A 64373-nucleotide genomic window follows, 5' to 3' on the forward strand; every position below is an offset into this window, starting at 1 on the left:
TCTGAGCTCTGAAAATATTTTCCCAGCCGATCTCATTTCGTTTTTCGACTTTCACTTTCAACTCTTCTCTTTTCTATAAAAGTATTTCGAGTTTCTGTTCAGAACACTGTCGGCTGTTGAAAAGGCAACACGTCTCCCTCTCTACATTAATTGGGAATCCAAGATACTCTAAACAAGAATTCTTTGAGAATCTCTTAACCTTTCTGAACTTTAGACGAGCTAGCTGGATATTTCTTCATTTCTTTTTCAAGTATGGGTTCAAAGGATTCTTTTGAATAGTTGCAAGTAAGACGTTGTATTATTTTCTGTTGATCATGAATCTATTAAAAAATTTCAATGCCTAATTTTAGGGCTACCTATACCCGGCATGATTCATATGTTTTACTCTACGTTTTAGATAAGACCCTCTCTTAAAAACATGATTTTCCTATTCAAAGTTGAAATGAGTTTCCAAAAGCATGATCCTTTTAAAAAAAACATGTGTGTTTGTGTAGGTGTGGTGGGACGGTTAGCTTTCTTTCTTACGAGATAGTCATCTCCACGAGATGTGTTTTGGATATCTTCTCCAGTCTCTCTCTTTACCCAATCTCATGATATTCTTTAAGAATTTCTTAGCCATTTGTCAAAGAAGGGGACTATAATTGAAGAATTTATGAATTTGGGAACATGTCACCATGGCAAATCTAAAATCTTGGCACTGGATACTGGAAAGCCCCGCTCTGATTATAATCCTGAGTTCTAGCATGGGACATTTTTTAAATCAATAAGCTAAACTATTTTTCTAGTCTCATATTCTCTCGTGACTAGGATTTCAGATTTGGGTAGAGAGAGACATGTTGCCTCATCAACAGCCCGCACTGTTCTGAACATAATCTAATCTAATCGGTATCTTTTACAAAATTGGCCTTGGCTACAAAGAGCCTTAATCCAATCGGTTTTGATCATGCCATTCGGCCAGTTGGTTAGAGAGAGTAGTAGTGCATACGCACCCGCACAGAGGCGAAAAATTTATAGGAGATAATCCTGCGATTATAGCTGTACATGTGATAAGCAATTTGGCATTAGCAATTATTACGGCAGTGGTCTCAGTTCTCGTGCAGTCAGGCGGCATGGCGGTCAGATCGGAAAGCAACCCTTCAACCTCGGCATCCACTCCCTGAATGAGAGAGGAGCACTTAGAATTCTAAGCAACAAGTGAAACCCACGTGATGTGGGTCAGCCAATCAGAGAAGAACTTAGTTCGCAAAGTTCTATTTGACCAGAGTGGTCACATGAATGATTCAATTGAATGGAAATTAAAATAATAGAAATAAACTTGAATAAATGAGATCTTGGGTAAATGGAAAGATATATACACTATTTACATATTTACAATCACCATCTAGGATTGTGATGTATTGTGCGCGGTCTTTTTACCGTATGTTCAATAGTTGGATCATAATCAATGATGTTTTTGATTGCTTGGTACTCGCTATTCCTAGCTTTCTCAAAGAAATTGTGAGATATGGTGATAATGTGATCCATAAGATCAGGAATTTTGAGGTCTTTCTGGATATCTTTATTCCTGATAAACCAGGGAGCGTTTGTGATTGATCGTAATATTTTATTTTGTAATATACCAATCTTTTTCCTTTCATTTTTATTGCCAATAGCCCAAGCAGGGGCGGCATATGTAAGGATCGGTCTAATGAGAGAAGTATAGAGAATCTTTTTTGTATGTAAGTTAAGTTTGGAGTTACGTCCAATAAGTGGATAGATAGCCATATAAGCAGAATTCCCTTTATTGGCAATGTATTGAAGGTGGGTTTTGAAGTTCAGCTGTTTATCGATATAGACACCCAGATATTTGTAAGCATCATTATGTGGGATAAGAGTGCTATTGATTTTAATTTCAGTGTTGACATTCTGAAGTTTTTTATAACGTCTATAGAGAACAGTATTGCATTTGTGAGCGTTGAGATTTATTTTCCAAATTGTGCACCAGTGTGCAATATTGTTAACATACATTTGGAGGTTGTTAATGGCCAGTTGAGGTTGAATAGATTCAGAGAGTACAACAGCATCATCTGCATATTTGAGTACTTTGGAGTTAAGTGGTTGAGGAAGATCGTTAATATAAATATTAAAAAGTTTTGGGCTCAAAACACTACCTTGAGCGACGCCACAAAACATCCTTTTCTTTTTGGAGAAGGTATTACCTATTCTGACTTGGAAAGTTCTGTTACATAGAAAAGAGAAGATAATTTTAATTAAATTTTTAGGAATTTCGAGATCTATGAGTTTTAGAATTAGCCCAGCATGCCACACTCGATCAAAAGCTTTCTCAAAATCGAGGTAGCATGCGGCAACTGCACTTTTTTTCTGAAACGCAAGAGCTATTGTTTCCACAAGATTTAAGACTTGATGAGTGGTCGAATGACCTTTTCTAAATCCAAATTGTAAGTTATCAATAATGTCATTATTTTCTAGGAAGTTTGTGAGTCTATTGTTAAGGATTTTCTCATAAATTTTGCCCATAGCAGGCAAAAGACTGATAGGTCGATAGCTATTGACATCTTTTGGGTTTTTTCCCGGTTTGGGAATAAAAATTACGATAGAGTGCTTCCATTGTTGGGGGAAGTATGACTGTCTAATACAACCATTGATAATATTGCAGAGATTGATAATGCATCTATTTGGCAGGGCTTTAAGTGCTTTATTGTTAAGTTGGTCGTAACCTTTCGCTTTTCTTGGCTTAAGGTTTTTAATAATGTTTTTCACCTCTTTAGGAGAAGTAAACTGTATGTGCCTTTGAGGCGTAAAATTGCGTATGTAGTTGACTGCTTCTTGAGCTTCGTTTTCAGTTTCCGAGTTATTAGATGGGAGGGGTTTATAGATATTTTCTTGTACTTCTGCCATGAGGTCAGCAATGTCTTGGTCCGAATAAAATTTAGTACCAGAGTGTTCAATTGCGTGCTGGGTATAACTGTTATTATTTTTGAGGGAGCGCGCGATTCTCCAAACATTTTCATGGTTCGGCTCCAAATTTTCAAGTAGGTGGTCCCATTGTTGATTCCTGTATTCTTGAATTTCAGTCTTGATTTTTCGGTTTAGGTAATTGAGGTGCCGTTGATCATTTGGGTTTCTAGACTGATGCCAGGTCTTAATGGCTGCGTTTCTGAGCTTGATAGTATTTTTAATCTGGGTGGGAAGGGTTTGAGATTTATTTTCTTTTATGGAGTAAGTAGCAGTGGAAATAGCGTTTTGAATGGTAGTAGTAAATTTATGGATTTCGTTCTCTATTGCAAAGCTATGGGGGTAACTATTATTGCAGGTATAATTTTGCAGAAGATTATTGACTAGATTCCAGTTGGTCTTGGTAAGATGTTTTTTCAAAGGGTGGTAGAATCCATAGAAGTCAAAGGTGACTGGCAGGTGGTCAGAATTAAGGTCATAAGTGACTTCCAGAGAAGGAGTTTGGTTGATATTTTTGAGTAATAGAACATCAAGGATGTCTCCGGCGCCATCATGATGAATTCTAGTGGGGGTGAAAGGTGCGACAATTTTTAGCTCTTGATTTAGTAGGTAGTTGTTCAAGAAATTTCCATTTGTATTGTTGGATCTTGAATTCCAAGCTTGATTTTTAGCGTTAAGATCACCCGCAATTAAAGTAGGAAAATTAGCAGCTGTGAGATTATTTAGATCATTATTGTTTAGTCTATTGCCAGGTGGGTTGTAGACTGAAATGAATAAATAGGCTTCATTCAGTCCACTATAAATTATTGCAGCTGTTTTTTCTATATTGCCAGTGTTAGGTAATTCATATTTGGCGAAACGAAGGTAGTTTTTAATAATTATTGCAGTACCTCCACCTCTGTTATGAATTCTGTCGTCTCGGATTGTCCGGTATCCAGGGAAATTTATCCGATGTGACTTCCTTAGATGTGTTTCGTTGAGCAGCATGATGTCTATGTTATGGGTGATGAGGAAGTTTTTAATTTCCTCCTTTTGCTTATGAACACCGTTAGCATTGAAGAAAGTGACTTTAAGAAAGCACTTGCTAGTGGTTATGATCTTGTGTTCATTACTTAAAGGACTAGAAATCATAGTTTAGAGATGAAAAATATTCTATGGCTGCCATAACAACCTCGATTTTGTTCATAATATTTTTAGCTTCTTTGAAGCTTTTTAGAAATTCTTTAGCTTTTGTCAGCTGCAATTTAATCCACTCGCAGAAGGAGGGAGGTTCCGGTTCTTGATTCTGTTTCTGGGTTGGAGGAGCGGATACAGCCGCTTGCATGCTGGTATTTTGTGCTGCCGTTGGTAGAGCAGGGAAATCTTCTTGATTGAGTTGGAATGTAGGTTGAGGTGGTTGAACATTTTCCGTTTTACGAGTTTCTATTGCTTTTTTGATATTGTTAGGGTGGAATTTACACAGTTTTGAAGAGCTTACGTGGTCTAAACCACATAAGGCACATTTTGCGGAGTGTAAGTTTTTGTCCTGTTTGCAAGTATACCCTTCGTGAGGGCCTGCGCATTTTTGGCATCTTGGTTTGTAATTGCACTTTTCCTTAATATGCCCGTATCTTTGGCATTTATGACATTGAACTGGTCCTGGGCGACTTTTATACGAGCATACCAGAACCTCAAGTCCACGTAGTGAAGTGATGTTAAATATCTTTTTCCCCTCGTTGTTTCTTTTGGTTTCCACGAGGAAAACCGGTAATTTAATAATTTTGCCGTCTTCAAATTTTTCTATTTGTTTTATTTTTGTGATGGGGATGCCCATACTGGCGATTTCTTCTTTTATGATCTCCGGGTTTGAGGTTCTTGGGAGTTTTTTGATAATGGCCTTTAAAGGTTTTTCACTTTTAAGTTTATACGTGTGGTATGGAATATCCCGTTTAGTAAGCAATTCGGTGGCTTTACGGTAATCTTCGGGATCAAATACTCTTATGGTAAGGGTGTCCCCTTTTAAATTTCCTTTTATTTTTGTGATTCCAATTGTTTCAAATTCTTCTTTCATTCTGTCCCAATTCGCCGTAAAGTCCTGCAGGACGATAGGTGGGATGTGTGAGGCCGTTTTCTTTGGGATGATAAATTCTTCAGTATTATTTGCGTTGTTTTGATCCATCATTTCTTCATTGTTTAATTTTTCGTATTTATTTTGTTGTAGAGGAGGTGTGATTTCCGTTTCGGAAAATGTTCGTTTATTAGTGATGCGAGGGGTTTTGAATCCTTCGCTGTCAACTTCTGTTTTCTTTTTTCTGTTTTTGTCGCTATGTGTGCGTTTTATGGGATTGTTTGGTGGGATATCTCTTTCCAGGTCATTCGTGTGTTGATTCTGTTTTTGTGGGGAGTTGGGGACAGAATTGTTCTGCTGTACAATTTGTTTTTGTGGTTGGGAATTCAAAGTAGCTTTCTGTGGAGAATTACTATTTGAATTGCATTTTTTGTCAGATCCTTTTATGTGAATGTTATTTACAGCCGGGTTACTGCTGCATCTTTTTAAGGGATTATTCACGCTTATAAACATGTCGCAGATTTTTAATTTTGCAGTGATGGTATCTAGCTCGTTAACGATCTGTTCATTTTTTTGAGGAGCTGCATTTAGAATTTTGAACTCATCTAAGAGTTGTTCCTTTAAATTACAAATAGTTTCGAAAGTGGGTTTGCCAATTGTAGTGACTATCCACACAAAAGCGGATATGTTGCTATCATTTTTAAGATCAAATTCCTCAATATGTGTATCTGTGATACCAAAATTGGAGAATTGACATAAATCAAATAAATGCTTAGTAATCTGACCGTTTGCCATTGCACTGACGTACAGAGAACAAAAGGAGAGATCTTACCGCATTTTTTGCAGAAGTCGGTCCGAACTAGTAGTCCAAGGAGCGGTCCGCAACCGGAGTCCTCGAGAGAAAACTAAAACAAGGCGGTTCGGTGCTGGAATGCAAGGGCGAACACCAAAGCAAGCAGGAGCAGAAAAAATCCCTGTCTTGTCTCTAGGAGCTCAGCGACAGGAATGACTGTTCTGAACAGAAACGTGGAATGCTTTTATAGAAAAGTGAAGAGTTGAAAGTGAAAGTCGAAAAACGAAATGGGATCGGCTAGGAAAAATTTCTCAGAGCTCAGAAAAAAAATTCTGAGATGTAAAAAAAAAAAAAAAAAACTTTTTGTTAATTTTTATCATGTCTGCTAGACATGATAAAAATTAACTCCCTTCTCTTTTTGTCTGAGAATGTTGTCTCCCACTTTCTAAAAATAGACAATGACTCATTCTTTCTAAAGAATAGAATTCCAAGAAAAGATTGGATGAGTCATGGTCTATTTTTAGAAAGTGGGAGACAACATTCCCATACAAAAGGGGAATGAGTTAATTTTTATCATGTCTAGAAGACATGATAAAAATTAACAAAAAGGTTTTTTTTTTTTTTTTTTTTTTTTTTTTTTTTTACATCTCAAAATTTTTTTTCTGAGCTCTGAAAATATTTTCCCAGCCGATCTCATTTCGTTTTTCGACTTTCACTTTCAACTCTTCACTTTTCTATAAAAGCATTCCACGTTTCTGTTCAGAACAGTCATTCCTGTCGCTGAGCTCCTAAAGACAAGACAGGGATTTTTTCTGCTCCTGCTTGCTTTGGTGTTCGCCCTTGCATTCCAGCACCGAACCGCCTTGTTTTAGTTTTCTCTCGAGGACTCCGCAACCGGAGTCCTCGAGACACGTCCGGACACATCTCCCTCTCTACATTAATGGGGAATCCAAGATGTTCTAAAGAAGAATTCTTTCAGAATATCTTAACCTTTCTGAACTTTAGAAGAGCTAGCTGGATATTTCTTTATTTCTTTTTCAAGTATGGGTTCAAAGGATTCTTTTAAATAGTTGCAAGTAAGACGTTGTATTATTTTCTTTTTATCATGAATCTATTAAAAAATTTCAATGCCGAATTTTAGGGTTACCTATACCCGGCATGATTCATATGTTTTACTCTACGTTTTAGATAAGACCCTCTCTTAAAAACATGATTTTCCTATTCAAAGTTGAAATGATTTTCCAAAAGCTTGATCCTTTTAAAAAAAAAACATGTGTGTTTGTGTAGGTGTCATGGGATGGTTAGCTTTCTTTCTTACGAGATAGTCATCTCCACGAGATGTGTTTTGGATATCTTCTCCACCCTCTCGTGGTCACTGAAATCTCGTGATGGCTCTCAAGTGAAAAGGGTTCGTTTATTTTGACTCACAACCACGTTATATTTTTTTGGATATCTCCTCCAACGACTCGTGGAACTCTTTTCCCTGAAATGAGGTATGTTTAGCAGCGCACGCCCTCTGAAGTGAAGCTCGGAATACTTTGACAAATCCTGTCGAGTGGATTCTGAAACCATTTTTAAAGGATCTCAGAGAAACACCCATGAAGACGATACCAACTTGTCGTTTTTCAGAAAGCATGAAGGTGGCTCATGGTGAGAGATGAGGTGGTAAAATAGTTTTTTTTTTCTTAGAAAGTTGAAAAAATGGAGAGTAGTAAGACACAGTCTCTTTTTTCGAAACTGAGTAGGAGGGTCATTTTGAGATGAGCTGGAAAATATTTTCTGAGAGATTTGAAAAAAAAATTTTAAAAATAAAAAATATATTATATAATATATATATTATATAATATATATATTATATAATATATATTATAAATACTTTTTGTTCATTTTTATCATGTCTTCAGACATAATAAAAATGAACGACATCTCTCTTTTTTTTTTTGAAACCTCTCTCAACCTATCTCGTCCTGTTTCTCAAGTAACATTCCTTTCCTGAAAAGCTAATTTCTTTAGAAACCTAAGACAACTCTTTTCCTGAAAAGCTAATTTCTTTAGACACCTAAGACAACAGGTAGAGACATACTTCGAACCAAAAAGAGTGTAGAGATCCTTTTGAATAATGTAGAATAGACAAAACACGAGTAGCCATTTTCGTTCTATGCTTTTTTTCCTAGGGACGATCCACGAAAGGGTCCTCTTTTGTTCACGACCCGTGGTTCACCCATGAATTAAACACGTAGGCTCGAAACATCTCTACCTCCACGGTGCAGTTTGAAAGGAAGGTGACCCACCCATCACCCCAGCTATGAAATGAAATGTCAAAACAGTGCACACGTTCTAGAATGAGAACCCTTGTAGACATTTGGGGGCTCTACAGCACAGACTCAACAGAAACAAAACCATAAAAACTTTCATAGATCCCAGAGAGTGGATGCTTAAAAATAAGGTGATGTCTCGTCGATCAAATCAGCTGTAAATAAATGTCTAAGAGCTGTGAAGAATGGATGGCCTACCTTCACAAAACCTCTTTCTAGGAGGGAAAAGTGTGTATCCAAGCAGAATACACAGCACAGACTGATGTTAAGTCGAAACTCGAGTGATTTCAATACACAAGTATGAATTCGTTCTAATAACCCTTTAGATAGGTCTCATTTGACTCATCGAGTCGAGGGGGAAAACATTGACGTGTTGCCTTTCCAACAGCCCACACTGTTCTGAACAGAAACGTAGAATGCTTTTATAGATAAGAGAAGAATTGAAAGTGAAAGTAAAAAAACGAAATCGGATCAGCTGGGAAAATTTCTGAGCCGGGAAAAAATTCTGAGATTGAAAAAAAAAAAAAAAAAAAAAACCTCTTCCTTTTTTCTTTTTTAATTTGGTGTCTTCACTTTTTGACTTTCTACAAGGTCAAAAGAGTGAAGACATCAAATTAATAAAGAAAAAGGAAGAGGGTTTTTTTTTTTTTTTTTTTTTCAATCTCAGAATTTTTCCTGAGCTCTGAAAAATTTTTCCCAGCCGATCCCATTTTGCTTTTTGACTTTCACTTTCAATTCTTCTCTTTTCTATAAAAGTATTCCACGTTTTTGTTCAGAACAGTGTGGGCTGCTGAAAAGTAACATGTCTCCGTCTCTCTTTACCCAAATCTGGAACCCATGATGATCTTAAGAAGAATTCTTTAAGAATCTCTTACGATTCCTGAACCTTAGAGAAGCTGAATGTTTCTTTTTCGTATTTCGAAGCTATTGATGGATCAAAGAAGAAGATTTCAATGGAATGACTTCATCGTTCTAGGATAGAATATTTTTCGAAATCTCTTCCTACTTTCGTCTACACAGAAATGCTTTCAACGAAAGTTAGGCCCTCTTTTACATTTCCTTTTTAAATAGTTGTTCAAAGGGATTTTCGTTCTGCTGATTCAGGTTTCCCGCACTTCACGCTACCCATCCTCACCCATTCCTAAAGGATCTCAGAGAAAATTGAAAGGGAGATCGCGAAAAAGAAATACCCTCCAGTGAACACAGTTCCAACGACAGTGGATAGATTTTTTCGGTCCTTCCAGAGATATCCCCGGTGACCGATAGGTTGTTCAGCCACATGGGTGTCACGAAAAGGCACACCATGCCTGTTTCCCTCCCTAAAATGTTTCTTCGGAAAAGGGAAAGTTTTTTTCCCACCCCTTTGTAGATTGCTTTTCCGAATCGATACCCAAACCCATCGGCCAAAAAAATAAATTTTTTTAAGAACTTGCCGTTTCTGAAATATATTACAAATATACGTATTCATTCTAATATTGTTAACAAATTGGATGAACTAGTCTGTAAACTCTAAATTTCTTAAGTGATTCCAACAACATGAGACTTTAGTGTTATTTCATCAATCTTTTAAATAGTATTTGTGTCTTGTCAAATCCTTTTTATTTGAGATGGATCATTGCTAAACAAAATGGTTGAAATAGCATGATAAGAAGGAAACGAAACGCGTGTTAGCAAATATTTACGTGACATAAATATTATCTAATTATTTCCACGGATCCAGCTAACTCAAACTGCCTATATATAAATTGTTTTGGGGAGTTAAACTCATCTTGTCACAGGATTTAGCTAAATACACAATGTATTAGAAATTCCTTAGAAACTTTAAACAATATAGTTGTAAGAGGTTAGAAGAAAGAAATAATAATACGGTTCTTCCAAGCTACTTTACGTAAGATTCACGAAGCATTGTAAGAAACAATAAATAACCTCTTAAAATACATGTATGCATAATTTATTAAAAATATTACAATGAATACGTATCTTATATTGGGTTTCAAGAGTAGAAAGGTTCTTAAAAAATTTAGTTTTCTGGCCGATGGGTTTGGGTATCGATTCGGAAAAGGAATCTCCAAAGGGGTGGGAAAAAAACTTTCCCTTTTCCGAGGAAACATTTTAGGGAGGGAAACAGGCATGGTGTGCCTTTTCGTGACACCCATGTGGCTGAACAACCTATCGGTCACCGGGGATATCTCTGGAAGGACCGAAAAAATCTATCCACTGTCGTTGGAACTGTGTTCACTGGAGGGTATTTCTTTTTCGCGATCTCCCTTTCAATTTTCTCTGAGATCCTTTAGGAATGGGTGAGGATGGGTAGCGTGAAGCGCGGGAAACCTGAATCAGCAGAACGAAAATCCCTTTGAACAACTATTTAAAAAGGAAATGTAAAAGAGGACCTAACTTTCGTTGAAAGCATTTCTGTGTAGACGAAAGTAGGAAGAGATTTCGAAAAATATTCTATCCTAGAACGATGAAGTCATTCCATTGAAATCTTCTTCTTTGATCCATCAATAGCTTCGAAATACGAAAAAGAAACATTCAGCTTCTCTAAGGTTCAGGAATCGTAAGAGATTCTTAAAGAATTCTTCTTAAGGTCATCATGGGTTCCAGATTTGGGTAAAGAGAGAGGGAGACATGTTACTTTTCAACAGCCCACACTGTTCTGAACAAAAACGTGGAATACTTTTATAGCAAAGAGAAGAATTGAAAGTGAAAGTCAAAAAGCAAAATGGGATCGGCTGGGAAAAATTTTTCAGAGCAAAAGAAAAATTCTGAGATTTAAAAAAAAAAAAAAAAAAAAAACTCTTCCTTTTTCTTTATTAATTTGATGTCTTCACTCTTTTGACCTTGTAGAAAGTCAAAAAGTGAAGACATCAAATTAAAAAAGAAAAAAGGAAGAGTTTTTTTTTTTTTTTTTTTTTTTTATAATCTCAGAATTTTTTCCCGGCTCAGAAATTTTCCCAGCTGATCCGATTTCGTTTTTTTACTTTCACTTTCAATTCTTCTCTTATCTATAAAAGCATTCTACGTTTCTGTTCAGAACAGTGTGGGCTGTTGGAAAGGCAACACGTCAATGTTTTCCCCCTCGACTCGATGAGTCAAATGAGACCTATCTAAAGGGTTATTAGAACGAATTCATACTTGTGTATTGAAATCACTCGAGTTTCGACTTAACATCAGTCTGTGCTGTGTATTCTGCTTGGATACACACTTTTCCCTCCTAGAAAGAGCTTTTGTGAAGGTAGGTCATCCATTCTGCACAGCTCTTAGACATTTATTTACAGCTGATTTGATCGACGAGACATCACCTTATTTTTAAGCATCCACTCTCTGGGATCTATGAAAGTTTTTATGGTTTTGTTTCTGTTGAGTCTGTGCTGTAGAGCCCCCAAATGTCTACAAGGGTTCTCATTCTAGAACGTGTGCACTGTTTTGACATTTTATTTCATAGCTGGGGTGATGGGTGGGTCACCTTCCTTTCAAACTGCACCGTGGAGGTAGAGATGTTTCGAGCCTACGTGTTTAATTCATGGGTGAACCACGGGTCGTGAACAAAAGAGGACCCTTTCGTGGATCGTTCCTAGGAAAAAAAGCATAGAACAAAAATGGCTACTCGTGTTTTGTCTATTCGACATTATCCAAAAGGATCTCTACTTTCTTTTTGGTTCGAAGTATGTCTCTACCTGTTGTCTTAGGTGTCTAAAGAAATTAGCTTTTCAGGAAAAGAGTTGTCTTAGGTTTCTAAAGAAATTAGCTTTTCAGGAAAGGAATGTTACTTGAGAAACAGGACAAGATAGGTTGAGAGAGGTTTCAAAGAAAAAAAGAGAGATGTCGTTCATTTTTATTATGTCTGAAGACATGATAAAAATGGACAAAAAGTATTTATAATATATATTATATAATATATATATTATATAATATATATATTATATAATATATATATTATATAATATATATATATTATATAATATATTTTTTATTTTTAAAATTTTTTTTCAAATCTCTCAGAAAATATTTTCCAGCTCATCTCAAAATGACCCTCCTACTCAGTTTCGAAAAAAGAGACTGTGTCTTACTACTCTCCATTTTTTCAACTTTCTAAGAAAAAAAAAACTATTTTACCACCTCATCTCTCACCATGAGCAACCTTCATGCTTTCTGAAAAACGACACGTTGGTATCGTCTTCATGGGTGTTTCTCTGAGATCCTTTAAAAATGGTTTCAGAATCCACTCGACAGGATTTGTCAAAGTATTCCGAGCTTCACTTCAGAGGGCGTGCGCTGCTGAACATACCTCATTTCTGGGAAAAGAGTTCCACGAGTCGTTGGAGGAGATATCCAAAAAAATATAACGTGGTTGTGAGTCAAAATAAACGAACCCTTTTCACTTGAGAGCCATCACGAGATTTCAGTGACCACGAGAGGGTGGAGAAGATATCCAAAACACATCTCGTGGAGATGACTATCTCGTAAGAAAGAAAGCTAACCATCCCATGACACCTACACAAACACACATGTTTTTTTTTAAAAGGATCAAGCTTTTGGAAAATCATTTCAACTTTGAATAGGAAAATCATGTTTTTAAGAGAGAGTCTTATCTAAAACGTAGAGTAAAACATATGAATCATGCCGGGTATAGGTAACCCTAAAATTAGGCATTGAAATTTTTTAATAGATTCATGATAAAAAGAAAATAATACAACGTCTTACTTGCAACTATTTAAAAGAATCCTTTGAACCCATACTTGAAAAAGAAATGAAGAAATATCCAGCTAGCTCTTCTAAAGTTCAGAAAGGTTAAGAGATTCTCAAAGAATTCTTCTTTAGAACATCTTGGATTCCCCATTAATGTAGAGAGGGAGACGTGTTGCCTTTTCAACAGTCCACAGTGTTCTGAACAGAAACTCGAAATACTTTTATAGAAAAGAGAAGAGATGAAAGTGAAAGTTGAAAAACGAAATGAGATCGGCTGGGAAAATATTTTCAGAGCTCAGAAAAAAAATTCTGAGATGTAAAAAAAAAAAAATACTTTTTGTTAATTTTTATCATGTCTTCTAGACATGATAAAAATTAACTCATTCCCCTTTTGTATGGGAATGTTGTCTCCCACTTTCTAAAAATAGACCATGACTCATCCAATCTTTTCTTGGAATTCTATTCTTTAGAAAGAATGAGTCATTGTCTATTTTTAGAAAGAGTGAGACAACATTCCCAGACAAAAAGAGAAGGGAGTTAATTTTATCATGTCTAGAAGACATGATAAAAATTAACAAAAAGATTGTTTTCTTTTTTTTTTTTTTTTTTACATCTCATAATTTTTTTCTGAGCTCTGAGAAATTTTTCCTAGCCGATCCCATTTCGTTTTTCGACTTTCACTTTCAACTCTTCACTTTTCTATAAAAGCATTCCACGTTTCTGTTCAGAACAGTGCGGGCTGTTGATGAGGCAACATGTCTCTCTCTACCCAAATCTGGAACCCTAGTCACGAGAGAATATGAGACTAGAAAAATAGTTTAGCTTATTGATTTAAAAAATGTCCCATGCTAGAACTGAGAATTATAATCAGAGCTGGGCTTTCCAGTATCCACTTCCAAGATTTTAGATTTGCCATGGGTGACATGTTCCCAAATTCATAAATTCTTCAATTATAGTCCCCTTCTTTGACAAATGGCTAAGAAATTCTTAAAGAATATCATGAGATTGGGTAAAGAGAGAGACGTGTTGCCTCTTCCACAGCCCACACGGATCTGAAGTGAAACGCGGAATGCTTTTATAGATAACTGGGGAATTGAAACAAAGTCAAAAGCCAATCGAAAGTAAAATCCCAACAGAATTCCACAAGAATGAGTCATAGTCTATTTTTAGAAAGAGTGAGACAACATTCCCAGACAAAAAGAGAAGGGAGTTAATTTTTATCATGTCTAGAAGACATGATAAAAATTAACAAAAAGATTTTTTTTTTCTTACATCTCAGAATTTTTTTTTTTTGAGCTCTGAGAATTTTTTCCCAGTCGGTTTGATTCACAAAACTAGATATATTCAAATTATTTCTATAGAGGATTCTCATCTATTTAAACCACTCGCGTTTCAGCTTTAAATCAGTCTGTGCTGTGCACTGGAGCTGAATACAGGCTTCTTCCTTCTGGAAAGAGGTTTTGTGAAGGTGTGTGGAGATATTGTTTTCAGCTGTCAGACATTTTTTTCCAACAGCCGACTCGATCGTTCAAATGACACCGTGGAATTTGGAGAGAGGTCAAGTCGATTTGGAGGACGGTAAAGCATTTGAGGGCTATTTGCCTTAAGAATTACCTTCCAATTTGTATAGCTATATACTGAAAACAGGCTTTAAAGTCCGTTTGTAGTATATTCCTATACAAATTCACTGCCTTCCCCCCCGAAAAAAAAAGATGTCTTTTTTTTATTTTTTTTTACCTTCCAATTTGTATAGCAATATGCTGAAAACAGGCTTTAAAGTCCGTTTGTAGTATATTCCTATACAAATTCACTGCCTTCCCCCCGAAAAAAAAGATGTGTTTTTTTATTTTTTTTTACCTTCCAATTTGTATAGCTATATGCTGAAAACAGGCTTTAAAGTCCGTTTGTAGTATATTCCTATACAAATTCACTGCCTTCCCCCCCCGAAAAAAAAAGATGTCTTTTTTTATTTTTTTTTACCTTCCAATTTGTATAGCTATATACTGAAAACAGGCATTAAATTCCGTTTGTAGTATATTCCTATACAAATTTACTCCCTTTTCCCCAAAAAGATGTCTTTTTTTTAATTTTACCTTCAAATTTGTATAGCTACATACTGAGAACAGGCGTTCAAGTCCGTTTGTAGTATATTGGTATACATGGTCTATTTTTAGAAACAGTGAGACAACATTCCCACACAAAAGGGGGGTAGGGTTAATTTTTTTTTCTGAGCTTTGAAAAATTTTTCCCAGTCGGCAACCAAGTGAAAATTCTACAGCCAAGACGATTGGCCTTTTACTTTCACTTTCAACACTTTTCTATAAAAGTATTCTACGTTTTCTGTTCAGAACTGTAGGGCTGTCCAAGGTGCAGCATGCTTTTTCTCTCTCTACCTCATCTGAACCCAGGACCACTCTTCTATAAAGAGCTTCTGTGAACACAAGCTTTTTACCAATTTTTGACTTCTCACAGAATAGAAATCATTCCTCCTTTTAGGGGAAAATGTTTCCCATTTGAAAAGCTAGGACCCCTCGTTTGGATTTCATCAGCAACCGTTTATCAGGGTCTAGCGAAATTGGATGATCCATCCATGGATCATCCAATTTCCCATCCGTGGTTTTTATGCATCAAGATTTCAACATAGTTTAAGAAAAATCCTTCAATCCTATTTGAAAGGAGATGACATTTTCCCATGACGGACATTGAAAGACATTGAAAGACATTTTCCCATGACGAAATCTCTCTATCCCACACCTTCTTCTAAAGTGAAGTTAAAGAGATTTTTCATACCGGGTTTTCAATTTTCACCTCAAATCATACCGTTGACGACGTGTGACACACAAACCGTGACATAAATTTCAGTTTTCCTGACAGCTAACAGTCTTGAGGTTTAAACAAATGTATGAAAGAATTTATTTTTGATCCGTTTCAGCGATTGAGTGGGCTGGGAAAAAAAGGCTCTTTGCATGACAGCTAACACGCTTGAGCTTTAAACATGTATGAAAGAATTTATTTTTAATCCATTTCAGTGATTCAGTGGGCTGGGAAAAAAAAGGTTCTTTCCATGACAGCTAACACGCTTGAGCTTTAAAAATGTATGAAACAATTTATTCTAAATCCATTTCATCCATGACAGCTAACACGCTTGAGCTTTAAAAATGTATGAAACAATTTATTTTAAATCCATTTCAGCGATGGACTGGGCTGGGGAAAAAAGGTTCTTTCCATGACAGCTAACACGCTTGAGCTTTAAACATGTATGAAAGAATTTATTTTTAATCCATTTCAGCGATTGAGTGGGCTGGGAAAAAAAGGCCCTCTCCATGACAGCTAACACGCTTGAGCTTTAAAAATGTATGAAACAATTTATTTTAAATCCATTTCATCCATGACAGCTAACACGCTTGAGCTTTAAAAATGTATGAAACAATTTATTTTAAATCTATTTCAGCGATTGAGTGGGCTGTGGAAAGAAAAAGCTCTTTCCATGATACCTAACACTCTTGCGCTTTAAAAATGTATGAAAGAATTTATTTTTAATCCATTTCAGCGACTGAGGGGACTGGGAAACATTTTCTTAGAGCTCAGGAAAAACAAGGCTTATTCCATGACACCTAACACTCTTGAGCTTTAAAAATGTATGAAACAATTTATTTTAAATCCATTTCAGCGATTGAGTGGGCTCGGAAAATTTGTTTAGAGCTCAGGGAATGTGTGTCCAGGTTGAATGCACAGCACACACGGATGGGTAGTCGAAACTCGAGTTGCTTAAATAAATATACGAAATTTGGGTCATCGAGTGGACTAGGAAAAATTCTCAGAGCTCTGGAAATAGTTCTGAGTTCAAGCATGGGACATGAGAACAGAAATGTATTACAATCATCATGTCATCATTGTTTTCGAAAGCCAAAAGAATTCCTCATGAAAGAACATCTTTTTTTCCTGGTTGTGGGATGGAGTAGAGTTGCTGCATCTTGAACAACCCAAACTGATCTGAACAGAAATATGAAATGTTTTTATAGATATAAGAAATGAACTGAAAGTGAAAGTAAAAATGAAATTGTATTGGCTGGAAATATTTCTTGGCTGTTGAATGGGAAAAATATTTCCAGAGCTGAAAAAAAAAACTCTTCCTTTTTTTCTATTAATTTGATGTCTTCACTTTATTTACTTTGGAATGGAGAAACCCAAAGACTATGACTCATCCTTTCTAAAACATATAATTCCTAGAATGAGTCATGGTCTATTTTTAGAAACAGTGAGACAACATTCCCACACAAAAGGGGGTAGGGTTAATTTTTATCATGTCTAGAAGACATGATAAAAATTAACAAAAAGTGTTTTTTTTTTTTTTTTTTTTTTCTGAGCTCTGAAAATTTTTTCCCAGTCGGCAACCAAGTGAAAAATTTCCAATCGGCTTTTACTTTCACTTTCAACTCTTTTCTATAAAAGCATTCCACGTTTTCTGTTCAGAACCGTGCGGGCTCTCCATGGTGCAGCATGCTTTTTCTCTCTCTACCTCATCTGCAGCTCTATGACAGCTAACAGGCTTGAGTTTTAAAAATGTATGGAAGAAGTTATTTTTAATCCATTTCAGCGATTGAGTGGGCTGGGAAAAAAAGGCCCTTTCTATGGCAGCTAACACGCTTGAGCTTTAAAAATGTATAAAAGAAGTTATTTTTAATCCATTTCAGCGATTGAGTGGGCTGGGGAAAAAAAGGCCCTTTCCATGACAGCTAACACGCTTGAGCTTTAAAAATGTATGAAAGAATTTGTTTTTTATCCATATCAGCGATTGAGTCTACTGGGAAATATTTTCTCAGAACTCAGGGAAAAAAAGGCTCTTTCCCTGACAGCTAACACTCTTGAGCTTTAAAAATGTATGAAAGAATTTATTTTTAATCCATTTCAGCGATTGAGTCTGCTGGGAAACATTTTCTTAGAGCTCAGGTAAAAAAAAAGGCTCTTTCCATGACAGCTAACACTCTTGAGGTTTAAAAATGTATGAAAGAATTTATTTTTAATCCATTTCAGCGATTGAGTCTACTGGGAAACATTTTCTTAGAGCTCAGGTAAAAAAAAGGCTCTTTCCATGACAGCTAACACTCTTGAGGTTTAAAAAATGTATGAAAGAATTTATTTTTAATCCATTTCAGCGATTGAGTCTGCTGGGAAACATTTTCTTAGAGCTCAGGGAAAAAAAAAGGCTCTTTCCATGACAGCTAACACTCTTGAACTTTAAAAATGTATGAAAGAATTTATTTTTAATCCATTTCAGCGATTGAGTCTACTGGGAAACATTTTCTTAGAGCTCAGGGAAAAAAAAGGCTCTTTCCATGACAGCTAACACTCTTGAGCTTTAAAAATATAGGAACAAATTTATTTTTAATCCATTTCAGCAATTGAGTCTGCTGGGAAACATTTTCTTAGAGCTCAGGGAAAAAAAAGGTTCTTTCCATGACACCTAACACTCTTGAGCTTTAAAAATGTATGAAAGAATTTTTTTAATCCATTTCAGGGATTGAGTCTACTGGGAAACATTTTCTTAGAGCTCAGGGAATGTGTCTCCAGGTTGAGTGCGCAGCACACACGGATGGGAAGTCGAAACTCGAGTGGCTTAAAAAATAAATATACGAAAGTTGGGTTATCGAGCTGACTAGGAAAAATTCTCAGAGTTCTGGAAATAATTTTGAGTTCAAGCATGGGACATGAGAACCGAAATGTATTACAATCATCATGTCATCATTGTTTTCGAAAGCCAAAAGAACATCTCATGAAAGAACATCTTTTTTTCCTGGTTGTGGGATGGAGTAGAGTTGCTGCATCTTGAACAACCCACACTGATCTGAACAGAAAAATGAAATGTTCTTATAGATATAAGAAATGAATTGAAAGTGAAAGTAAAAATGAAATTGTATTGGCTGGAAATATTTCTTGGCTGTTGAATTGGAAAAATATTTCCAGAGCTATAAAAAAAAAAAAAAAAAAAAAAACCTCTTCCTTTTTTTTCTATTAATTTGATGTCTTCACTTTGTTTACTTTGGAATGGAGAAACCCAAAGACGTTTTAAAACATATCCTTTTTAAAAACTTATCTTATCTTATAAACTTTAAACTCATCCTTTTTAAAACATATAATTCCTAGAATGAGTCATGGTCTATTTTTAGAAACAGTGAGACAACATTCCCACACAAAAGGGGGGTAGGGTTAATTTTTATCATGTCTAGAAGACATGATAAAAATTAACAAAAAGTTTTTTTTTTTTTTTTACATCTCAGAATTTTTTTTTTCTGAGCTCTGAAAATTTTTTCCCAGTCGGCAACCAAGTGAAAAATTTCCAATCGGCTTTTACTTTCACTTTCAACTCTTTTCTATAAAAGCATTCCACGTTTTCTGTTCAGAACCGTGCGGGCTCTCCATAGTGCAACATGCTTTTTCTCTCTCTCTACCTCATCTGCATCTAGGATGTTTTTCCTTCTTCAAGAAGTGGAATTCTTTGGGAATACCTTACAATTTCACGAGCTAGCTGTTTCTTATATTTCGAGGAGATTTCAATGAAATTGTTTATAGATGTCACCTATTGCAGATGGGGAAAATGTCTATACTGGATCGCTGGAGACATCTCACCCAGATAGGTCACGTTATATTTTTTCCCACACCTAAATAAATTGGACATGAGCCATCCTTTTGTTTTCTCATCCAACAAAGATAGACACTGCAGACCGTTTTGGGTTTTCACTCTTCGCGAACCGAGACGAGCCGCAGCGACACTTTGCGTTTTCTCTGAGCGCAATAATGGATCACGTGAGCAACCATTTTGTTTCCCATCTCACCCAGATAGGTCATGTTGTATTTTGTTTCATACACCTAGCCAATTTTGGACATGAGCCATCCTTTTGTTTTTTTTTTCTATCGAACCAAGATAGACTCTGGAGACAATTTTGTTTCTCAACGGAAAAGTAAATTTTCTGAATGGGTACCGGTGTTCGAATACTTTTGTGACCGACTGTACTCTCCATTTCAAATAAAAATTCTTTGAATTGGCGATGGTTAAGAGCTTTAGCTAAAATGGAGTTGATAATGGTAATCACTAATTCCAAAACTTTACAAATTTCTTCCGGAAATGTTTGTGCACAAAGCGCATCTTGGTGAATGACACAATGGTAAACAAGTATCTCGTGATTAATTTTTTCTTTCAAAATAGCAACAACCCCTTTTCTTACGCCGGTCATACTTTTAGCCCCATCTGTTGAAATCGACACAATTTTATTGAGGGGAATATGGTGTTTATCCATACACTCAGTTACAGCATTGGCGATATCTTCTCCACGCGTCTGACCTTTGAATGACAATAATCTTAAAAGTTCTTCTTTAGGGCCTGAATGAGACAAAATCTTACAAAAAGTGAAACTTGCGCTGTATCATTTATGTCACAAGACTCGTCAACTGCTATTGATAAAGCCGAAACCAATTTCAGATCTTCGATATGCTGGGTGGTTATATTGGAACACATTTTAATTGTTCTCTCTTTAATGGTTTTGGTAGACAATGGTAACTCTTCAATTCTTTTCAGAATATCTGCTTTGTTCTTAAAATCCCGAAATAGCTCTTCAGATGCATTTATAAAACAATTTTTTATGTATTCGCCGTCTGTGTAAGGTTTTCCTCTCTTAGCAATCTCTTGGCTACAAACAAAACTTGCCATATTAATACTGCTGGAAGAGTGCATCCAGTTATTAAACACAGAAGTTGACTACTCTTGATTCCTCTGCAGTTCCTCAACTGCTTTCTTCCTTGCATCACCGGTAGGATATTTAGTACTAAATGACACGTGCTTTCTTGTAAAGTGTCGCTCTAAATTTGTCTTCTTGTTATGCGCGAATTTCTCCTTACAAATAAGACATGTCGAAAGTCCATTCAAGTTTTGAATAAACGCAAAATTCTCGGTCCACTCAACTGTTGGCGGTTTTCATCTTCCGTTTTTCTTTCCTTTTTTTTTGGTAGCCATGTTAATTGGGGCAACCCTTAGAAGTGGTATGTATTTTAGAATTAGGAATTGTCCTTGATTGTTGGCGGAAACATGTCCTTCACGTGGCTCAGATCGATTTTCATTAATATCCTAGTATCTGGTGAGTTTCTCCTTCATATTAGTGAGATTTTTCGGATATAATCGAAAGTTGACAGCATGTGACACCACTGTTACAACAGGTGAGTTTATTAAAAAAATTTGCTTCACGTTCCGAACTCTTATGAGGCAGAGCACATTAAATTAATACACCTCCAGGTGATAGCAACATAACCTCAACAAGCGAAAATCGTCCTCAAAAGCATCGCCAAACACCGCTGATACATTCTTCATAATTTTTGTCAAAGATCTTTATGAGGTATGTTTACATATCCATTAATATGATATAAAATGCTTATAAATATTACCTACCCATAATAAAATGATTAATGCTGAGAGTAGATGAATTTTTCGCAGTCCTGTTTGTCTCTGCGAACGCAACTTCCCACAGGCGCCTACGGTGTGGTGTGGTGTATTGAGAATACAGCAAAGCACACTAGGGCTATCTGCCTAAGGGGAGAGATGCCTTCGTGGAGGACGTTTTAAGGGAAACTGGCTCGTATACACGTTACACATGGGTAAAACCACGAAAACGCCCATGCAGACACCCCATTCGCGGGATTCGAACCTCGGACCGAACTACTAGTGTTCAGCGATTTTACCGCTCGGCCGCTGGTGGGCCCTCAGGCGCCTACATGATGGATTTCTAGGAAAATAGAACATTTTTATTTTAGATAATAAATTAGTTTTAGCTTTCATGCTAGAGCCCACAGCCACACAACACTGACTCGATTTCCTGTTATGCATAGTTCTGTATTTATCAGAATAAAACAAAAAATGAAACAATTCAAAAATAAATTCACAACAGCAATGTAAACAAACAAAGCAATACCGGAAACGGAATCTTCCGGGGTGTTCGCGATCGTTGAGCCTTAAAGAAAACTCTGATTTTTGATATGTTGCTTTATGAAATGAAGTGAAAAGATACAAACTATTTGTTTTTATTGTCTGTTCTGTGCGCAAATTTGTTCTGGATTGTGTGCGGAATGGAAAAACCGCGATTTTTACCTGGAGATTCTGTATTAATTGAAAATATTGTTAATTATCTTAAGGCTAAGGGAATATTTGATGAATTTCGCCACGAATGTCTTGCCGATGTAGATACAAAGGTAACATAATTTGTATAAAATTCGTTCAAGGTATATTCGTTCGTGTATTGCTGAAATATTTATTTTAGTTATAAATGCAGTGTCGCTTGCTGTTAAATAGACTTCTTAAGATTTAACTGTGAGTTGAACAAAATTTTGTTAGCATATAGGAGCAAACCGCTGTGGAAAAACGTTTTTCATCAGCTGAAGTAAAAACCAATGTAAAAATCACTCCTGGCATTTTTTTATAATGACATAATGTGTATTTTTATGTGGGAAAGAATGTCGAAGAAAGTTTCTTCTGTTGTGCTTAGCCTTTCCATATTCAGGTTACTCCAGGTTATCTTTTTTTTTTTTTTTTTTTTTTAATAGTTTAATGAAAGTGTGAAGTCAAGCAGCAATTTTATGCCAACCAATATATGCACTTCCATGTTGGGAAAAAAATGTGGATTACATACCCGTTTTACATTTCTTAATTTGATTTGATCTACCTTGCAGAGAGTTACCAAGCTATATTGTAAGGTATCGTATAATCAATGCTATCCTGGAGAAACCAGATTTTTTAACTACAGTTAAGAGTTTACTTTTTGTGTGATAGAAACACTGCATGTTGAAATAAATTACTTTAATTTTTATCCCTAAAAAATTCATACTTTTAAAAATAATATATTTTGTAGAATATAGAAGACATTGTGAAAATGTATGGAAGAGGAACTAAACTTGAGAGGACTATGCTGTTTGTGATTTCTTCTTTCATTTTATATATTTATGCAATTGTCAGTATCAAGAAGAGTACCTCAGTATCATTTGAAATGTATACCTTATTTTAGTATTTCATCTGCATGTGATTTGCTATTATACCATCTGTTTCAGTAAAGTGACATGACTAAACATGCCATTATGATTAATATTTTGAATTCTAATATTCTTAATGATGTGAAATGTTAGACATTTCAATGATCTTTCCATTTTGCAGTCTCTCTAACCATATATTTGATAATAGGAGTATATATTTTAATTCAGAAAAAGGAAAGGTAATAATGATCAACATTCAGTACTGGATTTAGATTTGATAAGATCTTAAGCTATTTGAGATATGGGACCCTTTACGAGGATATGAGGAATTTTTTTTTCTTAATATGGGATACAGTACAATTTTTGCAGATGGCATCCAAGAAAGTGAGGTCCCTAAGCTATAGCTTGTGCAGCTTATCTGTAAATCCGGCACTGTAAACATTCTATTCATATTCAATTGCAGAAGAAAAGTATAATCTGGAAGTGATGTCATAAATTGTGAAGGTATTATAAATTAACTTTTATATTCATCAACAAAAGTATATATAAAGGGAAACCTTTCAATATGAAGTGGAACAGGGTGATCAACTGGGAAACCTAATTAGAGTTTTTTTCCTATGGTGAGTAAGGAATCATTTATTAGCTTCAGCAGAATTTTTGAATAATTTATCAGCTATTCAATTTAGAACAATATATATGAAAAAATGATGGTAAAAGTATATTTTATAGTACCCCTTGGTGGTACATGGATACTGAGTTTGTGCAATTCTTTGGCTTATTATTTTGCTTGCATAATGGCAAATTTTGCGCCAGAAATCGTCGCTACACAAAGCCAAAATAACTAAAAAAAAAAAGAATTGCACAAACTCGGTATCCATGTATGTACACAATCAACCTATTTTCACTTTAAAAAAAAAAAAAAATCCCTAAATTGAACAAAAATGGCCTTACGCACTCTCTTGATTTTATCCATGTACACGTCAACCTATTTTCACTTAAAGAATCGAAGAATTGCACAAACTTGCATGGCGCACTCCCTTCACTTTCTCCATGTACACATTGATATATTTTCACTTAAAAAGTCAAAGTAACACCCAATTCTACAATACAGGCAAACAAAAAATACATAATCTCAATGAACTAACATAAAAAAGAAAAACATGTTATACATTTAAGCACTACAAAAAGCAAATATCCACTTAACCTATTTTGAAGTTCCTTCGTCTTTAGTCTGTGGAACACAAAATTCCTTAACAGCACCCGAAAACTTCCTAAAATTATCCGAACTCGAATCCGTATATCGATGTCGCCACATCTGATACTTTCTTCCTACAAACCCATTCAGATCCATCTAAACGGTTTTTACGTTCGTCTAGATGCATATCCTTCCTACATACAGGACACTTATAATGGCTACTAAGTAAACCTTCAGGTTGATCTTTGGATTATGGTAACTTGGCGATTTCTTGGCGAAAATTTGGCGACCAACTCTGCTACAGCAACCCTCTATTTTTTTTTTCCGCCCCCAGTCTTCAACGAAGTAAAGACATGTTTCTTTTCTTTTTATTTACTGAACACTTTTTCCAACAATCTACTAGCCAAATTACACTTATACTAGATATTTTATCTAACAAAACTGCTTAATCATGACAAATATTCACTGCAAAATTGGGAAAAAGTGCACAATCGCAAACTCCTTGCGCGTTTTTCACGATAACACATACAAATAAACCATGTACACGTCGACTTATTTTTACTTAAAAAAACATCCCAGAATTGCACAAAAATGGCATTGCACACACTCTTTACTATATCCACGTACACTGCTTTTTTCTCATAAATTAGAAAAATTTATAAATGCATGACAAATGAAAATGCATGACAATTTTCTGAATCTTTAAACCCGATAAAAAGAACATATATATGAAATTACCTTATCGCATAAAAGTATATACCCTCACTTTGGTTGATCTTTACAATATGGTAACTGTTAGTTTGGCGACATTTTGGAGGCGATAAAGGTTACTACCTGGGACTTTGGTAATAATGTGAGCAGTACTCAGTGCCGATTACGCATTATTCTGTGTGAGGGAAATGAGAGATCATGGGATATGTCATGTGATATTAATGGACGAATTACGGTTCTTTAATTGGAAAAGGGGGGAAATCGGGAAAAAATCTGGAAATTTTGTATTTGGCTTTATTCTGTGTTGTGTGAAACAGTGTTGGTTAATTTTTGGATCCGATGGCCGTAACTAAAGTGAATTCGAAATGGGTATTTAGTGATATTGAAAAGGGTAGTAATAAATGTTTGTTTAAGGTTGTGCGAGATAGAAATAAAGATGTTAAGTTATTTATTTTACCTGGTACCTTGCTGTGAAATATAAGTATGATTTTAAAGATCCTGAAACAGAAAGATGAAAAGTTTATCGGACACGTAATCAAGATTCTGAAGAAGATTAGGTAAGTTAGTATTTTTAATTATTTGAGGATATTATTTTTATGCATTGTTCTAAATGTAAGGTGGAAAGGAATTTGGTATTATTGGGAAAATTGTTATTAGCAATGATTTAGTTTAAAGTAATTAGGAATGTAAGGTAATTTTTATTAATTTAATGTATGTGCTCATTTATATTTTAAGTAGTGTTTTTGAATTTAATTATATTTTAATGAAATTATAGTTATTTTGTGAATTTTATGTTTGTAGGAATTTGGTATACGTTTTAGTTGAAGTAAACGTGCATGGAAATAATTTAAATATCTGACACTAAGTATTTGTAATGGTTCCGGTATGAATTCGTTGGTGACGTTTATAATATAATAGATGATTTAGGGGTAAAAGTTTTTGGATATTTTATTTATTTTATATGTGGAAATGTTCATATTTGGAAAGGGTAAATACTTTTTCGCGATCAGGTAATTTCATATATGTTCTTTTTACCGGGTTTAAAGATTGAGAAAATTGTCGTATTTTCGTGAAATTTTTCTAATTTATGAGAAAAAAAGCAGTGTACATTGATATAGTGAAGAGTGTGCCCAATGCCATTCTTGTGCAATTCTGGGATGTTTTTTTAAGTAAAAATAAGTCGGCGTGTACATGGTTTATGTGTATGTGTTATTTTGAAAAACGCGTAAGGAGTATGGTATTGTGCACTTTTTCCCAATTTTGCAGTGAATATTTGTCATGATTAAGCAGTTTTGTTAGATAAAATTTCTAGCATAAGTGTAATTCGGCTAGTAGATTGTTGGAAGAAGTGTTCAGTAGATAAAAAGAAAAGAAACATGTCTTTACTTCATGAAGACAAAATGGCGGCGGGAAAAAAAAATAGAGGGTTGCTGTAGGAGAGTTGGTCGCCAAATTTTCGCCAAAAAAAACGCCAAGTTACCATAATGTAAAGATCAACCCTTTTCTCTAACACATTTGAATAATATCATCTCGTTAAAATACTTCTACTTATTTTCAGGGGTTTACTATTCATATATAAATCTATCACCTATTTATTGTCTTTCAGTTGCAACAGAAATCGGGAACTGGGAATAATCTTTCTGAATTCTAGCCTTCAGATTAGTGTATAGATTTGCAAAATATTGTGGCAGTTAAACATTGGATTCTGCAAGATTATATGGTATCTCATTACTGTTGAAAGAATAATAACATTTATTTATAATCTTTCTTAGCAATATTTTGTGACAAATATTGCTTTTTGCATTTATGCAGCTTGATAAGAATCTTCCTATTTTAGTCTTCCTGCCAAAATTTGAGTCAAAGAGTTGATGGATATACAACGAAGTTTCTTGCTAATGAGACTTGGAATCCGGATTTAAACAAGAATGAACTAAGAAACAAGCTGAGACGTCATATTGATGAGTGCGTATAATTCTTTTTGTTACATATATTTCATATACATATTGTTGCAATTCAAATAAATAATGAATATTATTAATAGTGGTATATTTAGACAAAACACTTTTCTCAATTTAGAGCAAACGAGTTCATTAAGCTGATCTTTAATATCTCTAAATAAAGTAAGCAAATATGATGTACTAAATAAATAATACAAGCTAGTGGAGAAAAAATTAACAAAACTTGATTTTCTTGCATATTATATAAATAATTAAATGGAAGCAATGTTCTATTTCAGTGCATTGTATGAAAACAAAGAGTAAGAAATAATTTGAGTATCCGAGCTCCCCCGAAATTGTGAGACTAAATACATTAGATGGGTCAGTCTATGAAAAAAGTGAAAAAAAAATATTGTAGAAAATGAATGGATATGGGTCTTATAATAATTGTTTGATATCTCATTAATAAACTTTTCAAAGATTGGATACTTGAATTTCATGCAGAATATTTAGCAGGAGATGCTAGAGGACATATAACTTAATAGCTAGAGATGAAATATAATGGCTTAGTTTGAGAATGTATATTTATTGTACTTGTTGTAGTTGTTCTTGGGCTGTTAACATTTGACATGTTGAAACAAATAAATTACCGCTCTTGGTTTAAGGAATGTGTTATACAAAATCCAAACATAATGAATAGTATATGATTCATGGATAAAGTCAGCTTTACCTTTCAGATCATGTGAATTTGCGGAATATATACAAGTGAGAATCCCTTTGTCATTCAGATGGGGAAAAAGTGTATCCATATGATAAGCATATAATGTTCTGTTTCACAGAACTGGATTACCAGACTTATTTTCTTTGAATAGAGATTGTCTTAATTACTTTAAGTAATGCCAACAATTTATCAGTAGTTTCATTCAGTTTGTTAACCAACTGGATGATACTGAAATGCATTGTGTTTTTTCACAAGATGCTGCTGCAACTTGCTAATCGAATGCCAGCATGGTTGAGATTCAAACGTTCTTTGGCAGCCTACAGGTCACAAGCTGAAAATTCATAGCACTTTAAATCTTCATTCTTAACTCCATTCACTAACTTTATTAAATCTCCTTATTTAATTCCATTAATTTCTTATGTGGTTTGAAAGGTACTGTGTACACAGCAATAAGTCTACGATTATTTGGCAGTTCAAAAATATGATTGTGCAGAGAACTGAAGCAGTAAATATAAAACATGCTGAAACATATGCTTAGCAGTTTGCAGCAATAAGTTGATCTTTATCTAGATGCCAAATGTGGACATTTTATATGGTACTGATATGACTAATTTGAAAATATTTCTCTTTCCAAAATTATAGTACTAATTTAAGTAAAGACCTGATTTCTTCAATGAATAACTGTATATGATTGATTGAATGTATTATGAAAATAGCAGTTTCAAAAATTTGCCTGATGGAACATGATTTAGGGCTAAAACAGAGATTGAACATTTTTTTAAGTGTTTCCTGACAGCCATTAATGAAATTAACTGTAATATTTATTATGTAACTTAATTTATTAACTGTAACAGAAACAGTTGTTTCTATTACAGTTAATAGATTAAGTTAATAATTAAAAAAGGTTCATACTTTTTGTTTTCCATCCAGTTTGGAAATATATTCTGACACGTACTTTGTTAATCTAGCATATTTTTATTGATTCATTGTGTAAGTAAGTACCAGGTAATATTCGTAAGTCAATTACTAGAATCTGACTGAAAGTTTCCAGCTTACAATGTATTTAAATAAATATTCATATTTAAAAAAAATGTGGTGCTTGTGTATTTAATGGAATTCTTTTAAATTTTAATTGTGAATTAAAATATAGGTCTGGAATGTTAGCTGTAGGAGCTGATCATGTTGTTGAACAAGTCATAAATCCAAAGATTGGGCAGCTTTTCTTCCCTAGGATAAGAGAAGTTGTACATCAGTATTTAAATGAAGAAAATTTAAAATTAAATAAGAAGCAAGACCCTGTCAAAGAAGAACCTACCATTGCTGAAAAAAATTTTGCAGAAAGTGCAGACTCAAGCTCCAGTAGGACTACCAAAAGCACTGTCCTTGGTATATCTTTTATGCTTTTTCTCTGTTTTAACTTCTCATAATGTAACTACAGTACAAAGTCCAAAATCCGGAGTGGTCGGGACTTTGGCGATTCTGGATTTAGGATTTTTCCGGATAATAGATCATCAATTTAAATCTGGTAAGATGGCATGCAGAAATTATACAATTAAAAATATGAAATCATAATTTATGAAATAAAGAATAATGATGATCCAAAAGGTATCAAAATTTACAAAAGAAAGCTTAATATTTATTACTTTATTAAAAATTTCTTTCAATGTAAGTTGTTTAAGATGCTTCCACAAAAAATTCCTTTTTCTTTTTTCTTTTGTCATATGCAGTGGACCTTCCGATGCCATACTCCTCGCATAATTTTGAAACAGATATGCCTTTATCCATTTTTTGCAGCAATTCCACTTTTTGTTTAATGGACATCGAAATATTGTTTCGCTTTGTAGATCCTTTGGCAGCTTCAGAATTGGAAACTCTTTTTGACATAATCAAAAGTTCAAGCTTAGTTTTTATAAAATTGCCGTAATAATAACAGTCTGCAAAAAATAAAAAGCTGGAACAAATTAGAACATTAAAGAACAGTGCAATCTGCTGCATTAACTGAAATGCCTTAGAATTAGTAAAGATAATTTTAGCCTAGCTTAATAGCCTCCGTTATACATTATTGGCTGTGTATCACAAGATTGGCGACGAAAGCCAAGTTGTTTTGCTAAATTTTGTCTTGCTCCTATTGCGTACTGAATTAAGCTTGAATTGTATTAGGTATTTACTGTACCTATGTTTATTTCTTGCACATGCTTCAAACTAATCGGAGTCATGAATAAATAAACTCCCACATATACTTAAGGCTTTATTTAGGGCCGGCGCTCGATACCGCCTGCTTCAGTCTCTATAAGTCCTAAATTCTGCTTTCCTAAGTTCTAAATTTTCACCGTGCCTAAACTTTGGATCCCAGTGCTTTCCCTAAATCATAAATACTTCTCATCCCTTAATTTTGCCGCTCGGTGCTTCCCCAAATTCCAAACATTTCGTCTACCCTAAATTCTGCTGTCCGATGCCGACATATTCTGCCGACACTTCTGAGTTTATGTTAAATAACATATCAGTTATTCTTAATTCAAATAGCACTAAATTTAATCTTTTGGCCTATGAGTTTCATTAACAAAATCTATTTTTAGCATATGAAAATAAATTTTTGTTGAATTTTTCCTTGTCAACATTTCTTAGAGCATTTAAAAATCTATAATCGTCGCCAAGCATAATGTTAGCATAAAAGGTTGCCATACTCTTGTTATTCAATTACTAATATAAAAAAAGGGTACTTTTCCATTTTGCCGGCGCAAGCGATAAAGTCGCCAAAAATGATACAACCGATACCAAACGAAATATCCTCGCTGGTAATCTTTTACGCCTCATTTTCAAAACAATTCGCAGCCATTTCTTATCGATTGATTGTTTCTTTCAATACTGGTATACAATTACATAGAATTTTGACCCAGATAGTTCAAATTTATACCATAAGGCCATTCGCGGCAATTAAGTCAATTAGGATGTAATCACACCACTCACCCGAAGGCGAAAATATAGAAAAGGCAAAGTCAAGGGTTAAATTCATCAATTCTAATGAGAATGCACTAGCGAAGTAAAGCACTGCGGTTTTACATAATTTCTGAGTAAGCTATTCGTACGAATTGAAATAATTCTTGCATTTAAACTTGTATTCCAAATTAAGATATAACTTGAAATTAATGTAGATAATTACTGAGAGAATTAGATTTTTGTCGTACCGTGAAAGCGTAGCAAATTCTTAAATTAATGTCTTTTTACAAAATTTTAAGCCATATTAAAATGTTCATACCTTCAAAATAAAAACTTCTTAGAACTAACATTTGTTAACACTTTTTATGTGTGTGTGTGTTGTCGCCAATAAAGTCTGCTTGGCGAGATTTGCGCCGCCGAAACGGAAAAGTACCAAAAAAAGTTTAGACATCACAGCATGAGTAATTACTGAAGCTGTCGTGTATTGATAAACGTGGTGATGAAAGCAAAATATAATAAATAATGACTCGCCAGATCGGCATCAGGGGTATAAAATAGGTGAATGTATCGATTTAAGATGTATGCCAAGTAGATACTCAGCTATGGAGCCAAATTATTAATCTCACAAATTTATGCTTACATGATTGTTTTTTCATAACAAGGTATTTTATTTAGTGCCTAAGTGAAATTAAGAATAAGAATTTTAAGTGAAAATCTCCACGTGGAATTATGGAAGAAAATATCAAATGCACATGCGTGATAAAAAAAAATGTTTGTGGCTTTGAGGTCCAGATTTTAGATCATTCTGGATAATGGACGTCTGGATTTCAGACTTTGTACTGTATTTCATTTTTTATGATTGGAATTTGTACATAATTTTAATGACCAAAGGAAATTTTAAAGTACATATGTTGAACTTTATGTAATATATAAAATAATAGGTTGCAGTATATACTTAATCTCAACAGACATGGGGAAATTGGAGAAATTGTAGGCATTTTGTCTAGAAACTGCATTGAGTGAAATTCTTTTAAAAATGTTTTTCTTGATAGTATGATCTCATGTTGATACAGATGAAATTATTTGGACTATTTCTTGGAGCAAATAACAAGAGAAAATGTATAAAGTTTGTTGATATTTTTATTGTTCAGTTGGAAGGTTTTTCAGCTTACGAATTTACACAGCAGCATTATTATAATCATAATTAAAATTTTCTTTTTCTTTTCTTTTTTACTCCATAAAGGAAGTATTGTAATCGTGAAAAGTATTGGTTTTCGTATTTCAATGGAAATATCCATTTTGACCATTTCTGAATCCATTTTGTCTAGTTCTGTTTTAATGTCTATACAGACATATGTTGCATAACTCCAAAACAGTTTGCAGTAAAATGCTGAAATTTTGTATTTGGGACTTTTGACTAGTTTTGGCATGATGTGTATGCATATGTACTCTGTTAATTCTAAAGCAATTAGTCGTAGAATGTTGATATTTTGTATATGGGACTACTATAACATCTAGTTGTGTACATCTGTTTTTTATTGCAATTTGCAGCTCTAAAAGGGCACTTTGAGTTGTAAGATCGTATCTCACTTTCAGATGAAATAACTTTAAATGAAGTGCAACAAAAAGTGTGTATGGGTATGGAGGAAAGGAATAGAATAGTTGTGTACATCTGTTTTTTATTGTAATCTGCAGCTCTAAAAGGGCACTTTGAGTTGTAAGATCGTATCTCACTTTCGGATGAAATAACTTTGAAGTGAAACAAAAAGTGTGTATGGGTATGGAGGAAATGAACAGATGTGCAAAGAATTCTTGTGGTGTACACATCAGATTTATTTATTTATTTATTTTTTTTGTTATAAAATTAAGAATCTGTGAGGGAGTGAATAATTCCTTGTATTAATTTAGTGATGGATAGGAACAGAGTTCTGAAATTTGGAATATGTTTTTCTGGACAGTGAAGGCATGCACCCTGAAGTGATTTTTTTTCAAAATACACTTTAGATTGTTTTGTTTAAGTTTAAAGTGGTTTTTTTGTCAAGTTTTTGCATATATCTTTATTTTACAAAGAAACTAAAAAATCTTTGAATTGTACAGTTTACGCCAGGTAGAGTTGAAAAAAAATTGTTTTAAATAAAGTTTATACTGGAATTTAAATTTAATTTGCTATTTTTTGGTAATTTTTTTTCCCATTTCTTGTTTATTATTTTAAAAATCTAATAATGTATTTGTTAGACAGTCTTAAAATTTTCACAGATCATAAAATTATCTCTTCATTCTCTCGTATTAACCCCACTTTGCTAGAAAGAATTGCCATATTATTTCAAATGTAAGCTGCAGTAAGATTTTAAAATTAAAAAGTAGGAAAATGAATAAAAATTAAAAATAATTTTATAATATGTATTGAAAAATGAAAAAAAAAAAATGCTTTCTTGGATAAGTGTTAATATAATAAACTGCCTAATTTTTGAGAATCTTCTTCAGATTATACTATCACTTTGAACATCTTCACTTTCAGAGCTTTGTTAAACTTTCTTAATAAAAATGCAGCTTGAATTTAAAACAATACCGTATTCTTTAAGAAATCAGACTCATTTATAGAAATTTTCTGCCATTTCATAAATACTGTGTTTTTTCTCTATCTTTTTTTTAAAAAAAGGATAGACTTTGCATTGATTACCATATTATTTGATTTATATAATTTATTCTTTCTCACTTAATGTATAAAACGACAGAGTTTAAGAACTGAATGACATTTCAAATTATTTGCAATGAAATTTTCTGTTTTATTTATACAGTAAAAGCCCAACTATCCAGCCTTTGACTTACCAGAAACTATAATTTGTTTCTTTATTATTTAACTAAGAATGATATGCTTGTTTAAACGTCTGTTGGAATGATTGGCAACATCTCCACCAACTTTAGTGTTCAGCAGAATTTTGTAATAATTGAAATATGTCCGTTTTTATGATTGAAGTGCCTTTTTTTTCCAAAATATTATATAATTTTAACTGTAGACTTTTAATGTTCAAGTTAAAACAAATAAGATAATCGATTATGTTTAAAATTTTGTGGCTGAAAATTTTCCCACTGCTTAGGATTTTCTTGAATTCTATTTTTTATATGCTCAACTATCTGAAATTTCTACTTATATGGAATTTGGCATTGCTCGAGCTTTCCCCGAGTTGAGCTTTTACTGTAATTTCTTCTGTTTTGTTAGTTTATGCACATTTTTTTTAGCAATCTAATTTTAAAAGTTGGTTTTCTTAATTTTATTTTGCTGTGTTATATTCCTTTTAAAGAATTTCAAGTTCCAACATTCAAAACATATATCCGCTATAAAATTTTGAAGTTTTTGTAGATTATGAAACAAGCTGTTCACTATATTTGAAAACAAGACGGATAAAAAATATAAATTAGGCCAACCTTTTTTATTAGGAGGGCATATTTCAGAAATGCAGGTGTTCGGAGGACATCATGGAGCAGGCACCATAAGGTGGCTACGATAATATTAAAAATAAATATATAAAAATCTGAAAGGTTTCAGATTTTAAATTACATCCAAAGGGGCATTTTAAAAATATTTTGTGTGTTACCTTTATTTATTAAATATCATGTTCTTTGCACTTAAATCATAAAATTCAGTTCAACAGTAATGTCGCAAAATAATTTTAAAATGAGATATCTTTAGAATTTCCGACACACAGTCCCGCATGCTGGAGATAAAAAAAGGTTCTCCCCTTAGAGTGTTGCCATTGCTCATTCTTAAATCATTGAGTTTGTTAATCAAAAATTTGTTAAGTTTTACAAAATATGAAATCGATAATAAAACAAATTTAAAATTCAAATTAGGGCTTCTACATGCCCATATTCTATTGAAGATTACGTTATCCAAATTTTGATGGCTCTAGGTAACATTGTTTTATCACAATGCAAGAAACATACATACATTTATGCAGATTCTTCATTATTTAATTTATATATAATGTAGGGCTTTAAATATAATGTAGGGCTGTAACATTTGGTGGCAACAATTTGAAAAGTGATACGCTATTTATAGTGATTTGACACAAAATTGCAGAACGAAAACAATAGTCCATCAGGGACAAAGCCCCTTTGGACTAATAATAATAAAAACAAATGTGTAATTATATCTAAATAGAGTATATTTATATGGATTGTACATATTGTGATGCCCTAACATTTTTGCAGTCTGCTTGGCAAGATTTGCACCGGTGAAACAGAAAAGTACCCGCCATTCAAATATTCTAAATTCTAAATTTTATATATTTGGATAACAAACATGCATGCATGTAATCAATAATTTTAGTAAAAATTCTTATTTTAGTTTCACCATTTTAATAATTGTAAGAAGTATTATTGTTATTTTTGCAATAACAATTGTTGTTTAAGAAAAACATGTTGCTATAACACATTGTTCATAAATGTTGCTAAGCAAGAAAATTATAAATAATTGTTGTGTTTTTGAAATAAATTGTTGACATATAACAATCAGCTGATATTAAAATATTTGCTGATCATCAGCCACTGCAACTTTGTATGTATCTTTTCATTATCTTTTAATCTGAATATGTACTTTGCTTACAGCCCAAAATATGGGACTTGCTTATCATCGCAACCATCTTAGTAGAAGTCTGGGAACTATGCGCATAACGGTTTAGGTAACCATATCCATTGTAAGTTGCTATCCGAAAATTCACTGAATCACCATTATTTCTGTGAAAAGTCACCAAATTGCTTCAAAGTGGTTGCGCTAATAAACAAATACCGAAAATACAAGTTCATGGAATGCAAAGAGATTACAGATGTAAAGCATAGCATGCGATGCTTAAACAGAATATAAGAGGATAATGGAGACAGAAAATAGTTCATTGTATGTGGAAACAAATGTTTGTAGCAACTGAAATTTAATATTGATATGTTTGTCATCTTTATCTTCTAAATCCAAAACATGGGTATCTTTAGGATGAAAGAATTCCTCGCCACTATCACTGCCATAACTAAAATCAGTTGTGTATAGTTCGACCGTCTGAAACACGACCTTGGCTGACATTCTGTCAAAACACATAGACTCGTCCAAAAGGGACATTATTACTTGCTGTGACGTGATAGGTCACATGAATTCACATCTGGAAAGAGATAATTAATATGCTCGAGGGAAAGAAAGTCCTCATCCTTCCACCCTACTTTTAAAATAATTCAGTCCGAATGGCGCATGCGTGTTTACGCTTATGGTCGTGGATGAGGCGGTCAAACTATAATCATTCAATAGCTCAGCCAACAAATTTGCAACTCCATCAGCTGTCAGAGGTTTTTTATTCTGCACTTTTCTTTTTATGTGAAGACTGTACAAAACTGTCATCTGTACAACTCATGTTACAAAATTATATTTTCAACACAAGTAAAGAAATTATTCAAAGTCACATGCATTTACAACTGATTTCTTATCTTGACAATACCAGCATACATATTTGAAATGTAATGTCAGTTAAACTGGAGAGTAAACTATGAGGCATAGCTTTTCCTACACCAGCATGTGATTGGAACCTGAGATATCACCCCCGCACCATGCATCAATACGTGATTGGCTCTTCAACAATAATGTTGTATAATGCGCCAATGCTTGATGGGTGGGAAACATGCTAAAGCTATTTGTGCAGGTGGCCTTTAGCCTGGCATCATGCTGAAGGCATAGATTGTATATAGTTTATTTTTGGTTTACATGCATAATTCATGTACGGGAAATTTCCAATAAGTAAGAGTTTCTAAATTACTTTGATTTTTTAAAATAGTTGGTTTTATACTCTTAATTATATTGGCAATTCACATTTAATTAATATTTTAATTCCTTGTCAATTTATTTGCTAAATTTCTCAAAATTCCCACTAGTTTACATTTCTTTTTTAGTAATTCACTACCATTTGGTTTTGCTTTTGGTTTTGAATATTACTATACCCTTGCCGATATGGATGACGAAACACAAATTGAGTAATTGAGTTTAGTTAGTAATTGAGGAGTTAGTAATTGAGTAACAGTTAGGTTTGGAGGCAACTTTCCCTTGATAAGATCTGTCTCCTGCCTGCTCAACAATTATTCACTTATGCAAGTTAATTTAGCCTTAAAAATTCTTAAAAAATTTTTTTTGGATTAATTTTTTGGAATATTATATTTTTTTCATGGTTTTAGACACGTGCACTTAAGTTATATATGCTCTTAAAATTATATTGTAAATTAGTTTACTGCAATAATTAATCTTATTTTTGCAATAAAATTTTAAAATTAAAATTAATTGTAAATTAGCTTTATACGAATAGAGAATATTTGTTAAATTCAAATGACTAGTATATAAATATGTATAATATAATATAAATAACTATAATACTGATATTTGAAAATAATGATGAAACTACTGTTTGGATGGCAGATGTATTAATAATCTTGTAGCCATAAATATATTATTACATTAACTACAGTTTGGAAGATACATTCAAGAAACTGGGTGATAGTCATAGGTTTTTCAGTTCCATACTTTATTTTTTAATCTGTTCTTGCAGAAAAATGTATTATGTTACATACGTAGAAAGTTAATAAAATTGCTATTCTAAATTGCTGTATTTATTATTATTACCAATATATAATTGTTAAATAAAATCCCTGCTTTTGTGGTACTTGGTTGAAAATAGCGTGACTATTATTATTTGTGTTTGTGTATCTTACTTACTACATGTGTATAATTTTTTAAAAAAATTTTTTTTTTAGATCCTATAGCTGACATTTTGGCATTTAGCTATTCCAAACCAACTAAAACTGATAATACTGCTATAAAGCAAACAGTTCCAAATCCCCCAGTTAGCAAGACAGAAAATGTTCAACCAAAATATCCAGATGCTATAGGAAAACAAGAAAAAAGGAAAGAAGAGAAAAATGTTAGCCAGTCTATAAAAACAGAACAAGAAAAAAAGAAGGAAGAGAAAAGTGTTAGCCAGTTTGTAAAAACAGAACCTGTAGAATCAATATCAGAAACTTCAGTAACTCCTGCAGCAGATTCAAAACCTCAAATTGAATCTAAAGAATCATCAACCAAAGTAAAAAAAGAGATCAAAGCAGAAGAATGCGATGGCTCTAAAGACACATTAGAAGCTCAGAAGAAATGTCAGAAAGAAGATATAAAAGTAGAAAAAAAGAAAGCAGAAGATGCTAAAATTCAAAATAATGATGGTAATTTATCTGAAGAAAATGTTTCAAATAAATCTCTAACTACAACTCCTCAAAAGTCTAATGTTAACATTAAAATCAAATCTGAGAGAACTGAAACCGATAAATATAGCAAATCTGATAGAGCTGAATCTGATAAACATAACAAATCTGATAGAACTGACACAGATAAACATAAACAAAAGTTGAAAACCACAAGTTCTCATAAAAGCACTAGTAACTCAAGTAAGGCAAAGTCTAAGGAAACCAGTGAGAGTTCTAAGAATTCAAGTGAAAAATCTGGTAAAAGTACTCCTTCAAAGTCTCTAAAGCATTCAACTAAAGATCAGTCTTCTCCTTTAAAATCTGTAAAATCTTCAAAAGATGAAAAGAATGTTGTTAGTGGACTTAAACTCAAATCTAGTGATGGTAACATCAAAACAGGCGAATCTTCTTCAAAGAAATTGACTTCATCAAAATCAGGTACTCCCAAGAAAGACAATCTGGTGGCAAAGTCTAAGAGTGTCTTAGATAAAGCTGAAAAACATAAGAATGTAAAGGATCAGAAATCAGATAATCTGCGATCTGATTCTTCATCAAATATAGAAAAAGGAAGTAAAAGCAGCTATCCACATTCATCATCATATGAATCATCACAAGGTAGTGATCAAGAAAGAGGCTCTTTAACAAGTACTAAAGAAAGACAAAAACTGTTTAGTAAGCATTTCAAGAAAGATAGTCCAGTTCAGAAAGATAGAGATAAAAGTGATAAAAAAGTTTTTGATAAAAAGCGACTTGCAAAGGATGATGTTAGATTAATGAAGAAGCATAAAGAGAAACATTCAAAATTATTCACATTGGAGGAAAAGCAAAAAGAATCTTCCACATTTCAAGATTCAAGTAAACTTGGATCTCGATCAGACAGTTTTGGTTCTGGATCTTCTCTTACTAATTCACCAACTACATCCAAAGAAAATTCATTATCTACTTTTGAAGAAAGTAATGAGAATTCCTCTAACAAACTTACAGAAAAGAAGAAGCGCAATAAAGAAAAATGTCAAAGTCCTCAAATTCTTCCACCTCCTCCACCTCCGCCTCCATCATCAGGCTCTTTGATATGTGGCACATCTTCTTCTGCAGAAATGTCTTCCTTAGATGATACACAGTCTTCCAGTGAGAGTGAAAATTCAGACAGTGAAGACAGTGATGAGAGATCAAATATTGAGTCAGAAACTAATGAAAGCACTTCTTGTAGCATAAAAAATGCTAAAAAAGCTATTGATTTTGGTGAAAAGACAACATCTTTGCTGAAGCCACATAATCAGAGCTTGCAGTCAGATAACTCATCGTCTGAGTTTGAAGGATTTTGCTCATCTCCAGAGAAAGAATTTCAGTCTTCTGTCCATCCTCTTGACTCTGATGTTAGTGTAAGCTCTGTACATACCAGTGAACTGTCTACTTTTGAAGATGAGCTTACAGATGATGAAAGTTCTAGTGATGAGATTGCCCATCCTAAATCTCAGAAAATGAAGCTTACTGTTAAGGAGGGTGAGTTTTATTCTATTTGATAAATAAATAACAAACTATAATAATCATCCTTTAGTGTATAACATGGAACATTGAAAACTATTTTTCATTTAATTCATTTTTCATTTTTCATTTAAATAAAAATACCTATTCCATATTTCTTTTTATTTTTATAGCTAGAGAAAAAATTCTGATGAAAGCAAAATTGGGTAATAATCTTGCCAAAAAGGTAAATATATGAGTAAAATAGAAAGCTTTTTTTAGCCAAGCTTTTTCTATGTCTTCTGTATGCATTTTCTTTCACCCTTGGAATGATCCAGTGGCATGTGCTTTATAGTGTTCTGTCACTTTAATTTTAGATGACCTGTAATAAAATTTTTCATGCATGCCTAGATTTAATTTTTTTAAATTGTTGGGAAGGGGGAGAAAATCTTGCTTCATTTTACTTTTTGAAGACCTACCACTTTTAATTTTATCATTGTCTTTTTTAACATGCTTGTACCTTAAACTGCTTCATGCATAATTTTCTATGTAGCTATGCAATTTATTTGAAAATTTATTTGAAAATTTTTCTTTCTTGAAAATAAAACTTTTTTCTGCTTTGATGTTTCTTGTCTGTTTTTCTTTTTCCATGCTTTAATGTTTCTCTTTTTCTTTTCAAAGTACTAATATTTTTCAGTTTTAAAATTATTCTTAATAATTATTTATGATGGGCATAAAAGTATAATAAACACCTGCTCTAATACTTTTGCGTTTGAAACTGTAGGATTTCGCTGTTCTTTGCTGTTTCTTTGTTCATTAATAAACTCATAAAAAAAGCAAAATTTATTCTCAAATTACTTCTGATTCTAAATAAGAAATCGTACATATGTATTACTGAAGCCATCTTAGTAAAAGTTCCCAAATATTCAGAATGAGGGAAACTCATACGTTCTTTTCGTTATAAAAGTTTTAAGGACAGATTTATTTTAAATTCAGTTTTAAAATCTGCACTTGCGGAATCTTCTAGCAGTGGAAGAAACCAGGGTACATAGTAGAAACAAGATTTAGTTGAGTAATTTCTTATGACAAACTAGAAACAGGTTTAATATTTTTTAATGAGAGGATTTAAGAATTAAGTTAGCAATTTTATGCCAAATATATGTATATATGTATAAACACTTTGAGCAAATTCGCCAGAGGAGCAGGCTTTTCAAGCAAACAACCAATTCATAAATAAATATTTCATCACCAAATTAGTGTTTACGGAGTTTTCAGTTAATATCTCACAACAACCCACCACAATAAAAAATTAATCAAGTGCAGTCATCACATTGATTAAAATCAAACTTTTATGCAATTAGAATTAGTGATTTTGTTTCTGAAAACTTGTTTATATCATAATGATACAAAAACTAACAAAACATAAGTGTAATAAGCCATTTTTTAAAAAAACTTTTGTTCATATTCTTAGTCTAACTGTTATCTTTAAGTTAATTCTGTGCAATTATTTGTATTATGACTATGCTGTATATTGTGTAGAGAAAAATGTAAGGATTTAATGAAGAAAACTATTCTTTTAAAAGAGGTTGATGTAAGAAAAGGGTTGAGAATCTCTCGTTTGCACCATCAGATAGACCACCCCCAAAAAGGGGGGGGGATGAGGTGCCTAAGTAATGAAATTGGATTATTTAATTGCATTGTCAAAAGTACTTTATAAATTTATCAAGATCTCTTGTTCCCATTAAATTATATGATAAATTATTTTTATTAGCATACAATGCAATCGGAATGCTTCCTCTTCAATATGGATCTACATACACATCAGCACAGTTCCGGCTTTTCCTTGCTATTATTTCATATATATATAATTAATTATAATTAAGTATATATATGTATATATAATTTTTTAGGATTAATTTTTTTTGGATTATTAAATATTTTTTCATGGTTTTAGATACTTGCACTTAGTTTATGTATGCTCTCTGAATTTGAATGATATTGCAAATTAATTTGCAGCAATAATTAATCTTTTATTTGTATACAGTTAAATTTTCAAAATTTAGATTTAAATTAGCTTTATATGAATGAGAGAATATTTGTTAAATTCAAATTTCATTCCTTGCAGCAATGGCGCAAGATAATTATTTAAATATCATTTAACTTTACTATTTATTCTTATATATATATATGAATAAACTTCTTAGGAACAGTAATTTTGATTATATATAAATATTTTTCAATTATTTGTTTATTTTTTATTATGCTAGAAATGGTATTTTTATAAGTTTTTTATGTACAGATAGAGGACAAAATAATACGAACACCTGTGAAAATAATGGAAAACCTTTATTAATAGAATTGGATCATCCTTTGACTGAAGTACAGATTGAATGCAACATGGTATAGATGCATAAAGGTCATGGACAATATTTAAAGCAATATTAAGCTATTTCTCCTGCAGAACGGTCTCTAATTCTGAAAGTCCTGGAGGTGGAAATCGAAGTTTGGGAACGAAGTTTGGACTCCAAATATGCCCATAAATGTTCAATAATATTCAAGTCCAGAAACTGAGGGGGCCAAGTGAGATGTTCAATTGCATTGTCATGCTCTTCAAACCATTCTTGAATACACCTAGCAGTGTGGATAGGGGCGTTGTAGTCTTGAAAAAGCGGTCGCTTCCCAGGGAATACAGTCTGGACAAAAGGATGGACATGATTCCCTAGAATGCTTAGATAGTGATTGGATGTGATCCTCCTATGCAGAATAAGAAGTGGCCCAAGACCGTGCCAAGATATCACACCTCATACCATAATGGTGTCACCTGCATGCTTCACAGTCAGCAAGAGGCAGTCAGGATGAAACACTTCTTTGGGTTTTCTCCAGACATAAATGCATCCGGTCATCTGAAATAGGGTGAATGATGATTTATCTGACCATATTACCTGTTGCCATTGCTGTGGGGATCAGCCTTTGTTATTTCTGCACCATTGGTGTAGCTTGAAAGCATTAGTTGCTTTCACCAAGGGTTTACGAATTGCCACTCCACCATAAATGTTCGCAGCATGAAGTTCTCTTTTGACAGTTTTTGTTGAAATGGTGTCCTGGAGATGACTGCTTATTTCGGATGTTATCTCAGATAACGATTGCTTGTGCTTTCGGGCTACTATGTGCTTCAAGACCCGTCTATCCCTATCAGCCAGCTTTGACTTTCGGCCACTGTTGTGCTTTAAAGATGTCGTCTTACCCTCTTTCCTGTACACTGTCATAACGGCTGATACCGTACTCCTTGCACACCCCATAAGGTTTGCTGTTTCCGTAACCGATGTTCCACTTATACGCGCTCCAACTATCATTCTTCCTTGAAACTTTGGCAGGTCTGACATTTCAACTTCTCGCAGACAGTTCAACTTCTCACGATTGAACCATGCAATGCAGGTGACTGCTGTTGAGAGATTCATACCTTCCTCTTCATGCTCACTAGGTGGCACGGCTGTACTGCAAGTGTGAAATATATCATGTTTTTTCATAGGTGTTTGCATTATTTTGTCCTCCATCTGTATATCACAATATAAATTTATCAACAATAAATTATGTTGATTTGTAAAAAATATAACCTACAAAGAATTTTCTTTCTTTATTTTTTCCCACATTAGTAAGATTCTATTAGATTAGAAAGACAGCATTCTTAAGCTAGCCATTTGATCATGTTTAATGTGAATTTTTATTTCACTAAGAAGAAAATGTACAGAATATAATTCCTCAATCAGCGACTGCATGTTTAGTGAGATAGTAATAATTATTTCTAATTATTACTATCTCACTAAATGAGGAGGGTAATATAGAGATTCAATGGTATTAATATTTTTGACGTTTTTATAATATAGGATAAGAATACAAGATATGCTTATGCATTAGCCATTTCTTGGTTTTCATGAAGGAATATAAAGGAAAAAATTTGATCCATATAATCTCCACATGAGTATTCTTTTTTTCAATTTCTATGTTTTTGCTATATGAAACTATATGTTTTGTACAGGTTAATGTGTGTGTTCATGTGCACTTTTGTTTTTATGTAAACAGTAGGATCTGATTTGAATAATATGTTAAAAATATTGTTCAAGAACTGTTGTTGAATGTGTAGGCTTTCTGCCCATTTTGAAGAAAACAAATAAAAGCTGCATAGGTATTTAGGAATTTTGTAATTGCTGCATATAGCAGATAATTTTGTAATATTTTCATTTGTATTTTTTGTGCACATATTTTTTTTCAAGAGTTGTCATGGGCTTTCAGAGAGAAAATAAGGGCAAATTGTGTGAACTTTGGAATCGAATGACCCAAGTAATGACTCCACCTGGAAAATTACATGAATGTTACTTGGTAAATTACCAACTTAAAGAGTTAAATAAAAGTTAAATGATCAACACAGGCGTCATGAAACTGATACATAGAATGTTCTTTCCATAATAAAAGGTAATAGCAATTTTAATTTTAGCCTCATGTGAACTTTGAGCCTGTGTAACTTAAAATTTAGACCATTAGGGCTAACGAGCTCTTCTTTCACCTTCCACAAGTTCACACTTCCTTTGGTGTTTTCAGATTCATTGCAAATAAAAAAATGTTTCCTGGTCTAATAATAAACACATATTTATAAATATGCATTGCATTTAAACTTCATTTTTATTTCAATCTAATCAATCTTTATTTTAAAATAACATTTTTATTTCAATCTCTTAAAATCTTTTTTTTTTTTTTTTTTTGCCATACAAAGAATTAAGATTATCTTTATGAGCTGTATCCTTGCATCATCTCCAAAATAATTGAGATAGAAAAAAATGAGAATATAATACTTGTGTGGGAAAAAGTTATTCTAACCTAACATTTCCTTGAAATGGTATTTCTAAAATTTTGAATTAATGACATAATTTCAACGATACTGCTTTCATTCCAAAATTACTTGGTAGTTAGGTAAGGCATATAGTTTAGTTTAGTGACGGAGGACGCGGGCACCATCCCTTTACCGTTATGGTTAATTGGTAATAGCACCATGTCCACCATTATCTAGAGACTAATGGGACTACAGGTCATACATTACAGTACTTACGATATCGTACTATATAAATAAACCATACAATTTGCATGATACAGTATATGCATGATACAGTATATAATCAAACAGGATTATTAAAGCATAATGCTGGTGTGTATACAGTTAAAATGCAAAATACTAAGTATCGATTTAAGTTATATGATTAAATAATATTATATTATTCATACATAAAAACCTTAAAAAAATAAATATATAAAATAAAATAAAATAATAATAATTAAAAAAAAATATTAAAAAAGAAAAAAAAAATACAATATCCTACATATGCATGATACGGTATATAATCAAACAGGATTATTAAAACAATGCTGGTGCGTATACAGTTAGCAAATAAAATGTGTTTAATTTGTTAGTTTTCTGTTGTGACATTTTATTAATTAATAGATCCACACCATTTAGTCAATTAAAATGGCCATCTAAAAGTTCATCATTCCTTTGGAAACTAAAAATGATGTTCTTTATTCCTCTGAGATCTTTCAGCTGTATGTCATTTTAATGCTTAATTCATTCATACTTTGAAGAGTGCTTTTTCCATATTTCTTGGAGCTTGAACTCTGAAGCAGTTGGTTTGTGCAAGAATATGGGAATGATTGCTGCAGTTATACTCTGAATAGTATTTCAATTTTTATTTTTGCAAAACTATGTTGTTCTGTCATATATATAAATCCATAATTATAAACCACACTCATAATGAATATTATTGGCACTATTTCTCAACATTAATGCTTTTAGTAAACTTTTTTCTAATTAGAATTAATAATGAATAAATAAATTGCCAAATAATATTTATATTTCAGTTTTTTTCATGTAGATTTTTTAAATTGAATTGAGGATTTTTTCTAATATCCTGCTTTTTACTGTTCTGTCTTAGTATGTAGTTTTATATTTTTGTCTCATAAACTTTTCTTGCATATATTGTTTTAATCTTAAAATGTAATGTTTCATGACATATTTTGAAGTCTTATTAGTAGCTAATACTAATGACTTTTATTCCTGTATCACATTTTATTACTTTTTTACAGAGTGCATTGTCTTCTGAGAGTAAGAAGAAGGAGAGTAATTGCAGTTTACAGTTACCTGTTTCATATGCTTCATGTAAGCTAATTTTAATTATTTATGATTAAATAACATTTGTATTTCTGTTTAATAGAGGAAAAAGTTTTAAATTTAAAAGCATTTCAAGTCTCTTTTTTTTTTTTTTATTAATGTCATCTGAAGATTTAGTTAGAAAATTAGTGATCTGTTCATAAAAACTTGTGATTCAGTAGTATACTGCCTTAAAATGTTCATAATTTATTTACTTCAATTAAGAAAAGAGTTTTTAGTAAAAATATCATGAAAAGATATAATCTTTGCAAAAAACATGGTTAGTTTTTATTATAAGTAATTAATAAAGAACTTGGGTTTTTGTTCTTTTTAAATCTTATAGTGAGATATGAGTTCATGGAAATTTCTTTAATAACTGTGTCAGATGAGCAGGAAGAAATGACTGCTGAAATAAATAATAGCTTCCAGTAAAGTAAATGTTAGAAATAACTCAAAGGAAATAATAGAGATAATGCAAATATTTTTTAACAGATGAATATTGCATGTCAGTAATATCACTCATAGAGTAAATTCTGTAGCAGTAATCACTAAATTCAAAACTGACTTGCCTATCTGACTCTGAGCTGAACTGACTCGCATAGCTGACATGTTGCAATATATATAACAAAGTTTATGACATGTAGATATACCAATGTGTACACTAATACAGATACATTAATGTTTGTGAAAATTGCAACACCATGAAGGAATTATGCAAATTGAACCAAACTTACAGGAAATGTAAAGTGAGATAAGACATGCAAATGATTAGAATTACAAAGCGATTGCGCATGCGTGGAAGAACTAGCTACTTGTTCCATGCATATGAAGGTGTGTAAAGTTGTGTTGAAATTTGTTTACATCTTCTGTCTGCAGTGAATGTTTAATTAGTTGTCAGGATGTCTCTTCAACAGCGGAGGATGCTACACCAACAACTAATGGAATTTGAACGAGGCTGCATTGTCAGTATGTGAGAGGGTTGACTTTTGTATCGAGTAATTGCATGCAGCATAATGCCACAACAGTGATGCATGTTTCAAAGAAATGGATAGAGGAGAACCAAAGAAAGCAAAATCCTGGCAGTGGGGCACGTAGTAGCATATGGCGACAGACACCTCATCTCATGGCTGTGACAGATCGTTCAGTGTCCTCTTATGTGTTAGCACAATGTTGGAACAGAGCTGCAGGTGCTGTGTTGTCTAGTTCCATGGTTCATCGCCATCTGCTGCAGCATGAACTGCGAGGGTTGCGAGGGTTCCTCTATGCAGGGTTTCCCTGTTGCTGAATCACAGATGCCTCCAACTTCAATGAACATGGCGTGCTTTGTGGCAACAAGTTGTTTTGTCATTAATTTCTCAATTATCAAATACATTAAGATCTTTATTCAAAGGGCTGGGAGCAACAGATTTGTTACCTTAAACAGAGGTGTTCCTGACAGTAGGTACTTCTGTAGTTGCCTGCCCTTTTGGAAGTTTGAGGAAAATCACTAATAGGGCTTTAAAATTCTAATAGGGCTTTTTCTGGAAATTTTCAGAAAATTGCCAAGCTAATGAGAAATTGCCAGATATCAGCAAAGGGTACTTTTCCATTTCACCGGCGCAAATCTCGCCAAGCAGACTTTATTGGTGACACGTTACAATATACACATAAAAATGTTAACAAATGTTAGTTCTAAGAATTTTTTATTTTGAAGGCATAAACACTGTAATATTGTTTAAAATTTTGTAAAAAGCCAGTAAATAAAGACAATAAATTTGTAAAAATACATTAATTTAAGAATTTACGATGCTTTCATGGTTCAACATCCTGATTTGCTGGTTCATATCACGTAACCCCAAGTGATCTCATCTCATGTAAACTACTCTACAAAAATCTAATTCTCTCAGTAATTATGTACATTAATTTCAAGTTAAAACTTAATTTGGAATACAAGTTTAAAATGCAAGAATTATTTCAATTTGTATGAATAGCTTACTCAGAAATTATGTAAAACTGCAGTGCTTTACTTCGCTAGTGCATTCTCATTAGAATTGATGAATTTAACCTTGACTTTGCCTTTTCTATATTTTTGTCTTTGGGTGAGCGGTGTGATTGCATCCTAATTGACTTAATTACCGCAAATGACCTTAAGGCATAAAATTGAGCTATCTGGTAAAAATTCTATGTACACTGCTCAAAAAAAAAAAAAAAAAAAAAAAAAAAAGGACAGTGCTATATCTCCCGATCTACTGGGCCGATTGACAAAATTCAAATTGCGTTCTTCATGTCTCGAAAGTGCGACTTAGGATATATATTAGATTTATATAAAGCACTATTCTAACATAGGTATATTGACACAAAATCGGACTTTTTCTGAAATAACATACCAATTTTTTTACATATTTCGATTCTACGACTCAAATTACACCTAAATATGAAATTTTGTAAAATTTGGAACGAAATTTACGGAGAAATTCACAAATTTATGTTGGCACTTTTTTGTCAGTTTGCGCCAAGAATACTTCACTTGGCGAACTTCTTAATATATGGCAACCTAGTTTCCTTTCCCGTGAGAGGAAAAAAAGTCACCATCGTTCCTTTTTTCCAAATAATATTCTTTATATTATATTTTTAATTATAACTTATTATTTTAAGTAATTTTTTCTTTTCCGAATTTCATTTTAATTGTTTAAGTTGCACGTTTTTTTTTTTTTTTTTTTTTTTTCCGAATAACTGTTTTAAAAATTTCTATTTACCTGTTCGAACTGCGTAAATAAAGGTGCAGCGTTTATTTTTTTTTTCAAATAGTTTTCTTTATATATATTTTTCGTCATAGTTATTATTTTAGGTAATTTTTAAATTTTTATACTTTTATTTTAATTGTTTGTGTTGCATTGTCTCTTCAGATAATTGTTTTAAAATTTTCTATTTATTCCTTCGAACTGAGCATTTTAAATATATTTATTAATATCAATTTTCCAGAATATGATTTTATTTATTTGAACTACGTTTCTTTCGGAAGAATACTTTGTAACCCAGACTACGATGAGTTTGAAAACTGCATACTATATAAAAAGAGAAAATACAGTAAAGCACAGTTTTACACGCCTTTCAATGTTCCGTTCAGAAAAGATATATATAAATAAGAGAAAAGGGAAAAAATGTCATATAATTAATTCTCCGTAAAATTTTACTTGAAATTTAAGGTTAAAAATAGCTGTGGCAATACAGTGTAACAAAAATCCATAGACCACATTTGGCGTTATTATCGCGAAAAAAAAAGATGCCAAATTTCAAAACGCGAAAATATGTAAATTTGTGTATATCTTAGAAAATTTTGAATAAAAAAGTCTGATTTTTTGCAGATATGCTAAAAATATACCTACTTTAAGATGATGGTAAAAATTTTATAGGTTATAATTCAAAATTGTTTTCGAAAAATTTATAAAAATTATTTAAAAATAAAAATTTAAAAAATAAAACACAAAAAATGGGTAAATTTTATTTGGAATGAACCTAAATTTCGAAATGTGAGATGAAAAATCAAAGAAGTTTAATAAAAAAAGAGATATAAATAAATATTTGCCAAATTCAATTAACATTAAGGAGCTAAAATTTTGAGAACTAATATTTCAAAAACTACTCGTACGATTTTTACAAAACTTGGTTTTCTGGCATAATTTGAGTCGTAGAATCGAAATATGTAAAAAAATTGGTATGTTATTTCAGAAAAAGTCCGATTTTGTGTCAAAATACCTATGTTAGAATAGTGCTATATATAAATCTAATATATATCCTAAGTCGCGCTTTCGAGACATGAAGAATGCAGTTTGAATTTCGTGAATCGCCCCAGTAGAACAGGAGATATAGCACTGTCCCATTTTTTATTTTGAGCAGTGTACATATAACCTATTAGAAAAGTACCTATTATTCTATTTTCGTTTTTCACATACAAATTTTGCCAGAATTAAGAAATCCTTAATTTGCTTCAGATATCAAAATGATCATTTCAATGTGCACATAATTTTTACTTTTATGGATGACCTTATCAAAGAACTCATTTATTATCACATAAAATCTAAAAATGATGCATTTAGGATATTTGTTTTATGTTATTATTAATCCTCCTTAGATAAAAACATAAAATTGAGCTATCTGGTAAAAATTCTATGTAATTTTATGCCAGTATTGAAAGAAATAATTAATCTGATAAGAAATGGCTGCAATTTGTTTTGAAAATGAGGCGTAAAATGTTACCAGTGAGGATATTCCGTTTGGCGTCAGTTGTACCATTTTTGGCGACTTTATCACCTGCTCCAGCAAAACGGAAAAGTACCCACCAAAGTCCGTCGAGAGAGTTTCTGTCTACCGTATATACCCGCGTATAAGTCGACCCCCCCCACTTCGACATAAAAAATTCGTAGAAAATAAGAAACCCGCGTATAACTCGACCCCCCCCACTTCCGAAATCGATCGAGAAACTTCGAAAATTTTTTTTAAGTACTACATTTATTCAAAATCATCTGAGAGAAAAAAAGTAAATATACGATAAAAAATACCTTGGTAAATAAGCAAAATCAAAATCCTTCTTCTAGAATTTGTCCCGGAAATTCTAGAATTCTAGAATTTGTTCCAGAAAAGATTCACGTACGTAAAATCTATCTGCATTTCCCCTTTTTAAAAGTTAAAAGAAATATTCAAAACTGTTCAGTTATTGCGTGGGCTATTTTTTAAAATTTTAACGTGTACGCCTGTTAACAAAAGTATTTCATGAATGAACAATAACTATTATAAAGACTTATACGTATGTTTTATCAAAACTTACTCTAGTTAAAGTATGAAACTCTGTGATTAGTTCATCATATAATTTAAGTCATGAAATTACTTCAAGTAAGTGACTTATTTGATAAGTCGTCCAATTTGAGTGCGGGAAGAAAACTGCATTATATAAAGAAATTTTTGAGCTTCCGATTCTTTTAATTTTTTATGGCCCCCCGTATAAGTCGACCAACCCCACTTTGAAGTCTTTTTTTTTTTGTCCAAAATATCTTGACTTATACGCGGGTATATACGGTATATCTTGGCTTCTAATTGAGATATTTTCACAGTTAATATTTGATCAATTGAGAATTACAAAATCTAGAAATCTGTGTACAAAATAAACACTTAAACATACATTGCCCAAAATTTTGTGCATGCTAAAGTTATTGCATAAAATACTCTAAATAAATAAATAAATATATTTACATTATAAAAATACCTAAAGGATCAAAATACAATTAAATATGCACAAATATATATAATAGTATTATTTTAATACAAAAGAAGGTCAGTTTTGTCCACATTCAAAATAGTATATGACATAGTTATTTGGTTTGATCTGTTTCACATGAAATATATATAATTTATACTACTGTATACTGTAAAACTTCATTTGTTTGCCTTCTATCACACTTCAGATCCTGTCATCTGACTAAACAGAAGTTAGCTTTCTTTTATTGTTTCGTTTTTCAAGCTTGTTCTGTAAATTTCTACTCATTTTACAGAAGCTTTAACTTTTGTGTTGTTTCTCCTCCTATCAATAAAACTCACTGCTTCATATTTAAAGATCCCATTCCAGATATGAACTTCTGGGGTGTATACAGTATTCTTTGCCAATGTGGTTTAATATAAATTGGTCAGACAAAGAAAGCTTTAACCCTTTGACTACTGGTGGGACATATACGTTCCACTAAAAGTTGCTGGGTTAAAAAGTACTTCGAATCTCCTGAATATTGGGGATCATCTTGCAGTAGTTGAAAAATCAAGACACTGCTGTATTCGTTGTACACATTGTACATAGAGAAAAGAACAAATATGAGTTTTACACAATGTGTAATGTTGGGTTATGTAACAAATGCTTTACCCTGTACCATATGATGTAAAATCTATTTCATATATCAAAACTTTCCAGAATAATAATTCTGCTTAGAGTAAGTGAACCGCTACACATAGGACATATGTATCCCACCATTAAATATAGGTGGGGATACAAATTAGGCTGGAATAAATATGTAGCAGCCATAGGACTGGGACATATGTATGCTGGCCTTTGGCTTGAAAACTGTTCATCAAAAAAATTCAAAATGCTAAGTTTACCTTATTTATGACATATTTTGCTCACTTGGATAGAACCCGTGGTGAAATTTAAAAAAAAAATTTGTAGTCAAAGGATTAAAATTTCATACTAAGTAACCTGAATTTTTTTTAAACCAATGGCGGGACCTTTGCCGACTTTGGGCTTGATCACTACTGCGGCCAGAAGTTGCAGTCACTTTATTATGGAGGCATCTAATAGGTGAGCCACCTTTGCTTCCTATAAAGAGATGGACAGTTATAACCATGCCTTCTTTGGAATTCGAACCCAGGCCCTTTGGTATTGCAGTCGGCTGCCCTAACCACTATACCAGGTTATAGGTTACGAGACAACTCTTCTCCCTCTTTTAAACAGAAACTGAATACATGCAGAAATGAAGGTTGGCTATGCAGGTGGCTAGTTACATAAGTTGTACATTCAGTCAGCTGCCCTAACCACTGTACTGGGTTATAGGTTACGAGACAACTCTTCTCCCTCTTTTAAACAGAAACTGAATGCATGCAAAAATGAAGGTTGGCTATGCAGGTGGCTAGTTACATAAATTGTACATTCATTTATTTAATGAAGTGCACTAAAATCATTCATAAAAGCTACCTTTGGATGTAACCAGTTTACCCTCATCGATAGTTAAATAACTGCATTCAACATTGCTGATAGTAGTGATTTCTAATTTGACCACTCTATGAACAATGAAAATTATATGGAACTAAGAATGATTATCTTAGAGCAATTTCATTATTTGTATATTATCAGAATATTCTAAAAAATTAATAAATTTATTTTTCATATTATCTGTAATTTTATATTGTTTCATATATTTTAGAAACTTCTTTAAGTGCTATTTCAGTCTGATCATAAATACTCTTTCAAGTGAATTTATTCAGATTTTTAAAATATCCAAAATGTTCTTTCAGCTGAAGACGAGTCTTCTGTACCTGCTGAACCAAAAAGAGAATTAAGAAGAGAGCGCAAACTGAATCCAAAATATGCTTCCAGTGAATACACTTCAATATTTAATTCTAGGAAAAGGAGTTTTATTACTAAAACTCCTGAAGAATATGAAAGAAAGGAAATTAGTTCTGAATCAAACAGAAAAAAGAATTTGAATGCACCAGCAGTAAATACCAAGGAAACTCAAAGGAAAAGCTCTTCAAGATTATCAGTAGAACTAAAGAACAAATCAGTTCCTGAAAGTGATTCTGATGAATGTTCAAAAACATCCAAATCTGATCATAAAATAACTCTTAAATCTTTTGCTGTTGTTGAACAAAAGTTGTCTGATTTAGAAAATTTATCTGATTCTGAGGATAGTAGTAATATCTCTAAAGAAAAATTAGATTTGAATAATATTGATGATGATTATCTATCTGATAATGATAACTCTAGAGCAAGACTAAAAATTAAAACTGCAAATAAGTGTTATAATCAAAGAGATCTGAATTCTCGTCCAACGAAAAGGAAGGCAGATTCAGTTATTAAATCTTCTAACAAGCGACCTTGCAGCAGGAACTCTGTTGATTCTTGTAGTTCAGAATTTGCTGCCAATGAAAATAAACCATTTAATAATGAAAGGATTTCTTCAGGAACTTCAAGTTCTGGCAATAAAAGTCATAGAATAAATAATGATTTCAAAGATTCTGCGGATATCAGAGATAATCGAAAAAAAGATCACAAGCAGAGAACAAGTAATAATGGGGATCTCTTAGGTAAACGAGAAATGTTAAGAAATAATTCACATTCTAAATTGCATCACACTTCAGGAAAGAAGCCTGATGGAGATTTTAAGTAAGTGTGTTAAACATGTTGTAAGTAACAATATTGATTACATGTAAACTAGAAATTAAATATTAACCATGTTGATTATTTTTACTTATTTTTTATTGCTATTTCCAGAAATTATATGAACTTGTTAAATTTCATCTCCAGAACATGAATATGAACATTATTTTTTAAGAATGGCTCTTGTTTAGAAGTTAAGCAAAATTTATATTGCATTTTAATAGACACGAGTACTAGCTTGCTCGTATTTTGAAGATATGGCATTTTTGAAAAAAGAAATGCAATAACATTTTGTTACTAAACTTCACTTTTTGAACAAGAATATGCAGTTTAATTTCTAAGATTTGTTTTCACTTAGAAGTTAAGCAAAATTCATATTTTTGTAAAACATTGATAAGCAGTGGTTTGCTTATATTTTGAGAATTTGGTGTATTTGCTATAACTTTCATACCAGTGTTTTAGCTTTATGAATTATCTATGTATTTGAAACTTCATATAAAATAAGTAAATGAACTTTCCTATGAACTCTTTGATAACAGTAAACCTCTCCTTTGAACAGTAAAATTTTTGCATCTTAATTTTCTGTGTTTAAGTGCTGACTTTGCGAGGTTTGGTTAGTTTCCCGCCTTTCAATGGCAAAGGTTGCAGGGCATTATTTATGCCCTTTGACTAAAATTATTTTTTATTGAATAATTACTTTGTGCATGTTTCTTAAAATATTGTATTGTTATTGTTGTTATGAGACTCTCAGCTACTATACACAATGTACGTAGTCAGATTGTGATAACTAAACATGCACCTCTTCTGTTACATCAAAAAAAGATCCATTCAAGCTTTTTTAATGCCATTTTTATGGCTAGCACACCTAAACTGGTAAAGATTGGACACCTATGTTACAAAATGTTTGTAGAAAAATGGTATTATTGTGATTTAATACATTACTTTGCTGCTGTTTATGAATGTACTTTTGTGATGTAGACACAAAGACTTAAACAACAGTTAAGCATGTCCAATAATCATTATCCTTTTTATCAAGCAGTTTAATTTGCAGGAGCTTTTTGAATATACTTCTAATGCACATTCATTATTGTTAAAAAAATGCTTGCTTTTTAGAGAAGTTTATTTTAATTTCAAATTTCATTTAATATAACTAGCGAGGCTTTTTCTGATGGATTTTCATTCTGGTACTTGTGTGTTAACGACATCCACAAATACATCATCCAAAATATCACCTGTTATTGAGTCCTATGACTTTTATGTTTTCTTTGACTTGATTTGTAAGATGAAGCTCATTCTTTGATAAGAAGTTATAAAGTATCTCTGACTTTTGTTTGAGAAGGCAGTGCTGTTTATTTTTTGGTTGTTTTCATCTCAAAACATACACTGAACGACATCTTCAGTGGAAGGAGCTATCAATTTACTGCATGAAAATTTATTCTATAGGATGCTTCAACTCCATATTCATTGTCCATGTTAACTGATAAGGGATAAGATCTAGAGATTATCTGAAAGAAGTTTATTGCTATTTTATTTGTAATTGTTTGTAACTTGTTTTTAAATGATGCAACAGTGATGAAGGTTTCATATTTTCATTTAGTAAAATATAGTACACAAAGAGAACTGAGTTTTTCTCATCTCCTGTGGATGAAAATCCATACATTACTATAAATCAGAATACTTTCTTTTCTTCTGCACAGGACTCTATGTGGAATGCTTTTAACCACTCCAGTTATGTCCGATTTCACATATATATACATTTAACAACTTTAAAAAGTCATATAAAATGAAACTCTGTACTTAATCTGGTTTGAATGTGATATGTGTAAAGAAAAAGAATTTACATGACTATAAAGAAGAGAATATTTTATGTTTCACAGAATAATGAAAATATAGTTGGCTGTCAGTCATTTTTTAGAACATGACAGAATGGTAAAGGTAATGAATACAATACTAAGTATAGTGAGTAAGGAATCAAATATGATAGATGTGAATGTGGTTAATTACAATTAATTGCATTGCTTTTGTATGCATTTCGATCAGTAAGGTCCTTTTTGGAAATCCTCACAACTACTTTCTCTTTTATTCAATGAAACATTTAAACTTTCTGAGTATTTTTTTTTTTAATCAGCATTTGCTATAACAAAGTTTTTTTTTTCTCTTATTACTGAATTTTTCACGTACCTTTGACTAAGCCATCGCATAAAGCCAGGAGTATTCGAACAATAGGTAGGAAACTGCTGCTTTGCATAACAAACTGTACTGGGCGTAGTTTATGCTGTGGAATAATTTTGGAGAGGAATTTTTAAGTCATACTACTTAATAGCTGCTTGTGCATTCATTGACATTTACTGCATAGTAAAACCATATGACAGTACACATTCCTTTTACATTTCCCTCTCTAATTTTGGGGCAGTAAAGAAGAGAAAATGTGACACAAAATTCCACGTACAGTAAGACCCCGCTTAACGCGGGGGATACGTTCCATCAAAGTAGAGCGTAATGCGAAACAGTGCTAAACGAGGCTATCTTTACATGTAAATATTGGGGTTAGGGGAAGATGGCTAGGAAATTGGTTAGGTATTAAATTTAAAAAGTATGTTTTTTTAATAAAAATAAAACCAAACATTTATTTCTTAAAGCCCAAATTAATACCACATTATTATTTCTTGCAAAAATAAAAACAAAATATAAATAACAAAATGAATATTCTTAAAAAAAAAAACAAATAAAATTCTAAGTCAGTCATATTTAGTTAGCCTTCCGCGTTTTCAGTGTTCTGCCTTTTTGTGACAAAAGCATCTAATGTTGTTTGCCTTTTACTTTTGCGTTGTTCTCTTAAAAGTTCTTCATAAACGGATAGAGCCTTACTTCATAAACGCCTTACTTTTGAGCTCCTGTCAAAATTCGGATCATTTTCAATGAATTGATCCATTATTTCAGTTATGGTAGACAAACTCCTTTTTACAAACGCCATCGAAAGTTCTTTTTGCTCTTCTTCTGAATCACTGCTGTCAACATTTTTGTTTTCTTCTTGTTCAGTTAATTCCTTGAGCTCATCATTAGAAAGACTAGCCGCTGCTTCTTGAATTATTTCTTCGACATCTTCCACATTTACCCCTTCAAAATATGTCTGTACAATACCGCACCAAACAAGAAATACAAGTACACTCTTTCGGATATGTATTTGAAACCTATTGCTGCATAATATTTCGTGGAATCCCCGTATGCTGCGAGCGATTTCGTGGAATCCCCGGGTTGAAATAAAAGAGCGCTAAACCGAAACAGCGCTAAACGAAACAGCTTTAAGCGGGGTCTTACTGTAATCCTGTTCTTTTAATTCACATACAGTTAACTCTACACAATAAAGTTACATATTCTACATATAAAAAAGTTACATACATTCTGTACACTAGAGGTTTGTAATGACAAATAATAAAGTAAATTAATTTATTCATAATTTATTTTTTGAAGCGCACTGCGTTGGAAATAACTGTGGTGATCAAATCTAAAATCTCTAATACAGATTTTGGCATTCTTATAAACTAATACAAATGTAGTTAGTTTTGTTATGAATATATGTTGAAAGATGATTCACATTTTATATCAGTGAATGCTTCAGTTTTCTAAAAATAATTTAAAAATTAATTTTGCTTAACTACTTGAAATTAAATTTTAACAATTTGCTAAAAGTAAACATTTTTAACATATTATTTAAAAAAATCAGTATGAATGCTTGTGCTGATAAAATCTCTTATGTTTATATGAAAATTTACTATAGGTAATTTGTAATATTACTTTTAAAAAGAGTAATATCTCTTCTCGAATTTGCATCTCCAAAAAGTAGTAAGATTTTATTTTGTGTTATGTAGTAGAATCAGGAAAGGAAAATGGGGCTGGAAAGAGATGGAAAAAGAACACAGGTCTAAGTTTGATATTTTTCAGTTGAGCCCTCATCATTGTAAAAATTTGTATATTAACCGTTTGACTGCTAAGCAATTCTTGCAAGAACGCACGAAATCTGCAGGACATATTTTGACTTGATGTTGTCTATTGACTTATATTTTATTATAATTATATTTTGACTTGATGACGGAGCAACAAAGACACACTGAAACTCGCAGCGCGTCGCGGTTTTCGAGACAAATGAACACAGTGCTTTTGCGCCGCGTAGCAGTCAAACAGTATGTAGTAATGTGTGTGTATGCTGAAAAAGCATAGATATCTTGACTACTATTATGTGGTAAGGTTTTGCATGAAATTTAGAAAATCTGGTTGGGGAGTGTTATAGTTATTGAAGGCAGTTATGGGTTATGCTGTTTTATCGCAGCCTAAGATAAAACAGCATTACACTAAATGATAAAAAGTGTTCAAGGATAGGATTGGATTCTGCCAAAGAATGCAGTGACTATCTCTCTAACGGGAGGGATGGCTTAGCATTTTTTAAGTTGTGGATAGAACATAAAACATTGGAAATGAATCTTGCAAGGTTAATCTTTCAGTTTCAAGAACTAAGAACAATGTGGCTTAACCAGATATCAATACTTATAGCTGCATTTGAGAAGATTAGTATGCAGTTATAATAAGCATTGTAAATGTCATTGCATATGAGCAAATTTTTGCCTAAAAATATCACAGTGCTTTCCTATCTACCATACAGCTTGAGTTGGCTACTGCCAAATTAATGTATAGTAGATGGGAATAAGGTCAAAGTGAGCTTGGGAAATAAAATCATATTTATTCTCCAAGCTTCAGAACCTGCTGCAGGAGAAATCCTTTTGGATAATTAAAAATATGTATTCAGCTGGAACAACATCTAAACGAAGACTTCTTCCATACTAGAATCTATATTTAGTTAAAGATGCCTGTTTTGAAGATGACAAGTTGTAATTCATATATGTTTCAAAAAACATTTTTTTTTGGAGGGGATAAACCATTTCTAGTTAAAACTGCATGAAAGTTTTAGGAAAAATAAATATTTAAACTTAGCAGAAATATTGTTGGCAGAAGAGAACTACTTTGTTCCTTTATAGTTTAAAACATAGCTTAAAGTTTTAAATAATGCAGGCTTTTATGTAGCAAAAATGTAAGTTGAGAAACTTTTGACATATTTGTAGAATATGGAATATTGAAAATAGTAGATTTTCAATATTTTTTTAAAAATTATTTACTGTTGCATATTTGTATATTGTGTTAAGTTAAAATTATGTAAATGGTGTTTGAATTATATCTATTTTGTCTTTTTCAGCTTGGATTTTTCTTCTGTATGACTGTAAAGAAAATGCAAGTGTAAATTTTATTTTTGTACTGAAGAGTTTTTATACCTTCAAAAAGTTTATATCATGAAATTTATGCAATAATTTCGTATAATAATCAAATTGCTTGTAATTAGTGAAACATTTCTTTAAATAGGAAAATAATAATTATGACATTTTTCCAGAAAATCAGATTTATATACACATTTTTGTAAATATGATGTATTATTAAACATTTTATATAACTAAAATATTCATTTGTGAAGTCATTTTCTTAAATTTACTGGTTTCCATTGCAAATATTTTCTTTTCTGCACTGAAAATCATTGATACAGGATACAGGATTCTGGTGCAACAGAGAGCAGTTCAAAAGTGTTAACAACGCTTGCAACTTTTACAGAGGAAAAATTAAATTTTTGAAGAATTTCAGAACCTAGAAACTTATTTATTTGCATAATCTTTGCCAGGGACTTAATAATAATATAATAAAATGGGGGGGGGGAACTAATATTGCTAACTTTTTTTAAGTGTCAATACATTTTGTAAGGGCGAATATTTATTGTTTTAGGTAAGGAATATTCATCTTTATTGTTGGTTTGGGAACATATTAATAAACTGTGGTACAACTTTGTTAATATGTCCGGCTTCTTCATGGTTTGGATAATATCATCTTGCATTTATCAAAATTGCAAGTATTTAATGAAAATTATTGAAAAGTTTAAATTATATATTAGCTGCATTTATTTGTAAAGCCTTTTTGTCGTCATATCTTTCAGCAGTCTTTATGAGAAGGAACATTAGCTCTAAATGTTTGACTGTCTTTATTTCTGACACAGATTTACATAGCAGTTTATGGCCACATAGCACATAGCAGTTTATGACACAGATTTACATAGCATGCAATTCACTAATTTCTTGTTTCAAACTTTGGAGATTCATCAAAAGGGATAAGAGAGAGGGGACTCTTTTTTTTTTTTTTTTTTTTTTTTTTTTTTTTTTTTTTATGAAGATGGTGTATGAACTATTTGTAAAGGGAACTAACATTTCATAGAGATTTGAAAGAAAAACACACTAATATAAAAATTAAAACTTAGTATAAAAGCATTTTAATAGTGTTTTGCTCTTAAAGAAGAGGAATTTGTCAGATTGCCTTTGAAATTCACAGTTTTATTCAAAAATATTATTCAATTTATTCAAAATTATTATATTATTATTTAATTTATTCACAATCATTATAAATTCCATACATTCCAAGTCTAAGTTAAGCTGTTTTATTTTGTAAGTTTAGTGACCGTAGACTACTTTATGAGAAGAAATGTTAATTACTAATATTTCTTTTCATGAAGTAGTTTGTCGAATACCATAGAATGGTTAAAAGGTCTTCCAAGTCTGTGGGAGTTACTTAAGTAAAACGTTTTCTGTTTAACTAATTCTGATGCTCAATTAAATAATAATTATTTTTTTAATTTTAATTTGTTTTGCTACTTCTGGTTAAATTAAAAATTTGATTCTATTTCATAGTAACATAGCATTTAAAAATACATGTAGGGAAAAATGAGCTAAATTATCTGCTTTACCAAGAAATTAGATTTTGTGTTTTATTCACTAATTCTTCTTAATATGAAAACTGGCTCTTTCAACAGTAATTTAGAAAGTATTTTTATAGGATGCTTTGAAAAGCAGCTATAAAACATTATTCATATTTAGAAAGGATTAAAGTTTAGAAATCATAGCAATTTCTTTTTACTTTTGTTTCAAGAGAAACTAACATTTAAAAACTGAAATGTTTCGTTCTCAAAAATATAAATATAGCTAAAAGAGGGGAAAAATTAAAGTGATGTTTGACAGTAATGGACATTTTTTGCTCTTATATTTTGCATAAATAAAAAAATTTATAAATTTGTGGAAGAAGATGTCTTTTTTTCTTTATCCCAGTCATTCTGATGGCCAAATGAGCAAAGACTGTTAAAGTTTTTTATAGCCATTGTTATAATTCTTTTCTGAAATTATATGTGAAGGAAGATCCATGGAAGCTTTTTGTGTGTTTTAATGTGTACATTAAAGACAAGAAATTCTTTCTTTTTTTTTTTTTTTTTTTTTTTGGGTAGAGGGAGGAAGGAGAATCAATCAGTCTTTCATTTATATGTTCCGTTTACAAGAAGCCAGAAACCAAATCATCTGCATTACTTATTCCATTATACACAATCGTAACAATTACAACCTACATATGAATACAATAGAACTGTGTTAAGTAAATACATAATGGGAATATTGTATATAATATATAATAATAAAACAGAGAAAAATATATGCAATACAAAGTCCGTAATCCGGACGTCCATTATCCGGAATGATCTATAATCCGGACCTCAAAGCCACAAACTTTTTTTTTTGTATGCTTCACGCATGCGCGTTTAATGCGTGCTTCCGATAGTGAAGAAAGTAACTGAGAGTTTATTGAAAACGAAAAAATTTCGATTGACAAGTTAGTTGGTATTCTCGACACAGCAATTACAGGACTTGAACAGGGGAACTTTGTAACTGAACAAGAAATTACGTCTGTTTATAGAATTAAAGAGAAAGTATTAGCACAAAAAACGAAGCAACTTAAACAACTTACATTAAAAGAAATGTTTAATAAAGTAAACAAATAAATATTAAGCTTTTTTTTTTTTTTTGTAAATTTCGATACCCTTTAGATCATAATTGCTCTTTAATTCATAAATTGCGGTTTCATGTTTTTAATTGTATAATTTCTGCATGCCATTTTACCAGATTAAATTCATGATCTATAATCCGGAATCGCTGAAGTTCCGATGAGTCCGGATTACGGACTTTGTACTGTATAATGTAACATATCTATGTGACATAAAGGATAGTAAACATATCGCATGTAGATAAGATTTATATTAGTGATTATTTCACTTTCTTTTCAGCAGTAATTTTCATGAGTTTTATGATGTTTTAATACAGCAGTTAGTTTATAGACAAATAATAACAACTTTGAATGAACACATCTCTTTTCCTCCAAGTAGGGCAGTCGTACATATAGTGGAGGGTACCTGCTTCAAAAGCAGCCTTCCTGAAACAATAATTAACACTTTTTGTAGGAAAAAGATGATGAGTACAATTTCTGAACCTCTTTTTCAGAATGACTGTTCATAACGTCACCCATGGCCAGCATTTTGGATTTAGTTACATGTTTAGAGGAAGTTAAAAGATTCTGTTGTCCACACTATAATTCCATCTTTACAAACTGATTTTTAATTATTTAAGATTAATTTTTTTACTGAACTTTTTTTTATAACTTTATTATATTTATTCTGCCTTTCTTTTCATTATTATTATTATTATTTTTTTTTGTGTGTGTGTGCTTTGAGTTTTTTTCTTCAATTATTGTTTTACAGGTGTTTATTAGGAAGAGTTTTTGTTTTTAAATATGTAGAATTAATTAGCTGTTGCAGTTTTTACGTCATATAACTTCCACGTAAGAGAAATAAATGATAAGACTTTATAATTCAAGCTTCCCTTTATAAGACGAAAGGTCGCATAAGAAAATATAAAGAAATCAGAATTGAACTTTCTGTACTTATATATTGATTTTCAGAGAATTCATATCTTCCGTTTTTAAAATAATTTTCGGTTGTTGATTGACAAAGCCAACAGAAAAAAGTACGGTAACCTGACTTCAATGAACTCATCTGGATGACGTGGAGTATCTACTGCTAGTCGCAGGAAGAGATGGTAACGTACAGTTACTATTACTCTCTTCCACCTCCTTTTTCCGTCCTCACGGATCATCAGATTGTTATGAGTCAAGCAAAGTCAAGCGCCGTTAAAGGCAGCACTTCAGTTGGAGCTGGTAACATCGCGCTTTGCGCGCTAAACCAGCGATAATTCATTATTGATTGATTGGTGAGGAATTTTTGCACTTACTTTTTCGAGTGTTGGGAAAGGCTGCTGATCTAAGAGAATTTGATAGAGGGCAGATTATAATGGTCCGAAGACTCGGAACGAGTTATCTCCGAAGCTGCACAACTGGCACAGGTTGATCACGATCTGTCGTTGTTAGTTCTGCCGTTGTTAAAGTGGATGGCGATGTAGTTGTAGTTGCCATGGTGTTGGACGTCCACGCGTCATCAAAGAAAAGGACGTTGGAGACTGCCCTCTTGATATAGGCAAATCGGCTCCAAATAATGGCTCCGCTGACAGCCCAATACAATGCAGGTCCAAGTACAAGTGTTTCGGAACACACGGTTTAGCGGACACTGTTGAATATATAACTGCACAGCAGACATCCCACTCGTATGCCTCTGTTGAACAAGCGCTGTTGTCAACTATGCTTACAGTGGGCTTGGGAACATCGAGAGAGGACTGTGGATAAATGGAAGATAGTTGCCTGGTCAGATAAATCACGATTTCTCATTCAATACGTCGATGATTCATTAGGTGTATGTGTCAGGGTACGCCGTTTTCAAGCGAATAGTTACTCCCCCTTTGTACAGCAAGCAGGTTATACACAAGCTGGTGGTGGCGGTATTATGTTTGAGGGACGTTCTCATGGGTGGCTCTGGGACCCTTAGTTGCGATAGAACAGACTGAAATCTGCGGACTATCTGAACATAACTGCGGGTGTTGCATTTTTAAATGGCTTCTGTCTTCCCAAGTGGAAATGGAATCTTCCAGCAGGAGAACCTCTATGTCACAAGGCTCGACTTGTTTTGGAGTGGTTTGAGGAGCATAAGAATGAATTCCAATTAATGTTCTGGCCGCGTAACTCTTAACTCGCCAGATCTTAACCCGATAGAACACATTTGGCAGCTGTGACCTCAAACACCACCATGTCAGAATATCTCGACTTTGCGTGACTTAGACATTTGGTACAGCCTGTCTCCAGTCATCTACCAAGAATTTGTGGCATTGATGCCAAGGCGATTTGCAGCTGTTTGCAGGCGAAAGGTCGCGCAGCGCGTTATTGAGTAGGTGGTCTTAATGTTTTAGCCCTTCATTGTATCGTTGTTCAGTAAAATCTCTTTTAACCGTCACACAATTAAGCGGCGATATCAAAATAACGTTATTCAATTCATATATCAAATCAAAATAACTTTTGAACATCGGAATTTGAATCCGGAATTCAGGTATACGAGATAAAAAAATATATATGTAATGGACTAAATTTAAATGTGGAAAGCATTTATATTATGTTTCTGCCGCCCAGTGTAATTCACCTATCTAACCAATGCCCCAAAGAATTAGAAGAAAGAGTATAAAGATGAACTGTTAGTACCTTTTCTTACGTCGATGTATGAAGATAGTTTCCAGAATTTCCAAAAACAATTCACATTGAAAGATGCCATTTTTACTTCGTCTGTTGCTTACAAAGATATAAAGAATATTATATTACGTCGCTGTTGGCGTGAATTGTGTGCTGTGATTAGATTTGGAGATGAGTCGAATGGCGAAGGTTGTAAAACACGTTCAGCGCCCGTGGTCGACATTTTAGATTTTGTTGGAGAACGCGTCAGTGAAGAGGAGGTGCAGGTTTAAGTGGATGTAGATAATTCTGTTTCCGGCACCCTCTCTTAAGATGACGATGAAATAATCCGTCATGTACTAAGGAGAAAGTTGATGAGGAAGAGGCCGAGAAATGTTGATCTATGTTAACACATGGATGTGATGAAGCTTCGTTATATACACAGCGAATTTTTAAAACTACGGCGACGATCTTGTAAATGGCAGATATTCGAAGTCATATGCTATCGCATAAAGAAATTCGTACTTTTATGAAATGGTAACTTTAAAATGTTTTTTTTTTTTTTAAATTTTTATTCTGATGTATAGTATTATGCTTATGTGTTTGAGTTTTAAATAATCTACGATTTTCGATATTATTTATTTAAATGTGGCTGAAGATCAAAAACGAGACCGACGGACACTTCGTATGTTGCAATTTCTACAAATGGCATCACAAAGCATGAACATGTAAGTTCTATATATAT

At 32.6% G+C, this 64373-nt stretch overlaps 1 protein-coding gene across 1 annotated transcript; it reads left to right on the forward strand.

Annotated features, from left to right (window-relative positions):
• Positions 1-21855: 21855 nt before the first annotated feature.
• LOC118186679 (uncharacterized) lies at positions 21856-58625 on the forward strand. Its single transcript, XM_035356801.2, has 8 exons — positions 21856-22036; positions 26554-26678; positions 28525-28760; positions 37092-39074; positions 39230-39282; positions 45165-45237; positions 52258-53128; positions 58368-58625. The coding sequence occupies exons 1-8, from the start codon at positions 21914-21916 to the stop codon at positions 58387-58389; spliced, it is 3486 nt and encodes a 1161-aa protein (XP_035212692.2). The 5' UTR covers positions 21856-21913; the 3' UTR covers positions 58390-58625.
• The last annotated feature ends 5748 nt before the right edge of the window (positions 58626-64373 follow it).

The sequence above is a fragment of the Stegodyphus dumicola genome, chromosome 7 (assembly GCF_044657685.1).
Source record: "Stegodyphus dumicola isolate Sdum_Otavi_A_Nest chromosome 7, ASM4465768v1".
NCBI classification, from domain to species: Eukaryota; Metazoa; Arthropoda; class Arachnida; order Araneae; family Eresidae; genus Stegodyphus; species Stegodyphus dumicola.

Excerpts from the sequence above, each read along its gene's own strand:
- LOC118186679 (XM_035356801.2), top strand. The coding sequence starts at position 21,914 with ATGGAAAAACCGCGATTTTTACCTGGAGATTCTGTATTAATTGAAAAT. Across the intron at positions 28,761-37,091 it reads TACCAAAAGCACTGTCCTTG|ATCCTATAGCTGACATTTTG; the intron begins GTATATCTTTTA and ends TTTTTTTTTTAG. Across the intron at positions 39,283-45,164 it reads GTAATAATCTTGCCAAAAAG|AGTGCATTGTCTTCTGAGAG; the intron begins GTAAATATATGA and ends ACTTTTTTACAG.